Source organism: Lemur catta, chromosome 2 (assembly GCF_020740605.2).
Source record: "Lemur catta isolate mLemCat1 chromosome 2, mLemCat1.pri, whole genome shotgun sequence".
NCBI lineage: Eukaryota > Metazoa > Chordata > Mammalia > Primates > Lemuridae > Lemur > Lemur catta.
Window position 1 is genome coordinate 60,569,965 of NC_059129.1, and position 72,089 is coordinate 60,642,053.

Genomic DNA, 72,089 nt, shown 5'->3' on the forward strand with positions numbered 1-72,089 from the left:
CACAATGGTTGGATAAAGTGCCAAAACACAGTCCCAAACTGAATATTCATCAAAAAAAGCAAATGGTGTCTGCTTGGTGGTCCAGCGCTGGTATTGTCCACTACAGCTTCATGAAACCTGGTCAGTCGATTATAGCAGACATCTACTAGAACCAACAGGACAAAATTATGAGGATGCTTGTGGTTAAGCAGCCAAGATCAGTCACTAGAGACAGGCCAACCCTCTTGTAAGACAACGCTGTCGCACAAACAATGTTGCTCAAACTACAGCAGCCTTTTGCGATTTCATGGCCACTTGCTCTCCAGGTTTCTTCGCTGCTGGCATAAACAAGCTACCGTTAAGATGGCAAAACTGTGTCAACAGTTTAGGTGCATACTTGTACTGCTTAATTGTACTGCTTCATGTTTGAGATAAAATAAACTTTTAATTCAAAATTGGACATTTCAGATTTAATGACCTGGTAACAGTCAGTTGTATCCCAAATGAGGCTCTGAAAGTCTGGGCTTGGCCATAGGTTATTTCTACCAAGCAGAAAGCACTTTTTGTTTACTTCAATGTTTATAGTTGTATTCCCCAAATCCCAAATTCTCAGCTGTGTTCAGATAGTAAAGCTCATGAAAGTTGCAGAGCTTATATTCTGTCTTGGAGAAAAAGTACTAATATCTTTTAGTAAGTAAAAAATCTAGAAAGACACATCAGATTAGAATTAAAGGCAAGTGTTATTTAAAAATTGACTTGTCTGTAACTCAGGTACAGAGGGTGATCCAAGTCCTTGATATTCACCTGGCCAGCAGACCAGCAACAGCATTACCTGGGAGATTATCAGAAATACAGAAATGTAGGTCCCACCCCAGACTCAGCAAACCAGAAGACCCCCAAGAGATTCACATGCAGATTATGGTTTGATAAGCATTGCCCTAGAATAATTCAGATAAAGAAGTTAAAGTTCTGAGAAATGTGTATTGCTCAGATGAAGAACATTATTTCATGAAATCTGAGTATGTGTATGGGGGTAGATATTGACACACAGACATGAACCGAAAATGACTCTCTGCAGGACTTGCTGGTTCGCAGTCTAAGTGTCTCCAGCCTAGCATCCACGTCACTCAATGGCCACCACGTCCCCCCTAACCCAGCACAGCTGGGAGTGAAAGAAAAATTCACTTCCAGGGGCACAGCAGTCATTTCAGCCACACTTCAAGCCCTTCCCCTTCCCACAGGAGTTGATTGCTACTAAGAGATTAGGCATCTGTCTGTCACTAAGCTTCTTTCTAAAAACACCTGAGGATTGCAATGATGAAGAAATAATTTCATGGCATCTGAGCTAGTTAAGAAACCCCAAACTCTACTACTATCCATTTAGTTGTAGAACTTAACACACATGCAAGACTTTTCTGAATGCTAATTCCATTCTTTTATTTCCTCATACCACAAACATTTTAGTTATCTGCCTTTTTACAACCTGATTTATAATAAGCAAATTGCAAATAAAAACAGGCATTCTTTAATCCTCCAAAATGCATGTATGAAATACAGAACAAACTCTAGTATTTAAACATAAACAGGTTTAGCTGAAGCAACTTTATTGCAGTCTCTCAGAGTTAGCATTACAGTTTAAATATTTATGCCTGTAAAGGTATGCATAATCTACAGTACATAGCTATTTCAGAAGCAGTTAAGACTTTTAATGAATTGAAAAAAACAACAAAACTTCAACACAAAGCTGTAACAACAATTATCTGAAACTGAAATTATTTACAATTAAACATCTGGGGTCCTGATTCACAAAACTTAGTGCATCATTTCATGATTTATGAGTTTTACAGAGAAAGTAAGCAGTATGTAGAATGTTCCCCAGGTAAAATCTGGGGTGAATGGCTTTTAGAAGAAAGTCTATCAATATACTTATGGAAAACTAGAGATAGAGTAACAAAACTAAAGCAAATGCATATGATTTGAAAATTTAAGTATATAGCAGCAATCAGAATAACAGGCAACAACATAAGAGCTAATGCCATTTTGACAGTACTTTTGGTATGTATAGGAAGAAAAATGATTTTTTCGTTAAAAAAAAAGTCATCCCCATAATCACATGTGAATTCTGGGCAATGGTCTCCCTTCTTCCTACAGAGTTGTCCTAATTGTTAATTAGTTGTTAAGCTTAATGCCTGACTCAGAAAGTTTAAACAAAGAAGGAAAGTTCCTCTTATAAACAGTCATAAGACTTCAATGGGTTTTATTCAAGTATGAAAGCTTAGGGCAAGGTGACCAAATGGTTAGCTATTCCAATTGCCACAGAAATATCATAGATAAGGTGCCAGAAACCCAAGATTACCCTTGAAGCACTTCAGTGGATTTAAGTGATTTTATGTACCCAACCAAGGAGATGACTCAAAGAAAATTAACAAGAGAAAGTGTTTTCAAAGGGAAGTGATAAATTTCAGTGAATCAGATCCCAGGTAGTCTTTAAGGGAACAAAAATTTACAGTAAACATTTTAAACTCTGGAATGCAGGTATTGTACAATTACCAGTGCATTTACAAAACTGCTCAGGCAGTAGAGTAGTTGCTCCAGAGTACGAATTAAAAAATGTACAAGCCAGTTCACAATGACTGTAGATATGTTATTAAAATACATTGTTAATCATAAAAATACTTTACTATGTACATGTACTGTATAAACTCTAGATTTACCTACTGAAGGAAGCCACTAAATCAATTCCTGGCCCCCTGGTCCAGGAAACAGTGCAGCTCTATTTGGTCTTCACACTATACACATGGGCTGACAGGCATGGTACTGCGGCCAGTCGTCAATAAAACAGTAATGCATTTTTCTTTTTGCAGAGTGTCTAGTTGGAAGACTCAGTTTTACTTCCGCTATATTTTACTTTCCTAAATGCTGATCCAAGTAACTCTGGGCATTCACATAATTCATTTGCAATTTGGTTACACTTCAAAAGAAGGCTATAATTCATTTCATCAGTTATTACACTATCTTGCTTGTAGTCAGGATGGTTCGCGATAAACTCCCTCATCCATCTGGCAACTGTCATTAGTTCTCCTGGGAAAAAAAAAAAAAATTTTTTTTAGGATAACATAATAGAAGTGCGTGTGTGTGTGTGTGTTTTTTCAATAGGCTGATATTTAACGGCCGGCATAAACATTCTTAAGAGGAATCACCACGACCTTTTAGTGCAGCTGCATGGCAGGGGTTGGGAATGTCTTTCATAGTGTCTGAAGAACTCCTCCTGGGGAAGAATTTTAGGCTGCAGGCAGGCAGTGAGAACACACACATCCAGTTTCTGCGGTACCTGTTAGATGCCACCCACATGACGACCTCGCCAGCTCCTAGGCGACAGGAGCCAGCACATGTGTAAAAGAGCATGTGTCCTCCCATTTGGCCAGAAGGCTAGGACTAATGCGCCGGTGCCGTGAGACTGCCTCAGAGGACTGTAGGGTCCCTCCAGTGACGTAGGATCCCAGCGGTAGAGAGAGTAAAGAACAGCAAGCAGAGTGAATGAAGAGGGACACTGGCGATGTGGGGTTCTACCGCTTTCCTTTGCGCCTCCAGCAAGTTTACAGAAGGCTCCAGTGAAATACAGATGCCACCACCATTATTACTGTTACTTTTATTAACAGCTGAAGGCCCCCTGGTGCTGAGTTCTGTTAGGTGCTGTCAACGTGATCTCCTCAAAGCTCACAAAGAAAGCGGGTTCCTGGGAGGCTCACTGCACGGAGGCAGGCTGAGCAGCTAGGCACCCTCGCTGTGAGCTCGCCCTGCAGAGCTCCTCAGCTCCTCGTTGCAGCATAAACTGGTCCACAGTGACACAGCCAGACATAACTGACAAACAGGCAATCCAGATACCACATTTCATCATCTAAGATGCCATGGCTTTTAAGATGCACCTCTATTTCATGAGCCAGTAAGGAAAAAAAGCACCGCTAATCCCAACTGTGACTATCAAAGATTATAAGGTGCATCCAATTGCAGCCATGTTAAAATGTGAAAAGCTATACGTGGATAAAATACGGCATACTTTAGAAGATTACTTTAAGAAATCGAACATTTTAAGATTATGTGTTTCTTGGACATGTTAAGACTGTGTGGTTCTAGCCACAGCATGACATTAAGTAGAGAAACGGCTGTCGTACCCGATGCTCTCTTCTTAATCAGCTTCAGGTAGTTCAGAATACTACATCTGGTGTCCACATCCACTTCCATGTTTTCAAGGTAGGAGTTCAGAATTGGGATCAGTCCGGGAAACACGCCTTCCTAGAAGAGGCAGGGCACGCTGTGAACTCCTTGCCAGGGGGCAGGCAGAGCTAGATGTCCCGTACGGGGCCCCTACCTTCCCGTTGATGATGGTGTCTATGCTCATGAGGGTGTACTCCTCCACAGCGGGCTCCGTGCTGTTCTGCACCTTGCCACACCCGTCCACCACGGCATTGCCGCCTGCCGGAGGGAAAGGCAGAGGAGCTTTAGTGGCTTGCTGTAGCATAAACTGATCCTAAAAATCCAAAAGAATGTAGTACCTTTGCAAATGTCCTTCCTAAAGTAAAACATGCCCCGCAAGACAGCATCTCGTTTCTGTGCTACTTTCATGTTTTCATCAACCTAAGGGAGAAAAAGAATCATGACTAAGTCCACAAACATTCTTCATCAAACACAGAAATTGTAGTGCTTTCCTCGCTTCTGCAATGAGAACTCACTCCCTTATAATTCTACTTTCCCTTCCAGTGCTTTCTGGTTGGAAGAATAGACTATGTGGGGCCTGCGTCACTCAACCACAGATTGCTATGTGCTTTTCAATACCAATTGAGGAATTTTAAAAGAAGCTTACCTTAAAAAACCAATCCAAACTTATGTTCCTGTAGAATGTCTGCAATTCAAAGCACCTTTGTGACTCAACCTTGCAATGAACCCACAGTGCTGGGAGGGCAGGTGGCCAGTTTCCTTCACACAGCACAGAGGCTCACCGGAGTTCCCAGGGCAATGAAGGCGGGGCAGGCCTAGACTCCATTCTCCTGACTGCTAAGTTCAGTGTGCTTCCCTTCCTGCCACGGGGGTTTTGCCTCTTCAACTTTAGTGAGGAAGGGGAAGAAGAGTCAGCAGGCTGTCGGGTCTGGAATAAGGTGACAGTCCTCCAAGGGCAGAGGGTCACTGCTGCTTGCCCACCTGGTGGCTCTGGCAGTGGTGCCTCGTTCATGAACTCTTTTGTCTGTGAACTCTCCATTTCTCCAATGACTTTTTAAGACCTTCAAAGTAGAACTTTTAAGCTTTTTAGTAGCAATCCCTTATTTTCTATAATGAAATCTTATGGGGAAATCTCAATGTATAAAATACTATCTTAGTATTTTATATACTGTGTATTTTATATTATATTATATATTTTAGTATTTATATATATTTAGATGATACTAAGTTTTTATTAGTCATCAAATGTGAAATGTCCGATTTTGAATCAAAAGTGTAGTTTATTATATCTCAATCAAGCAGTATAATTACTTACAATATGCACCTAAACTATGGACACAGTTTTTCCATCCTAATGGTAGCTTGGTTATGCCAGCAGCAAAAAAGCCTAGAGAGCAAGTGGCCATGAAATAAAGAAAGGCATTTTCCACAGCTTGTTGAGAATTGAATATTTTTCCTTGCAAGAAGGGGTCCAAAGCCTGAAAGAAGTGGTAATCAGTTGGTGCAAGGTCCCGTGAATATGGTGGATGACAGAGAGTTTCTAAGTCCAGCTTCTGTAGTTTGAGCAGTGTTGTCTTACAAGAAGATTGGCCTTTTTTTTATTGACCAATCCCAGCTGCTTAATCACAAGCATCCTCATCATTTTGTCTAGCTGGTTGCAGAAGACATCCGCTGTAACTGACTGACCAGGTTTCATGAAGCTGTAGTGGATAATACCAGCGCTGGACCACCAACCAGACACCATTTGATTTTTTGATGAATATTCAGTTCTGGACTGTGTTTCAACATTTCATCTTATCCAACCATTGTGCTGAACAGCGGCAATTGTCAAAAAGAACCCATTTCTCATCACAAATAACAATACAGTGTAGAAACAGTTTGCCTTTATGTTGTGACCACAAAGAAAGGCAAGCTTCAAGACGATTTCTCTTCTGACACTCATTTAATTCATGTAGAACCCATCTATCCAGCTTCTTTACCTTGCTCATTTGCTTCAAATGGTCCAATATTGTTGGAATAGCAACGTCAAACCTTGCTGTTAATTCATGCATAGGTTGAGACGGATTCATTTCCACTACAACTTTCAGCTCATCATTATTCTCCTTGGTCTCAGGTCGTCCATGTGGCTCATTTTCAAGATTAAAATCATGAGAACAAAACTTTTCAAACCATCGATGTACTGTATGTCCATTAGCCACATCCTTCCCAAACACTTTGTTATTTCGAGCTGTCTGTGCTGCATTGGTTCCAAGACGGAACTCATAGTCGAAAATGACATGAATTTTTGACTTATCCATAGTTTCACAAAAATTGTTCTAAAAAAATTTGAAAGATAATCACAAGCCAAAACATGCATGTGAAAGACTGAGGAGGTACCTTCACAATAAAAATAAAACAAGTGTCAAAGTGAAATGTCAGAGATATCAACTGTCCAACTTGGTCCTTAAGGAAATGGGACGTTTCATACTTAACCTAACACTTAGCCTCCTCCCTTACTCATTATGGGGGGAATCCTACTGTTATTGCTTCATTTTTTAAAAGACATATAGGACCTTCTCAATAATCTCAATACCTGTAGGAGCATATTCAAATATTAAATAGTAGTCTAAAATTCCACCATGGCCATGAACATCTCTTGTTTTCATTTCAAATAATATTTGTTTGTTTCTTAGTCTTGAGAAAAGCTCATAAAGACTATTGGTTTATTTTAATTTCTGCTTTTATGAATTCCTTTTTAAAAGTATATTTTATGATCACTCTTTAGATTCTTAACTGCTTAGGTTTGTTTATTTTCAATCCTCTTGTTAAGACATTCAAAGCTATGATTTTTTCCTTTGAGACTATTTCTGCCAGCATCCCACTGCCATTCACTCTCCTGTACAATCCGTAATTCTAATTTTGATTCATCTAAAACCTGTTGAGAAAGACATTTTAAATTTCCAATAGTTAAATTTTTCTAGAATATCCTTTTGGTGAATTTGCGTGGGAATGCATCCAGCATGTCTACTTTTGAGAAGTAAAGGTTTCCCTTAATTTTTGTAAATCTTCCTCAGGGCATTTGAAAAATGCTGCAGCGTGAGTTATGTGATACAGGCTACACAAACCCACTCATTACTATGTCCTTTAGTTCCCCAGCGGCCTTTCTCGTCCTTTCATGATACAACCTGTCGGTTGAGTGAGTAACGCGTGAGGTGCTCTGCTAAGTGGGGTTTGCCTCCATTAATCTCGCCCAGGCTCATGACAGCCCACCTATCCCCATCTGCATGTGGAAACTGAGGCACTGAGGGGGGGGGTAACTTGTCCAGGTTAAAAAGCTAGTAAGCAGTACCAGGGATTTATGTGTTTAGCTCTCACAACTGAAGCCATATTTTACCCATCACCTTACATTCTTCTCATGATTCTAAGAAGTGCTGTTACACTTTATGGTACAAAAAGAATTGTGGCTTTAACATCGTCTTGGAAGAATATATAAAATTGCTTTCCCTATTCCATGTAATACTTTCTACTTCATATTTTACTTTCTCTGATATTAACACTTTGGCATTCCTGTTAGCCTTTTAAAAAGTCATTGTGGACTGGGCTCACACCTGTAATCCCAGAACTTTGGAACACTGAGGCAGGAAGATTGCTGGAGGCCAAGAAATTCAAGACCAGCCTGGGCAACACATCGAGACCCTCTCTCTATAAAAAATTTTAAAAAATTAGACAGGCATGGTGGCATGTTGTCTATAGTCCCAGCTATGTGGGAGGTTGAGACAGGAGGATAAATTGAGCCCAGGAGTGTGAGGTTATGGTGACCTATGATGACACCACTGCACTCTAGCCTGGATGACAGATCAAGACCTTGTCTCAGAGAAAAAAAAAATCATATATAAGCTCTTTACTGTCAGAATGTGTCCTTATTTTAGGTATGTCTTTTGCAAACAATTTATAAAAGTAATGTTGCTATTTTATATTATCTGTTTAGCCCTTCCATAGTAGGACAGTTTATTCAAATTTGTTTTCATTTTATTGTTACCATTTTATGTCCTGTGGGCTATACCATCTTACCATTCCCTTGGCTCCACACCCAATTTTGTGGCACTGAAAAGTTTTCTTTGTTCATTTTCCAATCCTTTTAGCCAGCAGTTTAGTAGTAATAAATCATATTTCTATACTATTAGTAATTTACCTTACTTTCAAAACATATCGTTTTGAAATGATTACTCTGTAAGTGTCAAGTATTGAAAAGTATCCACACTCGTCTCCTTCTACTACCCCCTTGCCAGGTGTTATGGTCTGAATGTGTGTGTCCCCTGCCTCCCAAAATTTATACATTGAAACTTAATCCCCATCGGGACAGTATTAGAAGGTGGGGCCTTTGGGAGATTAGGTCACGAAGGCTCGACCCTCATGAATGGCATTAGTGCTCTGATAAGAAACTCAGAGTGCTAGCTGGCCCCTTCCACCACGGGAGAACGCAGGAAGGTGGCATCAAATATGAACCGGAGAGTGAACTCTCACCAGATGCTGAGTCTGCCAGTGCCTTGAAGTTGGACTTCCTAGCCTTCAGACATGTGAGCAATACATTTCTGCTGTTTATAAGCCACCCAGTTTGTGGCATTTTTGTTACAGCAGCCCAAACAGTCTAGACTAACATGCGAGAAAAGACTTCCAGCATACTTTTAGCCCTAACTTGATCTATTAAGTTTTTTAGAATCACCTGGAATTTAAGGACTATTTTGGCTGGGAAAAGAATTCTGTGGTCCTAATTCTTTACCTTTCAGGATTCTGAAGGCTTCTTTCCATCTTTTTTCTAGTACTTAATGTTGTAAATGAAAAGCAGTATCAGCTGACTTTTATATCCTTTGACAGTATCCTAACTTTCTCTCTTGTCCTAACAGTTGGTTCTCTGAGATTCAGAAATGGCTAGATTTTGCTTTAAACATTTCTGTCTCATCCTTAATAGACTCTTACATTAGGAAAAATTCCATTATTTCTTTCATGTCTCTCCTATACAGAGTTTATTCTTTTCTTCTAAATTATCACACAAATGCTGAACTTTCCAGAGCAATTCTCCATGCTTCAGTTTTTTCCATAATTTCCATTTCTTCACCATCCTGCTGTGATGAATCTTAATTTGGTCTCCTAAATCACTAACTTGGATCTTCAACATCTGCTCTACTAGTGAGTATACTTGAGTTTTAAAGGTACAGCTACCATGTTTTTTTAAGAACTTTTATTCTCCAAATGTTCTTTGGTCCATAATGCATGTTTATTTTATGGCTGTGACCCTTATCTAGAATTTCTTTAAGAGTTCTTTCCAGTTTCTTGAGTCAACTATATTTCACTGAGAACAGTATACTCTGCAAGACCAGCTGGGCCCTTCTCTTTAAGGCTGTTAATTGTTCTCAACTTCCTGTTGACTTTCAGACATCTATTTTCACTTTATAAACAAAGGCCTTGATTGGTAGTTTACATGGACTCTCCCTTAGACGGATTTGGTGGCCCCAGCAGGTATCCATAAAGGCAATGTAGGAGCACAGAATTCTGTGGGTCACCTTCAGTCTGGGTAGTGATAAGCGGGCAGGCACAGGCTGACAGCCAGATTTCCTTCAGCGGGGGTGGGGAGGGACAGGCACAGGCTGGCAAACCCCTCGTGGAAGGGGCAGAGAGCAAGGTATCTGGGGACAGATGCTGGGACTAAGTAGTTTTATTCTTGCTCCCATGTCTGCCTGACAGAGCCGCTCCGCTTCTCCTCTCTCTGGCCCTAGCACCCTCAGCAGGAGCCCCTGCAGCAGAGCCCTCACTCTGCTTAGCATCTTGCCCAGGCACTCTCTGCCGAGAGGACCACGGGAACCAAAGGCCCCCACCTTCCTTGGCTTTCCTGCTTCATCGCCTACAGCTGCTCTAAGGCTCTGCTGGGAAACTTCTCCCAGAAAGTTCCTTTTTCATCTCTGCTGAGCTGGGGCTGATTAACTCCGATTTGTTTTCTGGCAGTGCAGAGCTATCTACGTTCCTCATAAACATCTCAAGTTCGGTTCTATTGAGACCTTTCCCTGCAGCCCAGAGGTTACGCTTTCCCCTCCTGTCCTAATTGTAATATTGTAATCCAAATAGGATTTTGGGGTGCATGAAATCAATTTGTGGGACTACTTCTAACCATCATCATCTTCAATGGAAATCTTTTAGAAATAAAGCTTATGTTTAAAAGGAAAAAAAGAGTAAGAATGGAGGGAGAAGCATTTTATTGTAAAGGGTAAACAATTCTAAAGGAAGTCAGATTTGAAATAACAGAGTATACTAACAAATGACTGTATCTATAGATATCTATACCCACCACCATAATAAAATACATCTTACCTTTGACAGTGGAATAAGAAAATCCAGTTTGTATGAAAGGATCACTCTGGTGAGCAAAACCACAAACACCACATAGGCAGAGTTCTCAAAGTCTGTTAATTGAACCTAGACAAGCAGAAGCCCAGACAAGTCACGGACCAATGACACAAACATGCTCTTCCCTGGTCCAGGCCCCTCCCCTCAAATCACCTCATTCCCAAACCCTCTCCTAATTCCTGTCTGGGTCCGGAAGCCCTCTGCCCACGTTTATTCTCAGAAACCAAGCCGCCTTAGCTTTTGGACTTGCTTTTATTGCACACATGCTGGATTTTTATTGCCATATAATAAATTTAAGAGGCTTCTGATAGGAGCATCAGAGGGTGATGAACAGCCAGAGGAAGAGTGCTTTTGAGCCAGTTTCTGCCGACGCCCAGGTCTTACCTCCATGGGTCGGAATTCGACTCTCCATCCAATATCTGAATTTGGAGGAGGGGGCTTAAATCTCATTGTCTGCCAATTTGTGGACTGAATATTCTATAATAAAAAGAGAATAAACCAAACTTTCCACATATCCAGGAAAATATTAAGATGATTTGCTATTTAACTAGGGAAGAAGACTGTTTATTGTCCATGCCAAATACTCTTTAACTTACAAACACAAAAAGGTATAATAAAACTTTCTTGGAGCATCATCTTCTAAGAAAATAAAACAAGTGTTTGCCAAAGTCAGGTGTCCTACCCCTGCATGCCTCATCCCCACTCCTGCTGTCTACCCCCACGACTGGGCGGCATCTGAGGAGCCACACGGCCCACCCTCATTCCCACTCAGAGTTCTGGCAGCCAGGCTGCCATTCTGAGAGTCACTGGACACTTCTGTCCTAGAATCCTGGACAGGACACAGTCATTTCCTTTCCTCTGTCCTTCCCTTAGGTCCTGGGCATGCTGCTGCTTCAGTGACCCCAGAGCCTGAGAAGGGTAGCTGTTTCTTAAGATGCTGAGAGATGGCCCTGGCCATCCTGGGACGCCTAATGGCAATTGTGGAAGATTTGTATCTCTTTTCAGAGAGTGGTGGGGAAGAAAGGCACTATAGATTGTATTTAGAAAGGCATACATGTAAATATCTACATTTAACGTTAGGTGATATGCCACAGAAAAAACTGATCGTGTTATTTTTTGTGCAGCAGATATTTGAATTTTTTACCACTAGTCAAACAAGAGAAAACACTGAACAAAAAAATTTAGAATCAGAGAGATAACCAGTAAGAATCATAGAATAAGAGTACTTTAAACCAATTTTTAATTTTTCTTTGTTCTGTACTGCACTGAGTAACGTAAGGCCTATGAGAGTCCTACTCTCACCAATTCCTCATGGGTACCGAAAACTGCCTCCATCTGGGCTCATGGAACGAAATGCATTCAAAACAGAGGAGATACCTCAAAATGGTCAGACTCATTGGCATCATCCAGGTGTATCTTCTCTTCAAACAGAGTCAGTGGGTCTCTGATAAAGAGGTGAGCAACGTGCTGGGCCAGGAGATGGTCAATGCCTGCAAAGACAGATGACGCGGGCACTCACTGCGGAGCAGGAGACACCACTTTCTCTAAGTCTAGAAAGAAGACAGGACAGCTCAGGAAGTGTGAAGAGAGGGTGTCTAGAGACTTAGGAAATAGCTGGTTTGTTTAGCATCTTCACCTCGCCCAGGATTTTATCCTGTGGACACTGGGGAAGTGTCAGAGTTTCATTCACTACTTACACAATGCCTGCGGGGGCACTGGTGTGGACCTAGGTACAGACCTCCAAAGTAAGTTCCTTGGGCTAAAAGTCAAGAAGATCTCACAAGTATTTGGAACTTGAAACTTTAGGAACAAGCAGCCTCATAAGAAAAGTTAGAGACTTCACACTAAAAATAGAAACCAGACCAGGAGTCAGCAAAAAAGTTTAAAAGAGCTTCGAAGAACTAAAGACGTACAATCAAACCTAGGAAAATGGAATGGAGGCTCACCTTCCTGCAACAGCTGTTCGTAGATTTCTTTATCTATCGTCAAGTCGATGTCATTATATTTCTCTCCACACTTAGATAAGTAGCTGTCTATTGAGTCGTATCGGGATTTACTAATCCTATAGTTATTGTTCTTCAGTGGCTAAAATTAAAAAAATATGAATAAAGGCCATATAAAATGATCTGTAAATAAACTAATGCCCCAACTGATTATATTAAAATGCTACATATTTTTACATACAATAATATAAAAACCTCAACATAAGATACTGCAGTTAGTGAACCCTAAAAAGGATTATTAGGGAAAATTGTATTTTAAAAAATATGAAGGCAATTTAAGTACTCTTGTCTTCTGATATGATTTAAATATCCTTTTTTCCTTTTTAATGCAGATCACCTCATTCTTATTAAGCTAGGAAAATGCAAGGTTGAAAGCAAAAAAAAACCCTATAAAATCAAAATGATCTATCCTTTAAAGTTTATTTCTACTTAGAAAGTATGTTCAACAATTTATGAATAATCACATAAAGATCAGAGCAGCAGTAGTACAGCCCAGGTTGAGACTTCACAATCACTTGGGAGAGGGGGGTCCTTTAAAAACACCCATGTCCAGGACCCAGTCCTAGAGATTCTTGTTTATCAGGTCTAGGATGAAGCCTGAGTGTCTATTTTTAAAGATCTTCGGTGGTTCTGATGCACACCCCTAGTTGGAGAAATGTAGGGTTACAGTTCAACATTCAAACAAGAGGTGCTAACATACCCTTATTAAGCAAAGCCTAACCCTCTATATAGAAAAAGAATCTTTTACAAAAAATTATACCTTCCACAGCAGAAAGTATCATATACAAAGCACTCATGTAGTGCCAAACACCTTTTGGTAAAAATAGCCATCAGCACGGACTTCCAAAACAGAAAAATGGCACTAATTTTAAAAGAAGCTAAAACAAATACATAACAACATATGATAAAAATTAACTCCCCACCTAGACCAAATCACTTTCCCCACATTTTCACCCCAAAACAAACCCTGTGAAGTCAAAGACCAGAAACAAAGACAGGTCTATGATAGTATTTCTTCCCATATGTGACTAACCTACTTAAGATAAAAATTTAAGGGGAACTTCAAAATTGCAAGTAGTTACAATAACTCCATTTTACCTGCTTGATTTAAAAGGGCTATTAAGGAAAAATCATTCCCACCTCCAGTCCTCTCTCCTCCCGAGTTCTGTCATCTACAGATGCAGAAATCACTCCCCAGCGACAATCAATGTCTGACACGTAGCCTCGGTAAAAGGGAGACGCAGCACTCAAAGCCATCTAAAAACAAACAAAAGTCAGTTCCTGTAGATTCAGTGTCACTTATATGCTGAAAAAAGCTCCACACAGTTATTTTTCTGGTCAAAAAGAATCAGTTTATGCAACCCATACAGACTTCCACCCCGTGTACCTGTGCTTGCTTTCTTACAGTGAAACACATCAGAAACAACCCAAATTCTTGGATTTGATTCATTCAAATCATCCTCTCTATAATGTGGAAACAACCCAAATCCTTTCCCGTGAAGAATGGGAGAAAATGGCTACACTCAAACTTGACACTTAATGCACATTTTACTAGCAACAGTAAACTTCTACAGCTTAGACTCTTAGCTCATTCGCTCTAACTCTGCAGATTATTTACATTCTTTTCCGAACAAAGTTTTAACTGATGTGATTTAAATAGCACACTATCAGCAAATTCTGTACATGCAGTCTTATTTCATACAAACAAGTATTTAAAATAAGATGTAATTTCTACTTACGACAATTGGACAGATAGTGGCCAACTGATCATAAAGGTATCTGGCCTCAGATATGCTGCAGGCTTGGAATGTCACCTGTTTAAGATTGCAAGTTATTAACAGCAAGGAAAGATCATCAGCATGCTCCCCAAGCAGTAAGGTCAGAGGAGGAAGGTAGCTTGGGAAGGGAGGGGCGAGGTAACAGCCCTTCACTGTTGACAACATTTAAAGCGTTGGTTTTGTTTAAAAGCTGTCTTCAGTGAATTAGAAAATGGCATTTAATCATTTTCCACTACCTATAGACAACTAATATATGTAACCATGTTCCTAAGTGAAATATGATTAAATCAGAAAAAAAAAAAAACAGGACACAAATAGATGATGAAGTTCAGCAAAGCATTTCCTCTTCTACTGGCTTATTTTCTTCTGCAACTTCCCATCCCTTTGTTTAGCTGAGGGGTTACATAAATTGTGAAACAAAAGGGATTTGGGGATGTTCACGATAGTTTCCAAAGTTCACTGGCGGCAGTGTGGGGAACAGCTTGGAAGGGGGCAAGACTGGAAAGACAGGGAAGCAGACAGAACACTACCTGTCGAGGCAAAGGCTGAGAAGGGCTGTGGGAGAGGCATACCAGAGTCAAAGCATCAGGTGCCAGTGACCAGTGGGGACAGAGAGTGGCAGGGGTCGGGGAGAGGCACTTAGGTTTTGGCTACGGTGCTCCTAGGACAAGCAGGAAGAAGAGTTAGAGAAAAAGAGGTAATGTGACGTGATGGGCTTATGAAACCAAGGAAACAGATGACCAAGAGGCCTCGTAAGTGACTGAGTGCCCAGAAGAAAAATCTGAGCTGGAGAAACATTTGGGGAGTAGGCTCAGATGATGTCCTGAAGATGGAGAGATCACCCCAGAAGCCCACACAAGGCGGACAGGGCAGTTAGGACATTTAAGAGTTAGGCAGAAAAAAAGATCACATAATTTGGTTAGCACAAATCATCCTCTAAAACAATTACCCAATAGGGGATTGGCGTAGAAGAGGCAAGGAATACAAACTGTGTTTGTGTTAGCACATTTGTAATAACTGCAAATTGGGAACAGTTTTAATTTCCTCTGTTACTGTTACTCAATGACAGTTTGAATTTAGCATTGGTTTGGAAATTTAAGTGTTTAAGACTAGAAATAACAGCAGCTGAGTGAATAATATGTTTACTGTTATGATCTCAACCTGTTAGTTATAATAGTTTTAGCTAGATCTCAACTTTGCTTTTTTAACACCTGACAACTTCTGTTGGTGACTCACAAGTTTAGCTGCTCAATGATGGCATTTCATGTCAGTGTGAATAACTATAGAAAATAATTATTTAGACAATTTAGTGTCCTGATCGTCATATAATTCCCATGTCATTGCTTAAGTCAGCACTGTATTTTAATTAAAAGCTAATGATAATTAACTAGTCATTACAAATTAATTCAACATGGAGAGTGTCACAGACATCAAGGAATAAAAGTTTCAAAGGTTAGGCCGGGAGCAGTGGCTCATGCCTGTAATCCTAGCACTCTGGGAGGCTGAGGCAAGTGGATCACTCAAGGTCAGGAGTTTGAGACCAGCCTGAGCAAGAGCAAGACCCTGTCTCTACTAAAAATAGAAAGAAATTATATGGACAGCTAAAAATAATATATATAGAAAAAATGAGCCAGGCATGGTGGCACATGCCTGTAGTCCCAGCTACTCAGGAGGCTGAGGCAGGAGGATTGCTTGAGCCCAGGAGTTTGAGGTTGCTGTGAGCTAGGCTGACGCCATGGCACTCTAGCCAGGGCAAAAGAGCAAGACTCTGTCACAAAAAAAAAAAAAAAAGTTTCAAAGGTTAACAGAAATAAAGATTCAGAAGGCTTGGCAATTAGGTCATTACCAAATCAAGGGTCATTTCCGCAAACAGTTGCGAACTTGGAAACCAGTTTGTGTATGGTAAGGATTAAATGAGAAGTGAGGAAACGGGAACTGGTAAGCAAAGTATTTATGTATAATACTTATTTATTGTGACCCCATCACTAAAATTTAAGCTTCAGGAGGGCAGGGACCTGTTTTACCATTCCCTATTCCAAGTTTGTAGGACGGTGTCTGACACCCAGTTAGTGCTTAACAAATACGTATTAAACGAACAGAGAATCTTGAAGGAAAGAGGGTGCCAAAGGGGAGAACACAGGGGTAAAGGTATGGTGAGAAACTTGAAAAACCATGACCCCCAAAGCCAAATTTATAAGGCATTAGGACTACAAAATACCTAAATGTATTTAGTATTTTTGACTGATGAATTATTTTGAATGTGCATCTTGTTGTTTATTTAGGTCTTTTTTAAAAATTACTTTTAGGTATTTTGGTGTGTGTTATTTTATTTATTTATTTTTAGAGATGAGGTCTCACTCTGTCACTCAGGCTGGAGTGCAGTGGCACCATCATAGCTCACTGCAGCCTTGAACTCCTGGGCTTGAGCAATCCTCTCACCATGGCCTCCCAAAGTGCTGGGATTACAGGATTGAGCCACCATGCCTGGCCTATTTTTGTTTTTAAATGATACTATGTGAAGCATTTATTCTTTCCAGTTTTTTGACTGGCTTCTCTCACATGTCCTGATACATACTGGACAATTAATAGGCGAGTCCTAGAAAAGCCAACCCTAGAAAAGTATGCTTAACAAAAATTAGGAACTGGAATTTAATAGTTTACAACACTGAGGTGACTTAGTTATCTTAATTAGCTTTGTTACTCTAGAGCTCATATAGCAACCATCAAATCAAACAGAACCTCATTGTTGATAACGGCTTTAATGGAAAGAAGAGTTGAGTCCTTACACCTTAGACAGGTGTGAATATATCAACGGTTTTGGCTCTTGCTATTCTTTAAAGCATCATATAAAAAAGAGACACATGCCATTAGGAAACTGAAAAGAGGGGGCAAAAAAAGAACTAGGAAAAATATATGTTAGAAACCTAAATATCTCAATTAAAATTTACTTAGAACTCAGTTTTGAAGTCACACAATTTTCTCAGAAGGAAAAAAAAACCTATCAAAACATGTCATAAACTTACTATTTAATAAGTGATTCCTGAAAAGCCCAAAAAGAGTGACAAATTTCAATGTGGTTACAATGCTTTAGGTTTTAGACAGTTTTCTGCTTTATTGTAATAAGTAGTTTCTAGTGTTCCACTTAAGAGATATAAGGCAGGGATTTCCGTGGTGATTTGTGGAATTTGTCTCATTTGCCACATATTTATGTGGAGTATTGAAACTGGGACACGACACTGGGAAAAAGATAACTTGATCATAAACCCATGACAAACCTTAAATTGGATGGAAATTGTTACCTACAAGCAACAAAAATGTTTATCATCTACCGTTAGGACATATTTACTTGTCTACATACAGTGTTTCAAGGGAAAGACTATCCCTTTGGAACTACAGGGTGTCCCAAAAGTCACCATACATAGGGAAAATGGGAAATTGTAGCTAAATATGCCTTTATTTACAAAATATTCATTATAAAATTTTAAAAAATGTTTCCTTTGTATGGAGACTTTTGGGACACCCTGTATGTTGGAGTAAGTATGCTGTCCTTGGCAGAACACCTTGTTTTAATATTAAACCAAGGGAAGGTAATCAGTACCATAATAGCACGTAAACAATTTTAAAGCTATGCACTGTAAGTTCTAGAACTTAATGGTTCTCTTTAGAAACATTTGTAATTAAGATAGGAAAGCAGATATACACTTAAAAGTCAAAAGGTCTCTCTTCATGAAGTGTGACTGTTTGTAACTTACTGGCCTGTGTTTGTTCGGAAGCCACATTTTATACTACCTACACACGTCAAGAAAACAAAAAAAATTATCCTTGGCCATGTTATTTAAACACATTCAGCAGGGAAAAATCTGACTCTGGCACTTAATTTGGATTACACATAGTTAAAAAATAAACAGATCAGAGATATATGTGCAAAGAAGCGTGTGTACATGCCACAGCTGTTTGAGAGGAGGGGACGCTGGCTTTCTGGGCCTGTGTTGAGAGTAATCAGGCTGGCAGCCCAGAGGGGCCTTCCACGGCCAGGCGCTGCGCTGCTCCAGGCCCCTAAGGACTCTGCTCCCAATCAGCTGAAGTAATCAGAACTGGATAAAATCTCCGTGGACAATAACAAGCAGCTGCTTTCTCTATTTTTTTATATGAAATTTTCAATTTGAAAATTTACATTTTGTTCAACTCCTATGCCTGTTCTAACATGATTTTAATTAAATTGAAAGTTAAAAAAGTACTTCTGTTAAAGCAATGAAATAAATATTAGCTTAGAGTCAGATCTAGAGGGGGCCTTAATATAAACCTTTCTTTTCACTGATGAGAAAACTAAGTCAAAAGAAGTACAGGGAGTTACCCAAATACCTGAGCCAAAACCTGGTCGCAGGCCCGTGTGCTGCCTGAGGGGTTCTGTGCTCTCCCACTGAGGTCCTAAGTGAGCCTTGGCACAATCACTGCCAGGAGCACCAGTAACTTAATCAGATCCAGAAAAAATTTTAAATGGGTAAATAGAGAAAGGCTATTTTACCCCCTGTACAACTTAGCCAGGGGTTAAGACAAACATGGGCTGCTAAATATTTACTCTTTTTATACCACCAAATGGCTTTGCACAAATGTAAAAATTTAAAGTCCAAACAATCCTTCTCTTGGATTACAAAATCACTGGAGTATTTCCATGAGAGCTAATTTCCAAGAAATAAGAGATTTCCGTGATGTTTAACAACCTCACTAGCCTGTCACTAGATGGCAGTAAAAACCAGGCATATAGAAAGGAAATAAAGACAAGGATCACAAAAATTCTACATTTTAAGTTAATTAATAACCACAGTGCAGTATATACCTTTGTGGCAAACTGTAGACTCTGTAGACTTATTAGTCATGATATAGCTTCCGATGAATTTTGTAAAATAATTTCATGGCTTTTCAGAAAGGCTACCATTTCACCCTGATGAAATTGTGATTTTTAAAAGAGGAAACATGCATACATAAAGAAGTCAATAAACAGAAACAGATGAGGACACTTTCTCTCTCTGGATATTTGAAACAATACCTGAAGACAGCAGTTGCCCATCCCAAATCCCATGGCATCCATGTAAATATGATCCGGCTTAGAAGCCTTTGCTGCCTCATCATCCTCAGGAAATGTTTCTATAAATGGAGATGGTGTGTTCTTGTCCTTAAATACTGTATTATTAATTAAAAAATAAAAGAATAAAATGTTTGAGAGTCGATCATTAAACAACAATTCAACAGGTATCTCTCCCACCCTGCCAACACCTCTGCAGACTTACTTGGCACATTGATGACAACCTTTTCTCCTCTCCTGTGTCGGATATTTCTTGTTAAGGTACTAAAACAGACAACCAAATGTCAAAAATTGGTCACCTAAGAGTCATCATGTATAAGAAGAATTTCATGATATACAGGTAAATGCAATGAAATCAAACTAATTCTCCAAGACCACCCTACAGAAAATGTGGGTCAAGATGCTCTTCAGGGAATTTTCTGAAAAAGAGCTTTGCCTTAATATCAATTCCTTGGCTCTTGCCTGAGAATGCCATTCTCTCCCTGCTCAGCCCTGCTTCCATAGCTCCGTAAAACTTACCAAATCAATTTCAGGTATCAGGGTCTGCCATGGTCTGATTTCACCCTAGGTTTCTAACATTCCTCATGTTAACTTGAAAGACGCTGGTCAAACTTTAGTACTCCTTTTCCCCAGGCTTCTCTGGAGCCCCACCCAATACCTCATTCCTCTCTCCCTGCCATCTTCCGAATTAGTACTTGTCCCTCCAGACCCTCTGTCTCACCCAGAAGCTACCAGGCACATTGTGACCATTAAGCACTTGAAACGTGGCTAATCCTAACTAAAACATGCTGCGAGAGTAAAACACAAACTCGATTTCGAAGACTTAGTACAAATAAAAGTAAAATTTCTCATTAATAATTTAAAAACACTGATTACAAATTCTGGATCTATTGGGTTAAATGACATACATTATAAAATTACATTCATCTGTTTTTTACTTTAATGTGCCTACCAGAAACTTTATAATTACATTTGTGGCTCCCCTCATGTTTCTGTTAGACAATGCTGCCATATACTCAGTTTAAATGCCACCTCTTCTATGAAGCTTGCTTTGACCCCCTCAGTTGAAGCACCCTCCTTTCTCCAAGGAGGCTCTCTGGTGCTACCACCTTTGTGTATATGCCATAATCTATCTTTCTTGCAGCTGAATATTTTTATTTTCCTTTAAACACATGACAACATTTGAAGTTGGGAACTATGTGGATAAATCTTTGTCTCCCTTAAAGACTTTTCACACAGCACATGTGCAGGCCTGTTAAAGGAATGAAGACCGAGAAGTCCCCATGTTCCTACCTCCGGCTCAGGAGCCTGGGCTCAGGATGATGGATGAACACTAAGGTACAAAGCCAAGAGCAGCCTCGTGAAGCCCTGAAGCAACTTAAACCTAAGAATTAAACTACAAACTAACAGACCTAGAAGTTAATGAGAAGGGAGAGTGCCTATACCAGCTGCTGGACACATTTTACCTTTTTACCAAGCTATATAGAGTGAGATGAGCTGATCGCAGATGCTGATAGTAACTTGCAAAAAGGTAGGAGGGAAAGCTTCCCGAAGTAGGTGTTTACACAACTAGGACTGAAAATAATCTCCCCATTAAAGAGAGGGTAGTGGCTAGACAAATGACCTTAAGATGACTTGGAAAATGGACAAATCGAGGCTGAATGCAAGAAGCGACCACCAAGCAGCACTGGGGGTACCGGGGATGTGAACAGGTGTATGTCTGCCGCCTTCTCTGGTTATTTAGCAAAGGAGCCAGAAATCAGTAAATGCTCAATAAGGATCCCCAGACTGGAACACCACATTCTCAGAAGGCAGAGGTCTGAGTGAGGGGCTCCCGCATTTCAACACGAAGCCATACTCACCTGAAGCGAGGGTGCTTGTTTATTGCTTCATCTGGAAAGAAGAGGGACTTGGAAGCTCCTCCTTCAACCGGGTTGGGTTTGTACTCGGGTATTGTGAAGCCAGGACAGCCTAATCTGCAACAAATTGAAGAACTAAGTAGATGGGATTTGTTTTCAGGAATAAATTACGGGTAGTTTTGCCATCATTGCACCTGTTAAGAACATCTCACTTCTACTATTCCCTTTTCAAAGGGCTTTGTGTTTACAAAACAAATGCTCTGTAAGTACTGTGCCCCTTTACAACCACTCCTGCACTTCTTGCTTGAGTCTTATGAACATCATCTTGCTCCTCTGTGATTCCAGCCCAGCACTGATTTATCAGAGTCTCTGCTCACTCATGATCCAGAGCATTTACTTCGGTCCTCCCCACCTCTCCATCTAGTAGGAAGGACTGAAAACACAGAAGTCACTTCCCTTGGTCACATCAGTTGTCACAGGTTGTACGTGTCCCTCTACACAGCTTTTGAACCATCCGCTTTTACCAGTGCTAACCTCTCAGATTTTCCTCTGATCCCTGTACACCGCCACCGCCCCCCACCTCCTGGTACACTTTGTTCGAAAACGGGAATCTGGACAGGGCCTGCTGTTTTTGGCCTCTGCAGATGACACGAATCCCCCAAGATTTGGCAGTGTCTCTACGCGTGTCCCCATCTACCAGAGATTTTCTGCAGTCTGAAACCCAACCCAATTATCTCACTTGACCTAAAGCAGAGCTCTAATTACAACACAGAAAAATGAAGCTCCATATTTACCCCTAAGTTTGTAAAGCTCAAATTCCACATCATCTACAGTGATGCCACTGGTTTTTCCAAGTTAGGAATTTAAAATCAAAGTTAAGCGTCCTTTGAGGACAAAGATTAACAAAGTTAGTGAGAGCAAAGCAAGGGAGGCTCTTGTCAGGGTTTTAGATCAGTGGTAGGAAACTTTTGGCTTAAGGGCCAACTAGCCCATGCCTGATTTTTATTTAACCCCTACCTTTTATAAAATAAAGTACCTGTTGGCTGCCCACATCCACCTTGTAAACAACTGAAGTTGCTGATCTTATCTGGAAAACAGTTCCCAGCTCTAAGGGCTCTTGAGAATTCCTGCAGCTATCTGCATTATTTACTATGAGCCTGCAAACCTTAGGAAAAGTCTAGTTGAATAACAATCTTAAATCTGAGGGATTCCTTGCTAAATATAATCAGGTGAGACGAAGCGAGACTGAGAATGTGTCTGGAAGGGAGAAGGCACAGTCAGAGCTCGATCTTCAGACACCTACAGTACTGCTTTCTTTCAGACCAGTGCTGCTCATGGAACTTCCTGCCATGATGGACATGTTTAATATCTGCGCTGTCCAAATCAATGTGACAGTCACCAACCACATGTGGCTACTGGGCACTTGAAATGAGACTAGTGTGAATGAGGAACTAAATTTTCTTTTTATGTAATTAATTAATTTAAAATGAAAGTCTCATGACCAATGTTTTAGACTACAATTCTACACTACAGACCTTTGCCTCCTTACAGAGAGAAAAATCACAGTTTACACTTAAGACTAGAGTATTCCCTTTCTCTCGAGATCCCACATTACAATAAACTTTTATCATTTACTGTGGATGTAAGGGGAGGGCTTCTAACCACTAAATAACTGATATTTGTTCTTGTTTTGTTTACAAATCCAAAAATATCCTCCTATCCTAATACATATGGTTAGGCTTTAAAAAATTATAGATTTTTAGAATAAAACTTATTCCCGTTTCAACTCTCCTTTCATAACAACATAAGAAGTTTTTTAAAAAAGGGCAACTATTCCATATACAGCCATTCTCAATTAAGGTAAGAGACACATTAGGTTGAACCAAAAACTTTACCTTGTGGCCCAGAAAGAACCACTACTGCCTATCAATACTACACATTCCTAAATTTCAAAATATAAAACAGTTCTGGTTTGTGCTACAAACTCTTTTTTTTTTTTAAATTTGCTAAGTGAAATGTACAACTCTCTTAATGTTAAGGGGAACAAAGGAAAATGTAAGATATTAAATTTTCCAGTTCACTAAAAGTTGTCATATAACATCTGTAAGCCACTTCTTACCTCTACTCTGATATTCTAAGGTTTTCAGGACAATCAGTAATGTAATAGCCTTGACATCTCTTCTCTCCTCCAGCAAGTCTGTGATTTTGCCGCCTTTTGATCTACCCACCCACATGCAGGCTGCCCTTGCTTCCCCCAGGTGGGCCCCTCACCTACCTCCTAGTCAGCTGGGGCACCTGTTCCAGGGTCAAGCTCACACTACAGCCCAGGTGAGGGCTGTGAACAAAATTGGGAGGCTACCGGCCCAATCCAACCTTCCCAAGGCCTCTCACTGCTTTTAGGATGACAACCAAAATTCTTCCTATTCACACCGCCAGCTTGCCACCTTCTAGTTCTCAGAAGGCCCCCCCCTTGCCTGGCTCATCCTAGGACTTCTGTGCACACTGCTTTCCTTCTCCAGGGCATTCCTCCCCTCCCTACTCCCGTTACACACCTCCTAGTAGAACCCTGGACATCACTCAATCACCCACCTGTCACCCCCCAGAGTGCATTAGAAAGCCACGTCACACTCTTTGCTCCCCACCTCTTCCTCACAGCACTGCCCAAGTTTACACTTGCTGCATCTGTGGGCATGACTGACTTGTCTCTCCCCCTAGCTCTGGAGAGACACTGCCTGTTCCCAGTCATGACGGCATGTCCCATACTGCCTGGGGCCGGCACGGAGCAGGCACTCAAGCGTCTGAGTGAATGAATGGCAGAGTCAATGATTTTTTCCCCCTCCTCTTTCAAACATTAGGGTGAAGAAATGTGCCAACTCTCACCAAAACACACCTGTCCACCCTCACCCAGCTGGCGTTTTTTCTTCTGGCAGGGAGGGGAGTGGCCTGCACAGATGGAATGAAGGAATCACAGAAAATAAGAGATGCTTCTATAAATGCTTGATGATTGGCTTAAAAAAGGTTTCTACTATTTAGATGTTACAATGGAGATTTTTTTGTTTGTTTTTGAGACAGGGTCTTGCTCTGTCACCCAGGCTGGAGTGCAGTTGCGCCATCATAGCTCACTGCAGCCTTGAACTCCTGTGATCAAGCAATCCTCCTAGCCTCAGCCTCCCAAGCAGCTGGAACTACAGATGCACAAAACCACATCCAGTTAATTTTTCTATTATTCTGTACAGACAGGGTCTCGCTATGTTGTCTAGACTGGTCTTGCACTCCTAGCCTCAAGTGATCCTCCCACCTCAGCCTCCCAAAGTGCTGGGATTACAGGCATGAGCCACCATGCCCAGCCAACAATGAAGATTTAATAAAAAGAAAATTTCCATTTAAATGCCCCTCTCTAAGACCAATGGAATAATTCTGAATGTTTGTGTCTGTTACAGACATTTATCAGGGAAAAAAACGTATAAAAATAGTTGCAAATGTTCTAGGCCATGAATACCAACCCTCGAAGCTCCTCTGAACTCTGAGGAGGACAGCATACTGCCACAATCTGACAGACAGCTAGCACAGACAAGTCATACTCACAATTTGGGAGAACTGCATCCTCGAGTAGAGGCTCTATGTAGAATGTGTACAGTATTTACACACCTCATTCTAAGCTAAGAATATTATTTCACAATTTATATTTACTTTTATGTATTCTAGTATGTGTCATAACTACCTCTGATGACAAATCCTAAATCTTTTCAGTATAATATCCAAACATGACCTAATGCTACATCCTGTTCATAATATGTATTGATAGTACACAGGGAGCACAGGGGACCTGATCTGCCACCAGTACCACCACGTGCTAGTAGGCAAATGCTACTTTTTGAAAAGTGCCTGAGGGAGCAACTGTCACAGTCAAGTGAAAGAGCACTCGGAGGTCACCAGGAGGCTCAGCTACTGCCTACAGGGTCGGAGCTGCCTGGCAGGTGTGCCGCGCCCTCCACTCTTGCCCGTGGTGGACATGGCCACCACTGCTGGTCCTCATCACAGGTCCCCATGGCGTTTCCCCCAAGCCCAGACGAGCGCTCTCACCACAGTGCTCTGGGCAGCCACCACCCCCCGAATGAAGCTGCCATGCAATTCTGCCTTTAGCTCTAGCATTACAGAAAAGTATGGACTGTATGTAAAGTGTGAGGATTGTAGGGTCAAATGCTTGGGTCACAATCTGCTCTCTTTATAACCTACAGCTCTAATATATCTCTCCTGGGGCATGTTAATATAGGAACTAACCTTGGAAATGAAGTTATTGTGCAAAGAGCCTGATTTTCTTCTAATAGAGAAGTGGCCTCCTTCCGGCGTTTTCTCATGTTGGCCTCAACTGTGTTGAATTCAGACATTGTTCCCCCGTAGGGCTGTCCGGGTGTCCCTTCAATCATGTAACTCCCATATTCTGGTCTCCAGAGGGTAGGATGGCTACAGAGGAGAAACAACTTAGTTCCATTTTATTCTTTTGCTGCAGCCTACTCCATTTTTAAAAGTTTTAAGATTGCTTAAAAAATTTAGAAACCATTAGATATAAACAAAGCTAAGACCTCATTCATAATTCCCAATAGCTATTACTTTTCCATAGCTCTTCATCTATAAGAGGTAACAAGTATTGGGTCCAAAATATTTGTAAATAACTGAAAACGCATACATGGGACTCACTGTCCAGGACAAGCTAGAAAGGAGATGAGGCCTTATAGGTGTCCAAACCCAACTGCAGCTTCCCAGAAACTAGTGAGTAGAAAATGAACTGGAGAATACATATCATCCCCTTCCCTCCCTCTCTTCATCTATTTAAATAAAAAAATATTCAAAAACATCATGCTGGCCAAACAAAACCCATCTGCAAGTTTTATCTTGCACCATGATTTCTGATCCCAGTGATGCTCTGGTAATGTGGTTTTTTTGCCCCCCAAAAAATGCTTAATAACAAGTTTTAATATTTAGTTGGCTGTACACAATGCTTTCATATATTAATGTGTTTAATCCTAGTGCCCTAGAGGTAGGTATTGTCATTATCTCTACTTTAAAGCAAGGAAACTGAGGCAAGTAACTTGCCTGAGGTTATTCAGCTATTAAGTAGAGGAATCAGGATTTGAAGGCCAGGCAACCTGGAACCAGAGCCTGCACTCTTAACTGCTATGCTATCCTATCCTGCCTCCTGCAAAGCCGAGAAAAGATTCTATGTTCTAGTAGTTCCAACAGTTTCAGAAACAGGCCTTCAACACATCAGCTTACTTTGGGTTTGTCCTTTCCCCCTTCTCTTGTAGAGTTTCAAGAACTTCCTCTCCAGACAGGACCAATTGGACTTTTTTATTTTCATGATCAAAAGATACCAACATGTATTCCACCTATTGAAAATAAAAGCGAGAAAGATTAACATTCTTCCAGATTTGCGCTCACTGTAATCTTCAGAAGAAAAAGGCAGGGAAATGTGAAGGTTGGGAAGGATCCCCAATAACCTGAGACAGCCACATTTGCTTACGCTACAGGATATAAGAAGTATTTGTTTGCATAATATGAAAACCTGTAGAGGATGGTCAGTCAATAGTGGCATTGTTGGAGGACAAGAACTCTTATTCTTCCATCCTTTCTCTCCTCTATTCTACTTTATGCCCTATAGAAAGGTCAAGATATCCATTTTCACAAAATGTACTTTAAAAGAGATGGGTTTCAAAGCTAAGGGTCTGTAAATTGCAGTTGTAAAGAAGTTGCATTTTAAAATTTAAAATGGCTTACTATATATTCAGTTGGCTTATTATAAGTTTAAGAAAGTGGTTACTGGACATTCCTATCACAGCAGATTATATCTAACTTACTGGCAGATTTTTTAATTATCTCACTACAAGTTCCACTTTTGGAGAGTTAAACCATAATCATAAATACATCAATATGACGAAGCTGCTCTAGGGGTTTCAACAATTTGGTTTTGTCACAATTTGGTTTTGTCACAAACAATTTAAAACAACTTCTCCACTCTGAAACCATATAAAATTTACAACGCAGGGTGCACCAGTGCATTTTTTATGATACCTTATGGTGGAATTCTGATAAAGAGTTAAATACCAAAGTAAGACTCTTCCGGGCAGAATACAACTAGAACCTGCTTTTGTTTTCCCTGAAGTTGCACGCTTTAAATCATGACAGCTGGTGTGAATAGTGAAGATTATGAATCATTACCTGAGACTGAAATAAAACCACCATTATCCGTATGTAAGTGAAAAGGTATGGAACTGAATTATTCAGACTATCACTTGAAAATGCCATTTACACAAGGCACCAACATAGTTACTGTAGAGAGGACGTGGCAAACTGATGTCCCACAGGCAAACCAGTCCACGAGGTAGTTGGTTTGACTTACAACGGTAGTTAACAAAAAAAAAGGGGGCACAGGCAGGCAACAGTATATCCACTACCTCCCTGATATTTCACATGTAAATCCAGATTCTCAGTCTTAAAAACAACATCCAGGAGCCCAGCACTATGCCTGTCTCTGCAGGGCTGCAGCTGGGTTGCTCTCTTTTGGGCGTATGCACTGTCTGCAGTGGCCTGTTTCCTTATTTGTGTGGACCTGTCTGGTCCTGGAAGGCACTTGGGTCAGCCATCCCCACCACACAGAAATGGTCAGAGAATGTTTTGCCCTTTAGCTAAGAAATATAATTATAAAGAGGGAAAAAAATGTTAGTAACCATAGGAAATAGCTCAGCAGGTTTAAACCACAAAAAATAAACTTTCAATTCATTTTTATTAGTTGCCTTACTGGTAAGTTTAGTTTCCCATCAGAATTTTTTAGTTCAAGAAAGGGGTAAGACCCCTTGATTTAGGTACACGAACCAGAAACGTGAGATCTGCACCTACACAATCACTCTGTCAAATGACTGAAGAATCTGGAACTGCGTCAAGTACAGGTTGGCAGGTCGGATCTACAGATCTATGACTCCTCAACAGCTAAAACTACGGAACAGGAATCTTTAAGTTCCAGGAGGGATACATGAAAAGATCATAAGTATGAGAAATAAGTTAATGTTTAAGTGACCATAATGAGAAAGGATATGCTTTCATATATGGATCCTAACCTTTAAACCTAGCATGCAAAAGTAGGCATGATCGCCCACTTTTTTTTACAGGTGGGCAAAGAGGTTCAGAGAACCTGAGTAAGCTACCCAATGCCACAAGTGTCAGGCAGGGATTTGAAAGCAGCGCTGCCTGGCCTCAAGGCCCAGCATACCTTGCTGCTAGGACTATAGAGGATGCCAATCTTGGTAAGTGATGATAAGCTTTTTATAAAAGTGTTATAAGCTACATGAGGTAGGAAAAGATAATAATAATAGGGACTGGAAATACCTCAGATTGATTATGCTTCAATTTTATGAAGTGGGCCTAACATTGTATCACAGAAATTGAAATGTAACTAATAGTTACAGTCATAGATTTAAACATATGAATTGACCCATTTCTTAGACCCAGGACAGAGCCCACTTGCTCTGTGTAGCATTCCTAACTCTCCCAGCTAGAAGGAATCTTTCTCCTTCACTCACTGACTCCAACACATATGCCTGGCATCATCTGCTACCTGAATTAAGTTATCCTCTTAATCAGATAACATGCTTCCTAAAGAAAGATAAACAGATACTTTCTGGCTTACTGGGTCTGCATCATTTATTTATTACCAAAAAGAACAATAACTTTTGCAGCAATTATATAAGCTAAATTCAGTAACTTTCATTAGTTTCCTACTTTTGAAAAAATTGAAATCCTTAGTTTTCAAATTCACTCTTAGCCCACAAGTTTAAAGCAAGGGTACGGCAAAAGAACCAAAAAGCTCAAACTCATTATGAGTTTTAAATATCAGCCAAATGGATGACATTTAAAAATGTTAACAAACTCTTCTTAATTAAAAAATAATCACTTTATGATCTCATTAAGCAAATGAAACAGAAAAACAACAGAATATTTACCAAATACAGGAAAAAACAAACTTAATTTTCAATAAATGCTAAGTTCAGTCGGAAGCCATACAAATTTCCTGAATATTTTTCAAATTCAAATTCAGGGCCTTGTGAGGTACTCATCCTCTGTAGTCACCCCGATCCTTCTGCATCAGTCCTTAAAGTAGATCTTTAACCTCTTAGCTTTTTGTTTTTATTCCCTCTGCCACCTTAACACATGTATATTTATTTCCAATTCTAGTTCATATGAGCATACCAATCATTAACTAAATCTATAAAAGCCAAACTACAGCTGAATCAGGATTTGGTTCAGTAACCTAGATAATGCGTGATAATGAAAAACAATGCATTAAGATAACGCTTTCCTATTAATAAAACACCTAAAGCCACAATGATTTATTTTATGATTTCTGGATTTTGTCCTCATCCTAAACTTCCTTTTTGCATCCAAAGAGTGAGAGGAACAGACAAAGTCAAAGACAAAATAATAAAACAGAGGCTCTTTTGTACCACGACATTGATTCTAAGGATTAAATTGTATCAGCTTCCTAACCTTGAATAGCATCTGGGCTATAAACCCAGAATCCCAGCAACATCTCTTTCATACATTGCACACATACAATTCTGAAAGCATATGGCCAAAGAGCATCATAAACGGGCTGCAGAGTAACCAATTCAAATTAGTGTAATTAACATACTATCTTGGAAATAGAAAAAAAAACCCACTGAGCTCTATTCTCCACAGTACATAGGTCACAACTCCCTAGATGTGACTTTGGGACAATGTTGTTTGGCAACCATCAGTTATCCTTTTAAAAGAGGGAGAAGAGGCCCAAGAAAAATACCCATCCACTTTGTAAGACACTCATATTTTAAATATACACTATCTTTTCTACAAATGGAAATTAAAATCCCTTAGACTTCTAGTGCTAAAAGGCTAAATTTTATCCTACTAGAATAAAAGTCACTAATATCCCTGAGCTGTCGAATCAAGGACAATGACACATATAAAAGACTAGGATGAAAGTCACTAATATCTCTAAGGTGTAGAATCAAGGACAAAGACGCATATAAAAGACTATGTACTTTGCTTTATGTGTTATATAGTGTAGCTAGGAACAACCTGGACATAATCCTCAAGTCATTTAACACAGTTGTTTAAACAAAGGTGAGGTATTTTATGTTCATCTAAAATTAGGCCCTTAAAAACAAAGTATATTAACTGAGGGTAATGTAAGTACTCAGTACAATGCTAAATATAGAGTAGACAGGAAAATATCTGTGGCATTTGAGATAACAGACAATATTCACAGTTTTAGGATTTACGTTGTCTTTACATGGCATTTACCACTAGGGTAAAACAGAAATTTTCCTTTGTTTTAAACATTTTGATACCCTATATTGGTGGGTAAGAGTTTCAGGCAGGTCAGAATTTGAAGAATGGCGAGACATTTTATAAAGCACAAATTTCTTAATTTCTACTACCTTGAGGTAAAAACTACTTAATCAGAAGACAATCTAGTTCTGTAAGAATCAGACCAATTACAGGCAGTTTCCCCTTTAGGGAGGTCATACGTTGAGGAAGTTCCTTTGTCAGTTTCAGTGTGAATCAGAACTACGGCATCTCCCCTCTCAGAAATATTTAAGCCATCACATGCCTGACCTCTGGAGAGAAGGAACTTATCACCAAGTTCTGGAGGGACAATGACCTGTGACGGCCCACATTCCTCCCAGATGGTGACATGAGGACCTTCCCCTTCTCTTACCCTAGGAGGGGTCTGTATGCAGGTTGTCAGGTCAAAGAGGGCAAGACAGTAAAGGGCTCCACATGACTCAGCCCAGGGAGAGTGGGTGTGCAGCCCCCACTAGAATCAGGGGTTCATGGCCAGCTCCTCCATTCCACTGTTGGCTCTCTTTCACTGGCCCACGCAGTTTTGATTCAATTGCTAGAACCACCTGCCGGTTCTCAGAGACCCAGTTTTCTCCTTACAGTAACACTAAACGAGCCCACAACTATTCTGATGATTAAGGCGCTAGTGAGAGTTGATGACTAATCAGTGCCAAAACACCTGAAAGACCTGGCTCCTGTTCTCAAGCTCACGCTGACCCTGGAGTGACAGCCAATAACACCTTACAGCTGAATTACCTGGGTAAGTGCTCAAAATGACCAAATGGAGCTGTGCATATATAATATAGCAGGGTCTAAAATCCAGTCCAGGAGCTCAGAAGGCTTCCCAGAGGAAGCGCCATGTAAATTTAGGCTGATTCCTGGAATGGGGACTGGCTGAGCAGAGGTGAGGAGCTAAGAATCCTTAAACATACATGCAACCTCCCTTGGGGCACTGCACTGCTGACTGCAGCATGATCACCTGTCTGGACTGTCAGAGATGCAGAGCAACTGGGACCACTCTGCAGAGACCAAGCCATAATAGTCCCTGCTCTAGGATATAAGCTGTTTTAAAGTTAGGGGTTGTGCCTTCTGTCCAGAACACTGTTTTCCTCACACAGCAAATACTTTTTGAGCACCCTCAACTGTAGAGTTGGATGGCATCCATTTCCATATCTCGCACAGCACCCAAACCTGGAGCATCTAAACAGGTGCTAGCCATAGTGAGGCTAATTCATTTTGTAATCACCCATAGGGAAGACCTGAATGACAAGACCAAAAGAGCAGCTGCATTTAAATATTAATAGCAGAAAACTGAATAAGAGATCCTAATACAGATGTAATGAAATTTGATATGGCTCAGTATTTGGTTTAAGGTGGACTCTCACATTAGACATGTCTAATGATGATACCACAAATATCAAAACCACTGTTTCACATGGTAAGCTTTGAGTGCTTTTGAGGGACCAGTAAGTACCAAGTAGAAACTGCAATGCGTGTGCTTTTGTGTATATGATATTTTATACATGGTGATATTGGAAACTGGTGACTGTTCATATGTTACAATTAAACAACTCTATGTCCTGAAAAGAAAATACTTTGGTAGTTTCATGTAATATCAACTTCTTAAAATGTTTCCTATATTTTGAGAAAATAGGCTTTTCTGCTTTCCCCCCTTACTTTGAAAGGTCAATTCATACCACAGAATTACACATGATACACTCCAGAGGAAGTTTACACTTTTAGAAACCAAAACAAATGCTGCCCTTGCCCTGACCTGTTTTTCTGTTGGGACCCTAGATTAGGACTTTGGCTTACAGAGCAGGTTGCCTTTTATTTATAAAATATTAATTTCAATTTTAACACTGCATTAAAAAAAAAAAAATCAATGAATTTCCTATAGGATCAAGTACACTAACTTCCTTGACATTATCTTGGCCCAAACAGAGAAAACATTCTTCACATGCCTAGATTAGCGATATGAGGCCCAAGCGGAAAAACTTCAAGACTTTAAAAAGAAAGAAAGGTGAAAGACCTCTACAGGAAGAACTATGAAACACTGAGGAAGGAAATTGCAGAGGATGTAAACAAATGGAAAAACATATCATGCTCATGGATCAGTAGAATCAACATTGTTAAAATATTTATACTACCAAAGTGATTTACAGATTCATGCAATCCCCATTAAAATACCATCATTTTTTGCAGATCTAGAAAAAATAATTCTACGCTTCCTACGGAACCAGAAAAGACCCCAAATATCCAAAGTAACCTTAAGCAAAAAGAACAAATCGGGAGGCATCACTTTACCAGGCTTCACGCTATACTACAAGGCTATAGTGACCAAAACAGTATGGTATTGGCACAAGAACAGAGACCTAGACTAGTGGAACAGAACAGAGAACCCAGATATAAAATCATCCTCATGTTGTTATCTGATCTTTGACAAAGCAGACAAGAACACTGTGGAAAAGAATCCCTATTCAATAAATGGTGCTGGGAAAATTGGATAGCCACATGTAGAAGACTGAAACAGGATCCACACCTCTCACCACTCAAAAACTTAATTCATGATGGATAACAGACTTAAACCTAAGGCATGAAATTATTAAGAATGAAAGAAAGAAAACTGTAAGAATGAAAGAAGAACTATAAGAAGAAAATGGTGGAAAAAACTCTTACAGACATCAGCCTAGGCAAAGAATTTATGAAGACCACCCCAAAGAATTTATGAAGGAGACCCCAAAGGCAATCATACCAACAACAAAAATAAATAAAAGAGGCTGACGCCACGGCACTCTAGCCTGGCCAACAGAGTGAGACTCTGTCTCAAAAAAATAAATAAATAAGTAAATAAATAAATGGGACCTGATCAAATTAAAAAGCTTCTGCACAGCCAAGGAAACAATCAATAGAGCGAACAGACACCTACAGAAGAAAATATCTGCATGCTATACATCTGATAGAGGGCGAATAGCCAGAATCTACAAAGAACTCAAGCAAATCAGCAAGAAAACATCAAATTAAAAAACACGCCATTAAACACCCCATTAAAAAGTGGGCAAAAAACATGAACAGAAGCTTTTCAAAAGAAGATAGGCTAATAGCTAAAAACACATGAAAAAATGGTCAGCATCTCTAATCATCAGGGAAATGCAAATCAAAACCACAATGAGATATCATGTAACTCCACTGAGAATGGCTTTTATCAAAAAGTCCCAAAACAATAGATGCTGGCATGGACAAGAGAGAAAGCAACACTCATACACTGTTGGTGGTACTGCAAACTAGTACAACTACTTTCTATGGAAAATAGTATAGAGACACCTCAAAGAACGAAAAGTAGACCTACCATTTGATCCAGCGATCCCACCACTGGGTATTTATCCAAAAGAAAAAACATTTTATAAAAAAGACACTTGCACTCAAATGTTTATAGCAGCACAATTCACAATTGCAAAGATACAGAAACAACCCAAGTGGCCACCCATATATTGAGTGGATGAATAAAATGTGTTATATATATACCATGGAATACTACCCAGCCATAAAAAAATGGTGAACTAATACCTTTTGTATTAACCTAGATGGAGCTGGAGCCCATTCTTTTAAGTATCACAAGAATGGAAAAGCAAAAACCACATGTACTCACTAAGTTAGAACTAATAGATCAATGCTTATATGCACATATGGTAGTAAAACTCAATGAAAATCAAGCAGGTGGGAGCAGGGAGGAGGGGATGGGTAAATTTACACCTAACAGGTACAATGCACACTATCTGGGTGATGGATACCCTTATAATGTTGATTCAAACTGTACAAAAGCAATTTATGTAACCATTTGTATCCCCATAATATTCTGAAATTTAAAAAAAAAAAAGAAAACAAGAGTTGCAGGAAAAATTATGAATGTCATAAAGGGGGAAATGACACCCTTCATTAAAGGAAAGAAAAAAATCATGCCCATTATGGTAGTCACTAGGCACATGTGACTATTTGAACTAAAAATTAATTAACATAAAGTAAAAAATTCAGTTCTCTAACCTCTATTGGATAGTGCAGAGCAGAACATTCTATTACAGCAGGAAGTTATACTGGACAGCACTGGACTAAAACCCACAAGAAACTTAGACACGCTAATTCGTTACTGTGGCCACAAAGGAAATCCTTGAATAAAGATCTGCTCTTTCATAATCTACAGATGGCATGAGACATTTATTTTCTGGGCCTCTGAATTTATGTTAGCTGATTTTTAAAAAATCGTACCACCACACTTCAGGCATGTTAGTTATAATTTTCTGATAGTAATAAAGACCATTAAGGCACTCTTACCTTATTTCTGAACCAAATTTAGCAAAACCTAACCAGTCTGCTCACACAAATTAACATCAGAAAACACAGCACATCTAGTTACCAATGGTGACGTCTGTTGTGGCCACCAACACAGCAGAGGCACTCTGCAATTTAGAAACCTAAACCATAACACATTTCCTCTTAAAGGAACAATATTGTAAATATAGGTAGTTCTTATCTCAAAACACCTGTACTTCAGTACTATAGCTTGTGGGTTCTAAAGACAAGTGAATTCCTTGGCTCTTTACTGAGAACATATTCCCCTACCAGAGTCCTAGTCACCACGTGGCTGACGAGAAAGAGGGTATCCTGGTCCCAGATAGAGGCTGCTTTGGATCAACAGCCCTGCAGTGGCCAGAGCCGGAGAGGAGCAGGGGTGCCACAGGGAGTGAGGTCTATGGAGAATCTGCAGTGGCTCCCCAACAGGTGCAAGAGAGTTTAGGGCTGTAGCATGAGGGCATGACTTTTGCTAGAGAGAACACATGCCCTCTATGGGCGGTACCCAGCTCAGCGCCTGGTGCATTTCTAGGGCTGAGCAAGCAAGAAAGCAAGCATATTCCCTTCTAAGGTATGTTTATAAATTAGGCTGTCCTAAATTCAAGGACTGCCTATGAGAAATAAGAGAAATTCAGGATTTTGACTCATAGCAACTGGTGTTAGACTAACCAATCCAACAAGGACAGAAAAAAAAAAGGAGTGCTTTCTAAAGAGACTAAGTGAGCCAATGCCAAACAGGAATTCTAAGTCCAAAGTGACTACTGTGCTCAGAGGGGCACACCTATGCCCTCAGTGACAAGACAACAGTGCTTCAAGACCCCCAAGTTTAATGTCATCACACCATCATAAGCATTTGCGCACAGATGCTCTTTTATAACCACACCTCACAGAGGCAGCCTCGGGCTCCTATTCAGGAGTCATACCTGGATATTACAGTAGATCCCACCAACAGAGTAATTCTAACCTGTGGGATTTGGAAGATTTAGACTCCTGTTAATACAAACTCCCTCCCTGCCATATTTGAAATTCATGTTAAAGGATGAAACTCTCAAAGATAAGTCAAAGCTCCTGACTTGGGGCTCTGATTCTGGCCTGCTACCTGCTGCCCTGGGAAGAGGTTGGCACAGGCTGCGTAACTATCAGATGAGGTCAGCCTGATTTTCATATAAAGGGCTCGTCCTGCATCTGCCTTTTCACAGGGCTCGCTTGCCAGCAGAAGATTAGCTGGGAAGGCTGCGGTCACATTACTAAACTTGTTCGCATTTGTCCTGCAGACCGAGAAATTTACCAAGCATATTCAATGGTGCTGTTTTGAAAAGAGTGCTGGCATTTCACTAGATGAGAATTACTGGCTATCTGGTACCAAAAAATGCTTAAGCCTGCATCTGTGGCTCTACGACGTATTTACGTTTTCATTTTTAAAACAAGCCTACTTCCTGCATTACCACCATCCCTTCCTCTATTCTTTCTTCTTTTCCTCTCCACCCTCAATCTCATCTCTGGTTGGAGCCCATTAAAACTGTCACAGAGCTTGTTTCCTTCTGCCCATTTGGGCGGCAGTATGGGGGGGGAGCAGTTAAAAGCGCTGGCTTTGGAGTCAATCAGTTTCAATCTTGGTAACTTTTCAGTGCCTTCAGTTTTTTCTTTTGTAAAATGAGGGTAATGCCAGCCTCACAGGGCTACTAGGGAAGGATTACATAAAATAATGCGCGTAAAGTGCCTGAAACAGTATTAAGTACACAGTGCCACTCAAGTATTAGCGGTTACCATGTTCTAGCTCTAGGGCAGTGATACTCTGATTGAGGAAGAATAGTGTCTGGTAAGTGTTTTCTAAAAGCTGGTTAACCTCTTAGTGGGCCATGGTGCGTTGCGATAAACATTACAAAAAATGTTTTAATAGACTAGAACAGAAATACCAGAATGTCACTCACGTGAAGGGAAGTACTATTTCTCGAAAATATTGTTTGACACAACACTTGTTCTGGGGGCACCGGTCTTAGTCAAAAGTGAAAGCTAGTAGTGTGGAACGCTGTCTAACTCTGCACTCAGGCAGACCAGGGTCCCTCACCAAGCAGGTCAAGTCAGTCTCCTCCTTGAAACTCTTCAATGGCTCACACTCAGCCAAAAATCCAATACCCTTCCCGGAGACCCCTAGGGTTAATCTTCTCAGCCTCCTTCATATCACCACCCCGCCCCCCCACCATGCTGCAGACACACTGGCCTCTTTCTGTTTCTCCAACCATCACTTCAGGGCCTCTGAAACACTTCGATTCCCCCTGCCTGAAAGACTTTGCCACAGCCCTCAAAGGAGCTGGCTCTAGTGCCTCTCAAGTCAAGTGCCACCTCTTCAGAGAGACCTTTGCTAACACCGTGACCCACCTTCCCATTCCCACCCCCATGGGGCACCACCCATACTGGTCCCTCCTGGAGTTGTGCAAGGTGGTTACCCTGCCCAGAGCAGTCTTAATTTTCCCCAATTATAGCCACTCAGAATGTGTTTTAGTCCCTAGGCCTTAGTTATATCATGTATAAAATAAGAGAAAAACAAATGTCTACCAGTTCTTAAATTACTGTTTCTGTAATTAATGCCTCCCGGAAATTCTGTTAGTGTATGACCATCCGTTTTTCTTCCACCCTCAAATATAGAACGTTACTTACTCTGCATTGCCAAGAAGGCAATTTTATTCAAGTGAATCGTCTTGTTACTCAAAGCTTACCCCTTTAGAGCATACATTCTCTTTAAAAGTTTTATGTATATGAGTGGAAATCTTTCTTAAATTGATTACATTCTCTTCTGCTTTCAACAGGAAGATACTAAACATTACTTTCACTTTTTTTTTTATTAGGGCTTCAGACTTTATTAGCAATTTCATTTCTTCAACTACAGTTATAACCTAGCAAGGCCCTTGGAGGCCACATCTGGACCTGCTTTTCGCAGTGGCTCTCGGACTGGTCCCTCTCACTTCTGCTTCAACTGATTTCTTGCAGTTTATCCTGAGCTGAGAAACTCGATGGAGCTTGCAGGAACTGTGTATGAGAAAGTGATCTCTGGGTATGGCCTGAGATAGACTTCTAGGAGTAAAAGGCATGGACTTTGTGCTCAGAGGACTTTTGTTTACTTCCTAATTCTCACTCTATTTAAGTAGTGGAGCCAACAAATCATAAGCCCCAGACACAACACAACAATGGCAGGCTAGAGAACTACCCCGCTTAGCTCAGGCAGGGCTGCAGAAAAGTGTGTTAGAAAATAACATAGCTTCTAGGCAGCTGGTCTGGGTCAATATGTAAACACTTAGAGAGGGGAATGAAGGAAGCACGCTCAAATAACCTTTAGGTTTGTCTGAGGCGTACAGTTCTTAGAAAATATACTTTATAAAGATTTATTTTTAGAAGATGTTAACTTTTTAATGTTTAAGATCACTGCTACAATCCCTGACTCTTTCAAACACTTCAGAGAAGTGCCAGCTGGCTTTCACAGGTACTTCAAGACCTTTACTGTCTCTGTGAAGCTCTGGACACCCCAGCCCATGAACTATGTGTTCAATACAACTGGGGTAGACGCACAACCCGGAGTTTTACTAGTTTCTAGGAAAGGGGTCATGGAGTCTCTCATCTTATGGCATTGTTTTAATTCTTATAAATCAGCATTCAATTAAAAAAGAAAGGAGTTAACTAAATCCAAAGGACTAAAAAAAGAATCTGGGGCCGGGCGCAGTGGCTTACGCCTGTAATCCTAGCACTCTGGGAGGCGGGGGTGGGAGGATCGTTTGAGCTCAGGAGTTCGAGACCAGCCTGAGCAAGAGCGAGACCCCATCTCTACTAAAAATAGAAAGAAATTTTATGGACAGCTAAAAATATATATAGAAAAAATTAGCCGGGCATGGTGGCACATGCCTATAGTCCCAGCTACTCGGGAGGCTGAGGCAGGAGGATTGCTCGAGCCCAAGAGTTTGAGGTTGCTGTGAGCTAGGCTGATGCCACGGCACTCACTCTAGCCCGGGCAACAGAGTGAGACTCTGTCTCAAAAAAAAAAAAAAAAAGGAATCTGGGGGGAGAGGACAAGGACAAAGATGACAGTGGGTCTGTATGAACGTTTATGTAATCAGGAACATCTGTTCTGGGGGTTCTTTTGTAATCTTACTGTGGAAATAAGTTCAACTATCAAATCCTAACCATAACAGACACAAAAACCTAATACAGGAAGTTCTCTAAAGATCATCTGACAGAGGAGAACCTTAGCCATATGACATACCAACCTAGATAACCAAGTTTTCCTGGTACCTATAAAGATGTATCAAAAATGAACTCTTTTGGCTAGAAGTCTGAGGTTCATTATGTGCATCCTCATCTTTTAAACAATGTCTGAGAGACGTAACCATTGAGTGGAGATTAAAGGTCATCACTTTAACACACTCGATCCATTACATTATCACTACACAACAGTGATAACTCAGGAGCCACGGTGACACTATCTAAGTGACCCAAACTCATATGCTGACCGGGGTCAAGCCTGTTTCCTTCCAAAAATTATAATCAAGATTTCAAGGATCATATGAGCTGTAAAAACATGCAAAGGCTTTGTGGCATTTATTTTGGTTAGAAACCACTTTTTGCTCTTTTCCTGTGTCCTTAATATGTTTGAGATATGCCACTGCCAGAGCCCCAGTGCCTGCCCACCTGGTACAGCCAGGGGCTTCACTGCATTCATCCTTCCACACCTCTGGGAAGCCTGCCATCCTTCCTGCACACAGCAATCTTACGTACCTCTCACACTAAATTTCTAGAAACCCAGTACCTGTGGCTTTATAATTAGATGACTTCTTCAGTTGCCAGTAAAGTATGTTATCTCAAAGAAAATGCTAAAACCCAAACAGTGACAGGGGAAGAAAATGGATTCTACTGTTTCTCATATGCACTGACTGCTTTTCGTAAGTTCTAGGAAGTCTAAAGCATTCTGAAACAGCTAAAGATTAAAAGATACAATAACAAAAATATATATCTATATAAGCATACAATTCAAAACCAAACGGTAGGGTGTCTTGATTAGTCTTACAGATGAGAAAATTGTAGTCCAAATAATTTAAGTTCCATATCTAAGAGCACACAACCTGGGAAGACCAGGGGCTTAGACTCTCAACTTCACATTGAAGCTCATTCATAAAATACATGTAAACTTTCAAAATAATTGTGTTTTTATAATACTAAATACCCAGCCACAGGATGATCACACTGACAATAAATGACGAACATTATAGCTTAAGACCTAAGAAAATCCTGACTTTAAAACTTGGCTACATTGTAGGTGCTTGCAGGTATCTTATAAACCACAAGGGTAGCCAGACTTTGGACAAAGTTTACAAAAGAGAGCACAGCTGAAATGAAAGACTTAATAGAAAAAGTGGGAAAGACCTTCACTTCTAATCAAGATGGAGTAAAAGGGCCCAAATTTACCCTCCCTACCTGAAACAAACAAACAAAAAAGAAATGAAAAAAAAAATAGAGGAAGAGAGAAAAATTAGATGGAAGAACAGTTTTCAAGACACTGTACATCAGATAACAAAGGGAAGAGATCCCTGAGATTTGGGAGAAAAAATTAAGTGTGCCCTATAATTGTCCCAACTTAATGCCTGGAGAGAGGGTCTAGGTCATGGGCAGAAAGGCAGGAAAGTGAAGCAGAGCCCAGTGGAGTCCTTGTGAGCAGATGGAGCTGCAGGTCTAGGGAAACCAAGTCCACTAGAGATCGCAGGACCGAGCACCTGAAAGAAAAGAGCTGCACAGAGAACCCCAGAGATCTATAGAGAGTCTCCCCTCAAGGATTAAGTAGTAAATCAATACATGCATGTGAGGCATGGGACAGGGTATGTTCCCACCAGCCAGGTGGAATAACTTGTAATTTAGGGCCATAGGGTAGAGCACTCATGAAGATATTCCCCAGTAGAGAGAAATAATTAGCCCTAAACTTAAGAGGATTCTGGATCTGCCTTAAAAACTGGGAGAGCAACACCTAAAAGGATCACACTATCTCCAAATAACCATACTCCAGAACAAAGCTCAAAATACTTACAGGAATATACAAATATCAAACACCCAACAAGGTAAAGTTCACAATGTCTAGCATCTAATCAAAGATTACCAGACAGTCAAATAAGCAGAGAAATATATTCAAAATTAAGAGAAAGACAAATCGAATCTGATCTGAAATGACAAAGACAGAATTGGCAGCCAAGGACATTAAATAGTTATTAGAACTATACCCCTATGTTCAAAAAGTGAACTTAGTAAGATTGCAAAATGAATACACAAAATCAATTTAATTCAATACACTAGCAATAAAATCAAATTGAAATTTAAAAATAATGTCATTTATAATAGAGTCAAAACTTAGGAAACATTCAGGGATAATCTGACAAAAAAGATGTGAAAGACCTATACACTGAAAACTACAAAATATTGCTGAGAAAAAGTAAAGACACCATCAGTGGAAATATGTACTTGTTCATATACTTGAAGACTCATTTTTTTTTTTTTTTTTTTTGTGGAGACAGAGTCTCGCTCTGTTGCCCAGGCTACAGTGTCGTGGCCTCAGCCTAGCTCACAGCAACCTCAAACTCCTGGGCTCAAGCAATCCTTCTGCCTCAGCCTCCCGAGTAGCTGGGACTATAGGCATGCGCCACCATGCCCAGTTAATTTTTTCTATATATTTTTAGTAGTTCAGCTAATTTCTTTCTATTTTTAGTAGAGACGAGGTCTCGCTCTTGCTCAGGCTGGTCTCGAACTTTTGACCTTGAGCGATCCTCCTGCCTCAGCCTCCCAGAGTGCTAGGATTACAGGTGTTAGCCACCGTGCCCAGCCGAAGACTCATTATTAAGACATCACTTTTCCCCAAATGGATCTAGAGATTCAATGCAACCCCAATCAAAATCCCAGAATTTTTTTTTTTTTAGTAGACATTGCCAACTTGATTTTAAATTCACATGGAAATTCAAAGTATCCGGAAAAGTCAAACAAATTGAAAAAGAATAAAGCTGGAAAGCTAACACTACCTGATCTCATGACTTACTATAAAACTGTACCAATCAAGAGTGACTGACATAAAGACAAATAAATCAACACAATAGTAAAAAGAGTCCAGATATAAAACCATGCATAAACAGACAACTGGTATTAGAAAGAGAGGCAAAGGCAGTGCTCTGTCGGCTGTGGAGAAAGGACAGCCTTTTCAACAAATGGTTCTAAACAAACACACAAAAAAAAAAAAACACCAAAAAAGTTTAATACATACCTTGTATCATACACAAAAATATATGCAATTCAAAACAGATCATAGACCTAAATGTAAAACTTAAAATTATAAAACTTCTATAAGAAAACACAGGAGAAAACCTTTGTGACCTTGCACTAGGCAAAGATTTACTTAGATACCACACCAAAAACATGATCCATAAAAGAACAGATGGACAAATTGGACTTCATAAAAATTAAGAACTACTTTTCTTCAGAAGACAGTGTTAACTTTGGGAGGCCAAGGCTGGAGGACCACTTGAGGTCAGGAGTTTGAGACCTGAGCAAGAATGAGATCCTGTTTCTACAAAAAATAGAAAAATTAGCCTGGCATGGGGGCGTGCACCTGTAGTCCTAGCTACCCAAGTTGAGGTGGGAGAATTGCTTGAGCCCAGGAGTTTGAGGTTGCAGTGAGCTATGATGACGCCACTGCACTCTACCCCAGGCAACTGTTAAGAGAATGAAAACAAACTGGGAGGAAATACTTACAAAGCAGGTATCTGACAAGACTTACATCTAGAATACACATAACTCTCAAAACTCAATAGTTTGAAAACAAACAAATAGACAAATGATGTTTAACATACTTCACAAAAAATATACACAATGACAAATAAGCACGTTAAAAGACACTTGACATCACTGGTCTTTAGGGAAATGCAAATTAAAAATACAATAAAATACCACCACATACCTATTATCAGAAGGGCTAAAACTAAAGGAGACTACCCATACTAAGTGTTAGCAGGGATGTGAATGAAATGGAACTGGTGTACCCTGATCGTAAGAATGCAAAATGGTATGACCACTTTGGAAAAGTTTGGTAGTTTCCTTAAAAAGTTAAAACACGCCACTCCTGGGTAATAATTAAGATAAAGAAAAGCATAAGTCCATAAAAAGATTTGTATATTAATTTTCATTTTAAACTTTCATTTGTAATAGTGGAAAACTAGATATAATACAAATGGTGAATGAATAAACAAATTGTGGAATATCCACAGAATGAAACATTACTCAGCAATTAAAATGAATGAACTACTGACATATGCAACATCATGGGTGAATCTCAAAATATTTATGCAAAGTTTAAAAAGCCAGGCCAAAAAAGTATATGCTGTATGATTTCCTAGATATAATAACCTAGAAAATGCAAACTAAGCTATAGTGACAGAAAGCAGATCAGCTGCCTGGGGGTATGAAGAGGAAGTAATTACAAAGGGGCACAAGCACACTTTTGGAAATGATGGATATGTTTATCATCTTGATTGTGGTGGTGGTTTCCCAGGTGTACACATATAGCAAAACATCAAATTGTACATTTTAAATATGTGCAGTTAATTTTATGTCAATTATACCTCAATAAAGTTGTTAAAATGTTAAAAAAAAAAACTCAGCTATATCATGAATGTAGAAACAAAGAATACTAATTAGCAAGCTCATTAGGATATGGTCCATCCAGTATTACCAGCAACATCAGTAATGCTGTGTACATATAGTTTTCTAACTTGAACAATACATTCAGATGCCTTGACTATGTAAAAATGTTCAGAAACACAAATTCTGATGTTTGGGGCTCAATTAATATTGTGACATCTTTTCTTAAGATATAGGGTCTTACTGAACTTTACTTAGGTTTATGCTTCAAAATGGGGCCATATACAGAGTACTAATCGATGAATGTATCTGCTTACCACTGCAAGACAGAAAGGTCTTCACCGGGAGGATTTTAACAATGATACTGTGGGGTCATAGTAACTTTAAGTACTGAAAGATTTTTCTACAGGAGGTAGGTATACAAGAATAATAAACCCTTTCCTTCCATTTTACTTCCTTCATTCTTTTAAAGTACAGCAAAATCTCTACTTATCCAGAACTACACAAAGACGTCTACCAACCAGCTATACCTATTTGCTAAACTTATAACAGTAAAGTGCATGTAACCAACGTTATACATATGTTTTATATTTATATATATTTATATTTTCTATTTTGAGTGTGGTGGCAGATACCTGGTTATATATACTTGTTAAAAGTTAATAAACTGTACACTTGGATGTACGAAATTGGTGCATATTACTGTATGTAATTATAATTCAATGAGATTAGTTTAAAAAGAAAATCCACACAATACTATATAACACAAAAATAACAGGGAAAAAAAAACAAAAATGAGATGAACACTAAAAGCAGTAGTCAAGCTCACATTTAAAACAAACTTAAATTCTTAGCTTTAATTCCTAATATACACATAAGGTCAGATACCTGGTTTCCTAACCTTCAAAAAGGAATCTCTTGGTAAAAAAAAGTAATTATGTCAAAAAAAAAAAAAATGACCAGAAGGCTCTAACCGGTTATGTTGCACTTTTTCCCCTTGATTTCACCACTGTACTTCAGATGCAGGTCAATAAATGCTGTTGAATCAATGTCCAGTAACAGCTAAAATAAATAGAAAGATGCAACAACTTTGTATTTTGTGCCATAGGATACCTAATGACCTACAGAAGAAATCTGAATCTCTGTAACGTCTATTAAAAAATAATTTCCAGCCTGAGCAAGAGCAAGACCCCGTCTCTACTAAAAATGGAAAGAAATTACATGGCCAACTAAAAACATATATAGAAAAAATTAGCCAGGCATGGTGGAGCATGCCTGTAGTCCCAGCTACTCAGGAGGCTGAGGCAGGATCAGTTGAGCCCAGGAGTTTGAGGTTGCTGTGAGCTAGGCTGACGCCACCGCACTCTAGCCTGGGCAATAGAGTGAGACTGTCTCAAAAAAAAAAAAAAAAAATTTGTGCTCAATATATCCTAAGAAGTCAGTGTCAACACATTTTTGAAATGCGATTCAGAAATACCATCAAAAATGACTAAGTTAGTGGAATGCAATTATATCTGAATGAGCAAGTTTCAGTTAGTTGGGAAAAAACTCCTATATACATGGAGTGTCTCATTCCCAAGGACCATGGCTATTTAAATGAGATACATTAGATATTTTAAAGTTTCTAAGTAAACCATTTAAGCTATTATTTGAGTCTTTACTTAACTTGCAAAACATTTCACTATTATCTCATTTAACCTCAATAACCCTGTAAGAAAGGTATTACTGTCCCTATTTTATAAATGACATAACTGAAGTTAAGAAAGATTAAGCAATTTGCTCAAGGCTACACAAAACCTTCACTTAGACTCAAATGACTGGTTTCGTCCACTCTAGATTTATATCTCAAGACATTTTTTATGGGATCATAAGCTTATTCATTAATAAGTTATGCATTTTCTAAATAATCACTTCAGTAGGCAAATTGGAAGTTCAAATTCAAGGTATTATTAATATATACCAACCAGCCCTTAATAACTTCCTTCTCGCTTTTATACATAAGAACACACTCAAACACTTAAGACACTGTATTTTCCTCTCAAAATTCACAGGAATCTTTCTGATAAATAGAGGATAATTTACCTTCTTGCCTTTGAGAGCCACTGCACTGGGTTAAAAAAACTAGAAAAATTACACAATTGCTTTTATTTATTTTTTATTTTTACTATTTTTTTAGAGACAGAGTCTTATTCTCTCACCCAGGCTGGAGTACAGTGGCATGATCCTAGCTCACGTAACCTCAAACTCCTGGGCTTAAGAGATCCTCCTGCCTCAGCCTCCTGAGTAGCTAGGACTACAGAGCATGCCACCACACCCAGCTAATTTCTTAATTATTTTGTAGACACAGATCTTGTTATGTTGCCCAGGCTGGTCTCAGACTCTTGGCCTCAAGCAATCCTTCCACCATGGCCTCCCAAAGTGCTGGGATTACAGCCACAAGCCACCACACCTAGCCCTTGATTGTTTTCAAATGTGTTCTGACATCTCTACAACCTGTACAGTTAGAACTCTGTAAAAGGAATGTGATGAAATCTCATGCATTGTAAATAATCCAAAACCTGGAATAGGTTTAATAGTGTTTAAGAAATGGATCTGGAGTCAGACAGATTTCAATTCTGAAATAGCTAAAAAGGCCTGGCAGGCAGCTAACACAAGTGATGAGCAAAAATCAAGTCATATTTATTAGCACATTTACATCATAGATTTCCTTGATCTGTCTTTTAACGTGCACACCCTGATTATAAACAAAACTCGGAGAAAAAAAAAACAAAACAAAACTCGAATCTGAAAAGTTATGTATGAGCTGTGCAGAGAAGTGCTTATTTCTTTTGCATGCTTAGCAAACAACAGAGCACCCAGGAATATTCAACCTCACCTCTCTCTGGCACCCTCTGTCTTTGGGCAAAATTTTCCTGGCACCTAGGAGTTAGAACTTCTTTTTCTCCCAGAAACAAAATAAATGGTGGTCAGGGTTAAGACCTGTCATATTAAAAGTGAAACAAACACTCATCTGGGAGGTTGTCACTGGAAAATGAGTTCCAAAAAGCAGCATACAATTTATAATACAATTCTGTTCACCTCAGTGATTGGTGGCAGCCTTCCCTTTACTCAGCAATCAAAAGATTACATCCATGTGAATTTCAAAGAGTAACAAATTCTGGTTTGAAATATGTACATTACTCAAACTGTACTTATTCAAACTGTAAAAGCTGGAAGGGATCAGAGAAGGAGTCCAACCCTCTCATTTTCCAAATGAGGAAACTAAGGCTCAAGATCACACAGGCAGTTTGGCAGGCCTAGGACTAGAACACAAACTGAACCCCAAATATTTATCTCTTATATTGTCCTAGTAAGACAAACATTGTCCTAGTAAGTAGGGCTGAGCATTTCTAAAGTGGCAGGCTCTCATTCCAACCATACCTATCACCAGTTTTAAGGTTCATTTTTTTCCCTTTTTAATCCAAGTCCATGGCCCTGTAAGACCACCACCAAACCACGAAAAGCAGTACTTTGATACCATGCCAATACAGTCCAACATATCACATCCAAAACACAACCTGCTGCCCAGCAGAGCCAATCCTTCATCTCCAGGGGCCACACCACCCACCACACCCTACTCTACTTTTATCTGCCCAGCCGCCAGCCTGTTTCTGAGTTACTTCCCAAGGCTTCTGCATAAAAACAAGCTCGCTTGTACAATCCTCTAGGCTTCTGACCAGTCTTTAGACTCCCATTCAGTATATGCAATAATAAATTCCCACTATGTGCGAAGATTAGTGGTAATCTGTTCTTTTTCAAAAGGCTCGCCTCATCAAGGAAGGCTTCTGTGAGACTGTGGCCTTCAAACTCCCTTAACTGTGAACCACAGTAAGAAATAATTTACATGCAACCTGATACACCCCTGATGTTTACACATACCCTCAAAGAACTCAAAATTTTTACATATTCTTACTATGTATGATAAATTGATATTCTTCATATACTCCATTTCATTTTTTTTACAAAGTCCTAGTTGACAAAGAGATATTAGCACTCCAAGGTTCACTGTGGCACTAACAATAGCCAAGCTGTAGAGACAATCTAAATGTTCATCGATGAAACAATGAAGAAAATGTGGTACATGCAAGCAATGGAATATTATTCAGGCTTAAAAAAGGAAATCCTATAATATGTTGACCAACTTGGAAGAAACTTGAGGACATTATGTTAAGTGAAATAAACCAGTCACAGAAGGACAAATACTGCTTGATTCCACTTACACGAAGCATCTAAAATAGTCAAACTCAGAGAAGCAGAGAGTACAATGGTGGTTGCCAGGGGCTGGGGGCGGGGGCACAGGAATCGAAAAATTGCTAATCAATGAGTACAAAGTTACAATTACCTAAGGCCAACAAGTTCTAGAGATCTGCCACAACATTGTCCCTGTAGTTAACAATACCATATTGTACACTTAAAAAGTCCTGGTTAGAATCTTCTAAATTTATTTCTCAACCCACTAATGGATCAGGACCTGCAAAATAATGCTCTCTCATGAAAGGGTGATTAGATTACCTTGACATAATGCTACAGGAATAGTTAGAGGCATCATCAAATACTCAGGCATGAGACTTCCCCAGAGAACATCACATCCGTAAGAAATGTAAAGATACCACAATGGAGAATTAGTATCTGCATCCCACAGGTCAAGGGTGAGAGAGAAATGAGGGGAGACCAAGGTTTCACTGAAGTAGGAAAAAGTAGGGTGGGGCTTCTTTATTTCTAACCACCTGCGCAATCCTCACAATCTTAATTCTTTTGTGTCAGGCTGCCTAATTCCAACTGGACTGTCGACACTTGAAGGCAGGAATGTTATTCTTCTCAAAAATTCTACACTCTACCTAGAGACATCATTAAAGCACAATTTAAAGTAATAAATCAGTGGATTTTTTTTTCATCTAAGACAACTTTCCTACCTTATGGTTTCTGTTAAGCAGTAACCTCCCCACTCCAAGGACATTGATATGTTAGTGGGGGAAAAAAATAGCAAAGGAAGATGTGGAAAAGAAAAAAATCTAGGAGGATACAAAGGATACATCATAAGATAATTAGCAAAATGCTGATAAAAGAGAAAGCATCTCAAGTCAAGTTTTAAAATTCAATTTATATCTTTGGATTTCATTCATGACAGAATATTTGGAACAAGAAATCGGAGATGCAGTCTCAAAAGTCACTAAGGAAAGTTTTCACTGCACATCTTTAACACATTTTAACGTAAGAGCAGGGCTATCCTGTCAACTATTAGAGTCTTAATACAACTCAAATCTAATTCTCCACAGATCTGCCCAGTATAATCTTTTCAGAAGTGTTATCACCTGGCTGAAATGCTGGGCCCAGGTGTCTCCCCTTATAGATGCATACTACAAGTTTGAATTACTGCCACTCTATCCCATTCCCCCTGATCTCTGGGAGTGAGGAGAGGAGGCAACCCTATTACAAACCTTCCCTCCATGGAAGCCTGTCCAAGTGGAGACATGTACTTCAAGGCCCTACTCTTCAGCTCTTCTCACTCCAGTTTATGCAACTACAAGTTACTTAAAACAGTTCTAAATGGTCTTCCTGCCAACAGGAGAAACACTTTTTAAAAGGATAAGACTAAGGATTCCTGGAGGATCCTGCATGAATACAGCAAATGGGCCAAAGATGGATAGGCCTGAGGGGCCTAGAGTGAGTTGCTATGCTACAACTGTGCAGCAAGTCTCCTGTTGATGTAGTTCTATCTGGGATAATGACTAGCAAAGACATTGTCTTTTTTTTCCCCCCTTTTTTGGTAGACCTAGATAAATGCCAAAACAGGCACAAAATTTTATCTTTGAATTGCTCAAGAATGGCTAGTTATCTTACAGTAGGAATCTTTCTTTTTCTTTTTTTTTTTTCCTTTTTTTGAGATAGAGTCTCACTCTGTTGCCCTGAGTAGAGTGCTGTGGCGTCAGGCTAGCTCACAGCAACCTCAAACTCCTGGGCTCAAGGGATCCTCCAAGTAGCTGGGACTACGAGCCCACACCACGACACCTGGCTAATTTTTCTATTTTTAGTAGAGACAGGTCTCTCTCTTGCTCAGGCTGGTCTTAAACTCCTGAGCTCAAGCAATTCTCCCACCTCAGCCTCCCAGAGTGCTAGGATTACAGGCATGAGCCACCGTGCCCAGTCCAGCAGGAACCTTAAATGGTAGTTCACTCACTCATTCAACATGTCACAAGTGTGATGCCAACTATACCAGGCACAAGGCTAGACCCTAGGGAAGCAGAAGTGAACAAGTAGTATAACGTCCTTGCCTTTCTTGGGCTTACATGTTCCTGTGAGTGACACACAACACACAAATGAATCTATAAAATGTTAGATGCTGTAAACAAACAATGAACTTTTCACTAAAACTGAAAAATTATCACCAAACACATGATATGTCCTTTTTCTGTTCACAGAAGTGTGACACACCACTTTGGTAGAAAAGTGAATTACTAGTCATTATAGTTTCCTAATTTATCACAGTACATTTCCTTTAGCTGTAGGAGGCACAATTATTTTCCAATCTTGGAAATAAAAACACCTAACTTTTTGCAAGGAGATGTTCTGCCCTGGTGTAGCAGCACCTCAAGGCTTAGGCCAAGAGCGATAACAACACTGACCAGAAGATAAACTATTTACACAGGTGGCAAGCCATCTAAGGCAAAAGCTAACAACGTGAAAAACAGGTGGGCCTCTCAAGAATAATTTAATTAGCGAATTTACACGTGATTTTCAAAAACAAGAGAGAACAGAACAGACTAACAGTTTTAACATTGCTGCTTTCCAGATCATTCCAATAAACAACGGTTCGACATATTGATAACCCACAGACATTTCATCTCTAGGCAGAACACGTGTGGAAACACTGATTTGTAAAGTTTAGATGCTGGATGTAGGCAATGGAAAGGCACAAACAAACCCTACATTTGAAGCTCTAAGCATTCCTGTTTAGAACTAAACAGGATCAGGAAGGCTCCTCCTCACATAGAAACATTGAGCCATAATTTATTTTCTTCAAATTACAGGTATAAAGTGGAAGGGCGACGGATGAGAAGTCGGAGAGGTTTAAGACACCTGCGTGAGAGAGTGCAGCAGCAGACATTCTGAAGACCCGATTTCTAACAGCAATAGGCCTACTAAGACAACTTAGTCTCTTTCACATTAATCGCAAGAGCAAATTTTGAGACCCGACGGGTACCGGTAGTTGCCGATCTGCAACTAGATTAAAAATTCGCAGCACCTAATGTCACTTTTTCATGCTCACGCCCTCTCAGCGCCCCATACGCGTTTGTGAATGAAGGAGAAAACCCAAAAGAATGAATGAACGAGAGAGAAAAGTGTGGCCAGGAGGCTGAGAGCGGGGCCCCCAAAGTCTGGATGGCCCTCGACGCTGACCCGAGCGAGGAGGGGACCCCGCGGCGCAGTGCAGGGCGCGGACCGCGAAGTGCCAGGGGCGCAGGTCCAGACAAAGGCGGGGCGGGCGGCTGACAGGGGCTGCCGGCGGCGGCGGGGGCCGCGGGCGCTCACCTCGTCGCCCCACTTGAGAACGTCCTTGTGCCGGTCCTTGACGGCGTGGTAGATGTGCAGGAACTGGAGGATCCCGTGCCGCCGCACGTGGTCGGCGTGGCGCTTGGTCTCCTCCCAGCTCAGCGGCGACCCCTGGGACAGCAGCCCCATGGCCGCCGCCTCCTCGTCCTCCTCCTCCTCCTCCTCCTCGGGACTGACGGCGGCCCCTCGCTCCGGGCGCGAGCCGGACACTCAGCGGCTCGCAGAAGGCGGCCGCTGCTCCACCCAGGGGGGGCACCCACGGGTCGCAGCCGGCGGAGGAAGGGTTCCGTCCGCTCCGGCTCCCGGGCGCGGGGGTCCCTGGCGCCCAGGTGACAGACCCGGGGTCCGGCGCACCGCGCGGACGCAGAGGCAGAAGACGGGAGGGCAGGCTGGGCGGCTCTCGGCCCGGCGGCCTCGCCCCTCGCCCGCTCCGGCTCCCGCCCTACTCCTGCGCCGAGGCGGCGGCAACGGACCCCACGGCCGCGGCCCGCCGGCGGCTCCCGCTTCTCTTTGCCGGTGTCGTGCACTGGCTTCTTCCTACTTGTGACCAAAACCTGCGCCGCCGCGGAGCATGCCCAGTGCTGGCCTCGGCTCCCTTGCCGCTCCGGGGCGCGATCCGTCGCTCCGGATTTTATACACTACGGGAGGGGGCGGGGAAAGGAGGCGGTGCGCAGTGGGAGGCGTGGCCGAGAGTCGCCGGATCCCGAGCGCGCGGAGCGGGGTGTGCGCAGGCGCGGGTAGGGCGGGGCCAAGCGGGGCGCTCTGGGGAGCCGGGCCAAGTCGGCCTCGGGTTTAGCAAACGCGAAGTGTAGAAACCCGTTTTTTCTAATCGGGAGAGATGCTCTGGGTTAGGGAAGAAAGTTGATTATTCGAGGTAATGAAGAACCCACTATCTTTTTAGGGGGAAAGGCCTCACACTTATAAAATCAGACTGAAAGCAGCAGAATTGGTGGAGAAAAATACCAACTTGGGAGTCAGATGAAAACATATGTTCAACTCTAGGCTCCACCACTTTACTATGGGACTTCGGACAAGTTCTTTCCATATCTGCATTAATCCTATCTTTTATGGATGTTGTAAGGATGTGTATAGTATTGATGGTCAATAAATTGACCTGGTTATTAAGAGGAAGCATTTGTCGATGTGTGTATTATTTGTTGTTCTCTAAATATTTGATGACATATGTTCTCTGCATGGCACAGACACCATTCATTGCAACCGAAGAGGCTTTGTCAACATTTCCTCCTCCATCCGAACCTAAAATTCATCCATTAAGTGATCAAAAGGATGTTCACTCGACCTAGCCATGGGGGTAAAGGATACTAGGAATACCCAGAGTTGGCCTTATCTTGGAGAGAAAGGGAGTGAGGGAGGTACCTTGGCCCCAAGTAATTGTTCGATGTGTTGACAGAGTGATGACATGACAGGTTGGCAAAAGTGACATCAATTAGATCATATATGTACTGAGAACAGAAAGTGTGTTAATGATGGCCCCTTCCCTCACACTACAGTTAACATTCGGTAAGCACTTATTAATTGCTGAATGAGAACATGATAATAGGAGTCTTTTCTCCCACAGCCTTCATATTGGATGTCCCCATCCCAGGGATTGGGGACACGGATACCCAAGGTCTGGCTGTGATTTCCACAGTGGGGTGTGTGTATGTGTGTGTTGGGGGTGGGGTGGGGGTTGAAGCTCAGGAGATGATGTTTCAATCCCCAGCACACAGCAGGGATAGAAGCTAACCCAATTCTATTTCATTCTAATTTTTCCACAGCCTAATCAACAACTTCAGCTTCCCCCGCCCTCCTTGTGCCCCCTCACCAGACCTCAGCATGTCCTGGCTCTGCTGTTTTTTTCTGCTTGGAATTCTGTACCCGACACACTCCTGTTTATCCTTTGAATCCCAGTTATTCCTCTCTGTATTTTGATTCCCTATGTACATTAAAAATAGAATCCTTTTAAAAAATATCGTCAGGATAGATAGTCACTTCTTCTGGGATTGAGATGACTTGCACTTGTACAAACGTACTTTTAATTCTAGAAAAGTGCTTGTTATACAGTAGGTGCTTAATAAATGTTAGCTTCTCTGTGGAAAGCAGGAGATGGAAAGCGTTTCACATGCAGGTAAGACATCCAAAGGATCATTTGGTTATTCCCATAATTTCATCATCTCACAATTTCATAGACCTGCATTGTTCAACGTGATAGTCATCAGCAACATGAGGCTATTGAGCATTTGAAATGTGGCTAACATGACTGAGAAACTGAATTTTTAGTTTCATTCTATTTAATCAATTTAAATACAAATTTAAAAACCGATATTCCATTTGGTTATTGGAAAACTTTAAATTTGGAACAAGTTGGGAAAGTGAATCCACTTTTTCAACTGTTAATTTTATAAAATCCAATTACAGATCAAATATTTCCCATGAAAATTTAGTGGCCCAGGAAATGTGCTATGAGTGTAATACACACACCAGGTTCCAAGACCTAGTACAAAAAAGAATGTAAATATCTCATTACAAATTTTATATTAATTACATGTTGCTATCATAGTATTTCGGACATGTTGAGTTAAATATGATGTAGCATGTTATTTAAATTAATTCACCTGTTGCTTTTTAATTTCTAAAGGTGGCTACTGGAAAATTTAAGATTAGATACATGGCTCATATTCCACTTTATTTAAACAGCGCTGACATACACCCTGAGTTACACTTTGCAAAACACACCTGCTGCCTTTCCTCACAGCGATCCCGAGAAGCCCGTATCTTAGAGAGACGGAGAGGTGCCGGCTTCATTTTAATAAGAAAACATGGACACAGGAGCTAGGAGAAAGTTCCAGTCTAGTCAAAGCCCTACACGATACTAAACGTAGGGAGGGTTGAACACTATACTTTTGAGTTCCTCTGCCCCAGATTCCGGTTCACACTCACAAAAGGGGGATTCTCCCACCGTACGCCCGAATTCCGAACCAGCACCCCCAGCGAGGGTCCCAGGGCTTTGGACAATCCCAAACCAGGTGCAGTCACTGTTGCACCACAAGACCCTTATGCCAAATTTAAACCATGACTGCCTCAGTTCCTTTAGCAGTTCTGTTACAAGGAAAAAACAAAATCCCCGACACGGATCTACGGAAGTCATGTTAAACCACTGTCATTCCCCTCCAACAGACAGTGTTTTGCCTTCGTAGGTCTGCTTCTCCACTGCATTCTGCAGACTGCACCCAGGGCCGGGTTTCGACATCTGGAAGTGGGTTTTCTGCGGACAGCTCCATCAGGGCTTTAACATTACTAAAGGGAAAAGGAGGAGCTCCCATCTTGCAGCATCAGCTCTTCTCTAGGCAGACTATTTTCTTCCGCGGAAAAAACGCGAGGACTCGCCCGGCCGGAATCCACCCCAGCCGAGTAGCTGTCTGGCACCGCATCTTCGCCTCCCGGCCCCGCGGACCAACGCACGCTCTGCCCGCAGGGCCGCCCGGAAAACGCGGAGCCGGGCAATCGGCGCCTTCGAGCGACCGCGGGGCCGCGCTGAGCATGCTCGGAGAGACCCTGTCGCGGGAGGAAGCGGCGGGGGCCGCGGGCGCTGCACGCCGCGCCGTTGTTGTGATCCCGCCCTCGCCACGTGACTGCGCGGGCCCCGCCCCGGCGCGGGTGCCGCCTCCCCGTGACTCAGCACTTGTGCGGACGCTGTCCGGAGGTCAATCCTGGTGAGCCTGGCCCGGGGCAAAGTCTACGTCGGTCGCTCCTGACCTCCGGGCTGCCGATGCTGGGATTGCGGCAGACCTTTCAGACGCGCCGGGTTTGTGGCCTCCACGCAAGGAGGAAAAAATGTTTCCGTGTGGTCACGCCGTTCTTAGTTTACCCTGAGTCAGCGGCTTTGCGAGATCAAATGAGGAAAGCAGAGGGGTGGCACGTAGGGAACTTTGAGGAAGTCACTTGTGGTCACTCGCCTCTGCCTTTACTGCACTCTTTGGCCCGAGTATCCCTTGTCCTCGATAGTCTCAGTAGGTTACTCTGTGTGGCGCACCTGCCAGCACTTTGAACTGGAATGCACAGAACAGACCTGGTTGTTGCAACGTTTTACAGATGAGGCAGCTGAGATCCAGTAATGCTAAGTAACAGTAGCTACGCTGAGGGCTGAACTCCAATGTGATGTTAAAGCCTGTGCGCTTTCTACACCACACGGCATTTGTGAAGCTGATGGCCGCCTTCAATGGGACTGTCCTGGGACTTGGTACCACCTCCATGACAGCCCTCTTTTGACACTCGCTTTCCTCCAAACCCTCGGATCTGCCTGTGAAGTGCTTAAAATTTTGTCTCTTTAGTTTCCTCATCAGTAGAAACAGTTATTTAACTTCAGTGTACATGGGTAAAGTATAAAAGCTATAGAAGGGGTTTTCTCCCTACAATTGAATTACACTTGAAATTTGATTTGCTCACATTCAAGAAGGTCCCTGGGCGCCTTATAACAGAAGAGCAGTAACTAGGAGATTGGGGGTTTCACCCCGGCTTGGAGGGTCACCTGCTAGGTCAATCTAAGCAAAGTTATGTTTATCATCAGGAGACCCCTTCCTCTTCACCTGTTCAAAGGAGAATCTAGAGGAGATGAGGTTTCCCTTCGAGCCTAAACATTCTGATATCATTACTAAAATTAGTCCAAAAAGTGCAAATCGTTTTATAGTGTGTGTATTTCTAACACATGCTCTATTGACATTAAGTCAAAAAAGCAGAGAACCTTTTTTTAAATCTGATTTTTAGTTCATATGGATTTTTGAAAAATATAAATGTGCTTATTTTCTGTGAAGTAAAGACTTTTTTTAAGATGGAGAAGCTTGAGTATGCTAAAGAAGGGAGATAAGAGTCAACAGGGGGCAAGACTGAAGATGTTAAAGGGAGAAAGGATGCCTTTGGCAGCAACATCTCTCAGGAGACATGACTTGGTGGGATCCAGAACATATGGGGAGTGGTGGGCTTTTTTAAAGAACAGTTTTATTGTCTTCTGTAAGATGCTAAGGAGGAAAATAAGAATGCCAAGACGATGTGTTGGGATGAGATGGTGATAGCTGAGTCCAGTAGATTCACTCTTCTCACTGGAGTATGGCTAAAGAAAACACAACTTTTTATCATGGACATTTCCAATCAAACACAAAAGTAGAGAACACAGTAAAATGACTCTTCATATATGTATTATCCACCTTTGTTATGTTTCAGTTATTTGCCTCTCAGTTTAAAGCAAATCGGAGTGGATCTCAGTTAGTAAAGGCTGTGAGAGTTGAAGAAAGAAAGAGGAATGTAGAAGGTGGTTTGAGTAGTTGATATGGGGGTGATCCAGGAAGACAGAAAGGAATGAACTAATCCTTTACTAAAAATCAGTTTCCTTTATCCTGAAATTGGAGATAGTAGCCATTACCCAGTTGTTTTCATTCCAAATTAGCTAGCTATTGTTGTGCAAAATTATGGGACTTTGTATTTAAAAACAAACTGAGCACAAAAAACCATGCTTGTCAAATGTAGTATAAATTATTTCACAATGGCTGACATGGACAATTACTATTGTTAAAGTAGGACAAGTGTCAAAATGTGAGTAAAGTCTTTAAGGCACATATATTTACTCTTTTAAAGATTCCTAATCTTAGTCCCTACCTTTTTCCTCCTATATCATTCACCTTATTTCACATAAAAATATGTTAACTTCATTCTAGATTAGATAATTGACCAAATAATTGACCTTTGGCACACAGTCCTTTCTTTCACGGATGATGAGATGTGAAAAAATGCTAACCATAATTACATCAATGTAGAAAGGCAGTTATACTGAATACTGAGCCATTTTGCTTAGGTAAGACCAGTTCCTAAAGCCAAAAAAAGGAATAACATCACTGTACTTCCTGAAGGTTTTTTCTACACATAATACCTCCTGCCACTTAATTTAGCACCTAGGCTTAAATGTCATAGGTACCTTAGGAAAAAATACTTCCACTCACCTAAAAATAACTTATCCTACAATACACAAGAAAGCCTCACAACAAAGAATTATTCAGCTCAAAATTTCAATAGTACCAAGGTCAAGAAACCATGGTCTGTGTGTGTCGGGATGAACTAAGTATTAACACAAGGGCTTTTCCTTAAATATTGTATTTGCTATAGTTTCTAAGGTCCTGAAAATGATTAGTTGAGAAGAACATCTAAAATGGTTAGCATCATTTTATTTGCAGTTATCACAAGCACACAAAATATATATATAGCCATCCAGTATACCGCTAGTCTTGAGTGTGCTGATGGAGCCTATGACAAGAGAGGTTAGGGCCCCTTCTTCATCCTATTTCTCTTTCCCTTGTGGCCACTTACTCATCCAGCCCTGGTCTACCCTCCAAAGTGCCTTATGCATGTCCATGAGAAACTAGTTATATATTTGTACCAATAGTAATATTAAACTGCAGAGTTCTTAGTACCCCCTATCTACATTTCTTAAAAATTCAGTTTTAACAAATGAAAACTCAGTAGATTTCTTAGAAGCTCTGTTGCTTACTAAACAGGAAATGATACAGCACAGCAGTCCCCAACCTTTTTGGCACCAGGAACTGGTTTTGTGGAAGACAGTTTCCCAGGGGTTGAGGGGGGAGGACGGAGCTCAGGCAGTTCCTAACAGGCCACAGACCGGTACTTGGGGACTTGGCCGCGGCCTGGGGCTTGGGGACTGCAGACATAGCATACTGGAAAAAGTGTTAAGACTGAGTTAGAATCCCAGCTCTGCTCCCTTCTAGCTCTCTAATCTTGGGTAAACTACTCTGATTCAGCTTCATCATCTGTATAATGAGGGGCGGAGGAAGTAATATGATGCTGAGTGGTTGTAAAGATGGAAAGTAACATGTAGAACATCTGGCACATATTACGAGCTCATTAAATGGTACTTCCTTTGCATCAATCAAAGGAAGGTAGGAATTATAGGAGACACAACACTGTTAGACTGCAACAAGTAGCAGTGAGCTTGGAAAACATCTTCCTCTCCAAGTAGAAACCTGGACTAAATAAAAAACAACTTGCTAGTCAGCAGCAACCTCCCTGGACTTGTGGACTCCTGCTTCAAGGCAGGCAGGCCACAGCTGTCATGGCATGGTGGCCAGTGAGTTCTTCACCAAAGGAGAGTTGCCATGAAGCCTTACTTGGTGTGGGTACAGCCAAACCATCACCCTGCAGAGGAGTGTTCAGCCAGGGGGACAGGCACCCGGTAAGCAGGTTGCTTTATTTGTCTTTGATCTGGAGAAGGAAGGGGAACTAAGAAATTATTCAACATCTGTTAGGATCAGGAAGGTTTATATTTATTCCTATTTAAAAACCAAGTAAAGCAGACTTTCCCAAAGAGTATGCCCCAGAATATTAATGTGCCTTGAATAGTTACAGGGTGCCAAAATGCCAATTCCCCTCAGCTTTTGTGATAGCAAAGCAGGACCTGATGTGGGTGATCAGCGCTCCCCGGTCTGGTCACATCTCACTCTGGGCAGCAACATCCTTTGCAATGAAAATATTCTCATTTTCAAGGTGTACAATGCTGCAAAAAAATGTTGGGAAAAACTACTATGAAGTATTACTCCATCTTACAGAGGAGGAAGCTGAAGTTCTATTTGGAAGCACACAAAAAGGCCACACTTGTAAACAGCAGAACTAGGATTTGATTCCAGGTTTATTTGTCTTCAAAGTCCAAGTTCATTGTGCTTTCCTCTCATTGCTAAAAACAAAACAAAACTGTACAAATAGTAACACCTGAAATCTGATCAGGCCTATAGGGTTTACGAAGTGCTTTGACAGAAGAAAGTAAGAAATAAGAGGTGAGGGAATGAACATTTCTCATATACCTACAATGTACCTGGTGCTTTACATTGAGTCTTATTTAATCTTTTGAACAGTTTTAATGTCTTATGCATTAACTTATAGTAGATAGCTCTGGTACATTTTTTATTAATTTAATTTGCTCTTTCACATTTTCTCTCTTTACACCCCCTACTTCTAAGAACTGGTTCAGTTCTTAGAGAAACATTGACTGTGCTTAATCCCAGGTCTTTTCACTGCAAATTCTGGGCCCTCCTTGCCCCAAGAGCAATGGTTTAATTCAGTCAATAGAGATTTTCAAAATAAGAGTCATCTTTAATGGGTCAAGACTGTACAAAAGAAAGTCTTAAATGTGATGACATTTTTAGTTTTTTATACATTTTTATTTCTCTACATATTCCTTTTGATCTCTTTGTCTAGAATTTTTGGGTTTCAGAATAATATCTATGTCATGTGCTGATGGAGGAAGATACAGGGAGACCAAAAGGCAGATCAGAAGTTAAATTACCAACCACCTGAAGTATAGGCTTGAGAGACTAAAGTAACTTGGGAGGTAGTATAGCTAGAAGACCCCAAAGTGATGATTTCTCTTTAAAGAAAATTCCCTTCTAAGTATGATCCTTAAAGTAAATCCACGGAAGTAAAACAGACCATTCCTTTTTAGTATCATTTCACAGTATCATTCACTAAAATTTATGGTATTCAAAATGAAAATTCTCTGTCCACAGATGTCTCTTAACCACACAGCAAAGCCACTTTTCCTGTAAAAAAAACCTAAATGTAACTTTTGTGAGATATCATGGACCATTTCCACATACAAGGAACTAATCACTGCTTACACTGTCCTCACTAAGGTCAGGAGCATATTCCTGTAGTTGTAGGCATGTGTGATAGGGAAATCTGGTAGTTTTTCTAAGTCATAATTTGATTGTAATGGTGATGGCAATAGCCAAAACCTTGAATGTGAGAATTTGTCTTTGAAGATAGATTACTACTGAAGTTACATTTGGCACTATCTTCTTGTTTTCATTATGCAAAACAAATATTTAAGAAATCTTTTACAGTTGTCTTTTAATATGTAATAACTTGGAGTAAATAAGTTCATAAAATAGCTGTAAAATTAGTACCAATGTTGATCTGGGCTATCAGGAACTTAGTTGGGAAGTTTGGATAATATGTAAAATACCAAAGTTACATAACTAAGGCAAATTCTCTGCCAACCAGATTAAATTTGTGTTTGCTTATATAACAGATATTAGGCACCTGCTCTGTATTGGTCCTGGCCTCAGTGCTGGGGATATTGGGTGAATGAGAAGAGCAACAATTCTGCTTTCATGGAGCTTTCCTTCTAGAAGGAGAAGACAGAAAATAAACAAAATGAATTTATCATTTTAGATGCCATTTTGAATAAAGAGCACCTATTGTTATCATGATGATTCAAATGTGTCAGGATGTCTTCTGGTTAGTTTTGCTACTGATTTAGCTACAGGTGCTGTGATTCTGCAGGCCAAAGAGCTGCCACCTCTTTAGAGAATTTTCCTTAGTTCCAGCTGGGGATAAAGTGTGACAGCTGAAGTACAGAATTTTTTCCTCCATTTTCCTTTAGGTAGGGCGTACAACTTCCTTCTTAAATGCAAAGTGGGATAATCAGCATGAATTGTTATTGAAAGACAGATGCTTTAATTCCCTTTTATAGTCCCTAGTTTCTGTTATGCATCTATAGATCCTTAGAAACATAATATTAATATCTAGTCAATTTCTAAAGCCTGGAAGGGATTATGAGAGATTTATGAGATTTACTCAGTAAACCAAAATAGTGTCAAAATGTCAAGATATTTGATTGATATTTTAAATTGACTCTACATGTTGTTACATGGTTAAGGTTTTAATTTTTAAAACAATTTATTTGGGATGAAAACAATAATTAATGGCATGCCTTTGATAATATCACATTATGATATTCTGCAGGAAGACCATGCTGATAAGGTTCCGGGCACAGAATGGTGGAATGTATACAGAATGTAAAACAAGGGAAAAAGTACAAATAGTCCTGTTTTTCAGAAATCTGGTACATTTAATGATGTCAAATTTGTAAGAAATAAATAATTTAATCGATATTAATTATATTACACTGAAGGTTGCTTATAAACCCTGGGGTTTTTTTTCCTCATAAGAAAATAACAAATTCTGCTTGAAGATGGATTCCTCTAAGGGTTTCCTCTCTTTCGTCTGTTCTTGCATTTTCTAAATGGAAAAAGGAAATTCAGAGTCATTACATTCTAACTATAGTAATATGTTTTGAGGTTTCCAAGTTTTAGTTTTCAAGTTATGGCTAGTTTATACAGTTTCAAGGATGTTTGATATTCAGATGATTATAAGGTAATTTACTTTAAAGGCAAAAAGAAATGCCAACATAATCCTGCAAATATTTATTTCAACATGTACAGCTCAATTAAGTAACATGTTGTTGCATGATTAATGAAAGCTGGGTTTCTTTTAACTGTACTTAGAATACTGTTGAAAAAATAAAAACAATGACTATTACGCTTTGTTTTTCTCTGAGGCTTATAGTTTTAGTAATCGCATTAGTATTGCATTCCAGAGTTCCAGAGGAAAGACGTAAAAACTAGTGTAAAGATTATGAAAAATTACCAGAAAAAGAAAAGGAGGAGAGATGGAGAGTTGAAGAAAGGGAGAAAGGAAGGAAGAGAGGAGAGGAAGGGAAAGGAAGACTAACAGCTTGGATTAGTGGCTTGGATTCCTTACTTACTACCTCATTAATTAAGTCATTCATTCATTCCTTCAGAATATTACATGCTAGTGATAAGATTTTGAGCAATAAATTAACCTCTTAGTCTGAGTTTGAGGAAAAAAGATTTAAAAAAATAAGAAAAGAAACTGGAAAGAATAATAATTCTGGCTCTGTCTGATAGTTATTGTGAGGCTTAAGCAACATAACATATATGAAAGTGCTTTGGAAAAATTTGCTACAGAAGAAAGTTCTCTGCAGATACTATTAACAAAAGGTACAGTTTCTGAAACCATATTTGAGGTATTTCAAGCAGTCTGCAGTGGGGCTCTGGCCCACTAGTACAGGGAGCAAGATGAACAACATCCTTATCTTGTGAGAAAGCTTATAGAGTGTCTCAGTGCTTAAGTTGAGTGCATGAGGGTACAGCAGGAGCAGAACAATATCTCTTTGATTAGTGCCTATGATAAAAATAACAAAAACTACTGTTTTGCCTATTTAAGATAGGATATCTCATTGTTTGGGGAGAAGTTGGGTAGATGATTCATTTTACAAAACTTCGGAAAAAAGATCAAGGAGGCTGACTCATTTAATTCAAGGCTTATTTATGCAAAGCTGTTTTTGAATGTTTACAGATCTGGATCAAATAATTTTGGCAGCTTTGTTCCATTAATTGAGACCTTAGCATGTGTCCGTCCCTATGCTCAAATTCTTAAGTGTCCTCTTAGTTAATTCTCACAATAATCATATGGGGTGGGCAATAATAGTTGAAAAAAGTAACCTTTGAGAATTTAAGCATATTTTTAAAAGTTTACAAATCTAATAAGTGGCAGAATACAAATTCAGATGCAAGTCTTCACTGCCTTGCTTCTCCACTTCCTGCTCTCCAGGCATCTGTCTTCTGCTGCCTGCTCTTCCCCAGCCAGGCATGGGAACAATGGCACTGGGCTCTCCTGCAGAGTCAGCCATTGGCCCTGAGGACGCTGGGGTCAGTGACTCTTCTTTCTCCAGCCTGTCCCTATTTCCTGCAGCATTTCCAGAGAGTGCTGTGTGCCTCCTTACCGCTTGTGATGGTGGCATCATCCTGAGGGCAGCCCTTTGTCTAGTTAGATCAGTCCGTCTCCTGCTTCTCAAAGATGTTCTCCTAGTTCCAGCAGTCAGTGAATCCTTTGCAGGGGTTAATGGAGGAGCTGGGAAGCGTAGGGATTCAATAAAGGAAAAGACACAGGAAAAGGAGGAAAGTAGGGGCTAAGGAAATATTAACAAATTTTATGAATATTTATTAAGTGCCTACTAGCTATCTAGTACTGGGCTAGATGCTGGGACAAAATAGTAAACAAAAGGCAGGGTAGTTCTCACAGAGCTTACAGCCTAGTTGGGTGAGAAGAGACCAGTTCTAAATAAAGAGCCACATGAATTAATGCACAATTTAAAATTATGGTGTTTTATGTCAGTAAAAGAGTGCTCTGACAAAGAATAAGGAGAAGAAGATATAGTTTAGATGGAGGAGGTATTGTTTCAGAAAAGGCCTCTCTGAGAAAACGTCGTTTTAAATAACATGCTTACAAACTGTGTTTGAATACTGAAATACTTAAATATTGATAATTCTAGAATAATACAACTATTAGCCTTTGATGGAAGCTAAGATAAGTATAGGAAATACATTTATTTTCATTGCATATGCATAATTTTCCTACAGTTTTTAAAAGTAAATCGCAGCTATAAGTAAATATTCCTGTATTTGCTTTAATTATGAAATTTAAGGAACATTTCATTATCTTCATATTACCTGAAGTAAGCCATAATAATCACCAGTTTTTACAGATGAAATATCTATTGTTTTGTGAAGGATTTCTCTTTTTCTTACTCTCCCAATTGACCAAGTTTTAATTATTTTTATATACATAATAAACATTATCTTCTCACCATCAGTGTATCTGTTTTAATATTAATATTGTACTGGGGACAGTGGCTCAAACCTGTAATCCTAGCATTCTGGGAGGCTGAGGTGGGAGGATCACTTGAGGTCAGGAGTTCAAGAGCAGCCTGAGTGAAAGCGAGACCCGGTCTCTATAAAAAATAGAAAAGATTAGCTGGGCAACTAAAAAAAAAAAAAAATAGAAAAAATTAGCTGGGCGTGGTGGTGTGTGCCTTCCAGCTACTCAGGAGGCTGAGACAGGAGGATAGCGTGAACCCAGGACTTTGAGGTTGCTGTGAGCTAGGCTGACGCCACGACACTCTAGTCCAGGCAACAGAGCAAGACATACATACATACATACATACATAAACTGTACAGTATATGCGGACTACATCTCATTTCTAAAGCTTATTTATGTAACCAAATAGTGTTCTGTGCCCAATAAAATGTTACTTATATACGTGGTTTACAACACACCTAATTTTTCACAGAGAAAAAAACTGATGAAATTTTGGCAACCTTTACTGGAGACAAAATGAAACACTTAGAACGTTTTTTTAGCAAAAATAAAATATGTACTTTCCTCCCTACATTTTGGGTGTGGATTATCACTTGTTTTCTATTGACACTTGTTCCTTAAATAGCTTATATTAAAAATAAAGTCATGTTAATTAGTGGGAAAAAATATTGATCAAAATCTTTGTACATTGCATCCTTACCTCTGTGCAAGAACTTTAAAACTGTATATGCATCTTTCAAAATCTAAAAGTAATGTTTTAAGGAACTTCACAATTATCAAGGCATCAAAAGTACTACTAATTAATTTTTTAAAAAGACATCATGTCAGTGATAACCAATAATTTTTTATTTGCTGAATAACAGGTAAGTTTGTTAAATGGTATAAATGTCATATTTCCTTCATACAGTTTATGATATCTGAATCTAGGATTCTTTTATGATCACTGTTTATGATTGTTCAGGGTAAAAAAAAATTTTTCAAAAAATATCTTTTATAAATTGATGGTGCAACTTACAATTAGTGGCATTTTAGAACTGGCAATATATCGCATGATTTACATGTTGTCGGTAGCAAGCCTTGATTGCATCCAACTGAGGTAGAGAATGAAATACCATTAAATCTTAATATCCAACTTACCATGGTTCTTCTTCCCAGGGTGTGATTGCTTGAGCTGCCCCTCATCCCCCACTTTTCCATGACTCACACCAGGTTTACCATCTGATCCTCCCGTGTTCCCATGAGGCACCTGGGTGCTCTCTGGGGCTCTGGTTCCTGGCCACGCCCACCACACTTCCGGTGGCCCGAAGGAGGATCCCTGGGGACTTCCTGGGCCTGTGTCAGGTGCGGTCCTGGCTGCGACCCACCCACCACTGTTCAGTGGTCAGGTCGTCCGTGGCTTCCATGTGGAGAAGCAAGAAGGGGCCTGTCCCCACTGCTTGCTTTTCTCGGTCCCAAGCAGTTCTGCTCAAAGCCAGATGATCTCCAAGTCTCTTAGGGAAGCTTCTGCCACCCCTTCCTCACCTTATTGCCTGCCGGGACCTCTCAACCTTTCCTTTTGCCAACCTTCCACCCACATGCCGTTCTCCACAGAATCACGGGCGGTCCCAACCCACTCCTCTCTCAACAAGGAAACTGTGCAATTGCTTCCCTTCTGCCCTAAAGGCCTCACATCCTTTAAAAGAAGGTTGAGCAGTCAGTAATAACAATGGCGACCACGATAGCTGTTACTCCGTTTTTACATTAGGAAACTCAACAAAGACAATGGAGAGGTTGAATGACTTGCCCAAGGTCACAGATCCAGGAAAACCTTGAGTAGGATTTAAGCCCAGGACTGCCTCTCTCCAAAGCCACCTATGCCACCTCTCATAAAAGGACTCAATTTTTTCTGCCCCCCATGCTATTTTTACCACTTGCTGAGCCTATCAGCTGAGGTAGGTAGAGTAAAAGGAGGTGGGGGAAGCACATCTGTCCTCCCAGTGCGATGGGTTGAAACACCCATTCCACATTACTGCTGTCATAGCACCAGGGATAAAGGGGGTCAGCGGTTTATGAAAAGGCTTCTGAATTTGTTTTTCACCTCTTAGCTTATATTTTGCTTTTGTACAGTTTGATTCATGCACCTAAGTGCTTTTAAAAAGGAAACTCCAGACAGCTGAGAAAGTTATTAAATTGGTGACATCTTTTGTTATGAAATCAGTGTTATGTTTTGAATGAGTTTCTGTATTTTGTTGGTCAGTTTTCTCCCTCAAAAGAACCAATGAACTAAATCCAATTCATTCATTCGGTCTTTCTTTTCCTCCTTCTCTGCTTCTTTTCCTTCTTTTCATCATTCCCTCATCATTTGGGAGATGCTTGCAATACAGTATTTGAAACGCATTGCGAAGCATTATGGGACATAGGGACGAGTGCAACTGGTACATTTCCTAGGATACTACACTGCAAAGAACCAGATCTTTAGAACAGAAGAAAAAAAAAAAAAGACAGAACAAAACTCTAGCACAAATTATAAAAGGATAAACACTTAAGGATAAACTGATAAAGTGCTATGTTTCTTATTTTGTTTTGTACATAGATTACTCTCCACTGGAAGATAAGAGAGCAGAGTACTAGGGAAAGCCTCGGGAGGTGGTGATAAAAGGGCTAGACTTTGAAAAATGGGTGAAAAGTTGTGTAGAGATGGGGCATGGACAGTTTGGGGCAGTAGAACTGTTAGGTAGATAGTTAGGATCTCCAGCTCTTCTTGGGACAAGGATTCCCTGGTTTGGTGCTATCTCGAGCAATTGCTCCACCTGGGAGGAAGGATAAGGATGGGCACTCCATTTTGGTGTTGCCCCACCCTTAATGCTATCTCAAGCAATTGCTACACCTGGGGAAGGAGGGGATGTTTTATCAATCTGGGAATTACCGAGCCCAGGCATAAGATTTAGAAAGTGACCTCGAGTAACCTAAGGGTAATTATTATGCCATTTGCTTGAATCTACATTTTGGTTCACCCTGCCCCCCACCAGGTAGGTTTTCTTAGAGGGAGCTTATATATGCAAATGGATTCTGAGGACACCTGTTGATCATTTGATAACATCCCACATCTCCCAAGAGTCCTCTCCCAGACTGGGTTAATAAAAGGAAATAATCCAAGAATTAAGAGAGAGAGAGTGGGTCTGTCAGTCAGAGAGAGTGAGTCAGTCTTCTCCACTCAAGGAGACAGACCCATTTTGTTCTACAATAAAGAGCTGCTCTTGTCAAACTGCTTCCTGTCTGAGGTTATTCCATTGTATTGGCCGTGTTAGTGATTTTTCCAAGAAAGGAGCCAGAGGACAGGGATAGTAGTCTTGACACTTGACACTTTGGTATGTCTGGTCATGCTTCAGCCAAGAGCACACCAAAAGCTGAGGGCAGACTGCCACCCTGACATCTTTGGTGCATGACTTGACAGAACCATGAGGAACTAGATGGAGTCAGCAGAGTAGGCTGTACATGGTACAATGGACTGAATGCTTACATTTCCCCACAATTCTTATGTTGAAATCCTAATCTCTAAATTGATGGTGTTAGGAGGTGGGGCCTTCGGTAGGTGATTAGGTCATGAAGGTAGAGCTCTCATGATTGACATGTGTGCTTTTATAGTAGGGACGCCAGAGAGCCAGCTAACCTCTTCCATCATGTGAGGACACAGTGAGAAGTCACCATCTGTGTCCCAGTAAGTGGGCCCTAACCAGACACCAAATCTGCCCATGCCTTGACCTTGGCCTTACCAGCCTATAGATCTGTGATGAATAAATTTCTGTTGTTTATAAGCTACCTAATTTACGGTATTTTGTTATAACAGCCTGAATGGACTAAGACACATGGTCAACAATAAGTATTTCATTTTGATAGGATGTTAGATTTTGAAGATGAATGAAAAAATAGTTTAAAAAGGTAGGCCAAGTCCAAATTTAGGAGACTTTAAATGCCACTGTAAAGACTTAGGATTCTGGGTTTTTTTTCCCTCTCATGTGCTGAGGATTGAACCAATTATACTCCTTAGCTTATAGCATACTCTGGCCATTGGTCTGTGCCAGTCTCTTCTTCTGCTTCATTCATTCGTTCATTCATTTTTATTTCCTTTTATTCCCACTTTCAATTTCTATCCCCACACCCACCAATGGCAACTATTCTAATGCACTTGATATTTATACTTTTCTTTGTATGTGTTTTTATTATATAAATGTTATTGTTTTGAACACATGCTTTTTATTATAAAAACACCTTTAATTATAGAAAATCTCAAAATATAAACAAGTAGAATATTATAATTCTCATGTACCTATCCAGTTGTAATAATGATCAATTCTTGTCATCCCATTTTATCTATAGCCCTATCCACTTTAACAATCCTTACCCTAAAAAAATCACAGATATCATATTATTTCATCTGTAAATATTTTAGTATGAATCTTTAAAAGATAAGGACTTTTGGGGGGAAACAGCTACAACACTGTTACCTCACTTAAAAGGTTAGTGAAAATTCCTTAATTATTTCTTAAATGTGGTGTTCACATTTTCCTAAAATTTTTGCAGAGTATCAGAGGAAAATGAAATTATTAAAATCTATTAATTTGGAGGAGTTGCCCTGAAGAGTTGGGGTTGAGGAGGGACCATTGCTTTCTGAAGGGTGTGTGGAGGCTGGTTCTGGGAATGCTGGAGACTTTGCAAACTGGAATCAACTGTTGCTGCTGGAACAAACTACCACTACTAGGGAGAGGAGGGGTTGGTGTAGTGGTAAAGTTTCCCTCTTTGATTTTTCAGTTCTTTAGAACCTGGTAAACAGTTCCCTAGTTGTGTTAAATTCTCTCTGTTAATAATAACTGCGTGTTTCTGCCTCGTGACTAGACTCCTACTGATACATACCACCTCAAGTCCCTTGGGCGCCTCCTCTCCACCACTGTGTTGATATCATCTAGAATTTTAGCTCTAGATTATTGTGATATAAATATATTTTTTATTTTCTTTCTTCACTTGTTTAGAATAAAAAATTAGGGTCTGTATTTCATATGTTTTTTTTCAGATAAAAGTTTCATTTTTCTGTAATTTGTTTCACTTTTAACAGATTTATTGAGGTATAATTGACATATAATAAACTGAAAATATTTTAATTGTACATTTTGGTGAGTTTTAACATGTATATGCTTGTGATACTATCACCATAATCAAAATAATGGACATGTTCATTGTCCCCCTAAATTTTCTTGTGCTCTTTTGTAATGCTGCTCTCCCACCTCTCCCTGTGCCTCTTCCCCATTCCCAGGGACCCACTGATCTGCTTTCTGTCACCATAGATTAATTGCATTTTCTAGAATTTTATATAAATGGATAAAATAGTATACATTCTTTTCTGTTTGTTTAGCATAATTATTTTGAAGTTCATTCATGTTATTGCATGTATCAATAGTTTATTCCTTTTTATTCCTGAATAGTATTCCATTACATGAATGTACTGCCATTTGTTTATCCTGTCACCAATTAGTGGACATTTGGATTATTTTTAGTTTGGGATATTACAAATAAATTTGCTATAAACATTTAGGTACAAGTCTTGTATGGACATATGCTTTCTTTTTCCTTGAATAATACTTTGGAATGGAATGGCTGAATCATATGGTAGGTGTATATTTAACTTTTTCAGACACTGCCAAACTATTTTTAAAAGTAGTTGAGCCATTTTATATTGCAACCAGTGGTATATAAGAGTCCTAGTTTCTCTGCCTCCTTGGCAACACTTGGTATGGTTAGTGTGTGGTAGTATTTCATTATGCTTTTAATTTGCATTTTCATGACTAATGGTGTTGAGTGTCTTTTCACGTGCTTATTTGCCATCTGTCTTCTCTGGCAAAGGATCTACTCAAGATAGACCACATTTGGGGCCATAAGACAAGTCTCAACAAAGTTAAAAGGATGAAAGTCATATAGAGTATGTTTTCAAACCACAGTGGTATTAAGTTTAGAAATCAATAACAGAATGATGTCTGGAGTTAAGCAATCTGATGTCAATCTGAATGTTATTCCTTTGCAGGAGATAATGTTCCTTTTCCCTGGAAGCTTTTAGAATTTTCTCTTTCTCTGTGATGTTCTTAAATTTACAATACTATTTCTAGGTTCTTAATCTCTTTTATTTGGCACTCAGTTCTTTCCATCTGAGTTCTTTCATCTTTCTGTAATTCAAGGATATTTATTTTCATTATTTCCTTAAATATTTTACCCTTCCTTTATTTTTCTCTTCTTTTAGACTTCTATTTTCAGAATGTCAGCATGTCTACTTTTATTTTCCCTGGTGCTTAACCTTTTATTTCTGTATTTATCTCTTTATTATCTTTTTTGTGTGTCTTCTGAGAGATTTCCTCATTCTTCTCTTTTAGTTCTACCACTTATCCTTTGGCTGTACTCAGCTCACTATTTATCCCACCTAGTATTCTTTCTTTCAAGTATAGTGTTTTGTGTTTTTTTTTTAATTTTTTTTTTTTTAGACAGAGTCTTGTTCTGTTGCCCAGGCTAGAGTCCCATGGCATCAGCCTAGCTCACAGCAACCTCAAACTCCTGGGCTCAAGTGATCCTCCTGCCTCAGCCTCCCAAGTAGCTGGGACTACAGGCATGCACCACCATGCCTGGCTAATTTTTTCTCTCTATATATATTTTTAGTTGTCCATATAATTTCTTTCTATTTTTTAGTAGAGATGGGGTCTTGCTCTTGCTCAGGCTGGTCTCCAACTCCTGAGCTCAAATGATCCACCCGCTTCAGCCTCCCAGAGTGCTAGGATTACAGGCGTGAGCCACTGTGCCCGGCGTAAGTATAGTGTTTTAATACCTAATCTAGTTATACCACTTGGCTCTCTTTATGACTTTTTTCCTGCTTCCTATTACAAATATCCTTTTGACAATATTATTTGTGTCTATTTCAAATTCTTAATCTGTTTGTTCCACTGTTTCTGATTGATATGGTATTTATTGTTTGGTGTGTGATTTTCTTTTTACAGTGGTTCTAACCTCGGGTATTTTACGCTGTGAGCTGATGTTCCCCTGGAGTTATGAGGCACTAGGGTATCTTCTTGCAGGTAGAGTTAAGAGATGAGACCCAGGGAATCCCAGGTACTAGAACTGCAGTCTGCAACCCATCTGCTGCCCCTCTACTAGGCATTACTCCAGTAGGGGTTCTCCTCTAAAGCCTTTGAAAGGGAGATGGCAGTCATCTCATGTGTGCTACCATCCCTTATTCAAGCTTGGTGAGTGGGACTGAAGGAGTGAGTGCTCAACGAAGTGGCTGCGTCCCCTTCTTGGTGTGGGTTATTGCTGCTGCCTTCTGACTCTCAGGGGCCATGGGGCAGGCAATGGGCCAAAGGAAACAGGGGAGAGAGGGACAGCAGAACCTGGCAACGCTCTCTTTACCTGTTGTCCTGCCTCTGCCTGCCTCCTCACCCAAAGTTTATAATGGTCTTTAGTCTCTCCAGCGATTTCTCACAGTTTTTAGGATTAGTGTATCCTTCTCTCTTCTATCATTTTCCCAGGGCTGATTCTCCAGGCAGTTTGTGGCCCGAGCCTGATCAACATCTGGTCTGTACTGCAGTGGGTAGTGGGGGGGGGGGGGGCCGCGGGGAATAGGTGACTGAGAGCTTTTTGAGAGCTTTTGAGTTCTGCTGTGAGAAAGTTAATCTTGCAGCAGAGCGCAATAAAGGGAGGAAGGAAACCCAGTCTAGGTAAACAATAATGGAGAACTGGATTAATAATTTGTATGTTGAAGTGAGAAGATATATTTCCTGTGTAAATGATTTACTTGTGATTTGAGCCTAAGCTTGAAGAAGCTGCTGTTTAACTTTGCTTTTTTTTCCCTCAATGTTTATTCTTAGCTTTTTCTTTCTTTCTTTCTTTCTTTTTTTTTTGGAGTGAATTTTTGAATTCTCACTGGGGGAATCTCAAGATGTTACAGTGAAAAAGGAAGCTAAATGAGGCCAGATTGGAGAGCAAATTGTTATTATTTAAAGCTTATGGACCACCTTGAATATGCCGAGTTCTATTTAAGAAAATACGGAAACATGATCCCTTCTCTTTATTAGCTAACATTTTCAGGAAATACATACCACATTTCTATGTGTGTTTTACTCTGTATGCTGCCAATATTTAAACTTGTTTAGTATGAGGAATTTCCTCTTATTAGTTTTCTTTCCCTCTATTTTTTTTAAGAGGGGTTCATTTTTTAAAAAATATAAAAATAGAGACTATGAACAAATGTCACTGTATATGTTCATATTGTTTTGAAACTTAGAAACTAAAACACTGC

The 72,089-nt window shown here is 40.2% G+C and overlaps 1 protein-coding gene across 1 annotated transcript; it reads right to left on the reverse strand.

Annotated features, from left to right (window-relative positions):
- Positions 1-1,489: 1,489 nt before the first annotated feature.
- GCLC (glutamate-cysteine ligase catalytic subunit) lies at positions 1,490-51,862 on the reverse strand. Its single transcript, XM_045543759.1, has 16 exons — positions 51,242-51,862; positions 26,570-26,682; positions 25,577-25,759; positions 21,299-21,412; positions 19,642-19,700; positions 19,401-19,534; positions 14,315-14,389; positions 13,716-13,832; positions 12,519-12,657; positions 11,950-12,062; positions 10,957-11,049; positions 10,537-10,641; positions 4,533-4,614; positions 4,349-4,452; positions 4,152-4,272; positions 1,490-3,060 (listed from the first exon to the last, which is right to left on the reverse strand). The coding sequence occupies exons 1-16, from the start codon at positions 51,389-51,391 to the stop codon at positions 2,849-2,851; spliced, it is 1,914 nt and encodes a 637-aa protein (XP_045399715.1). The 5' UTR covers positions 51,392-51,862; the 3' UTR covers positions 1,490-2,848.
- Positions 51,863-72,089: the final 20,227 nt, after the last annotated feature.

Coding starts and splice junctions, on each gene's coding strand:
- GCLC (XM_045543759.1), bottom strand. CDS start 51,391: ATGGGGCTGCTGTCCCAGGGGTCGCCGCTGAGCTGGGAGGAGACCAAG. Junction 4,453..4,532: donor TAGGAAGGACATTTGCAAAG/GTACTACATTCT, acceptor TCCCTCCGGCAG/GCGGCAATGCCGTGGTGGAC. Junction 3,061..4,151: donor GATTAAGAAGAGAGCATCGG/GTACGACAGCCG, acceptor TTTTTTTCCCAG/GAGAACTAATGACAGTTGCC.